Below are 72089 nucleotides of genomic sequence, written 5' to 3'. Positions count from 1 at the left end.
GAAATCGTGTCATGAATATCATGTCCCACGGGTAACCTGAATCAAAGACACGGCTGATCACCCATGCCCCTCCGGTGGTGCTGAGGAACACCTGAAACCAACCAAAGAGTTACAGGGGTGAAGACTGATATAATATGTCTGTTACTGTGAAAACACACACCTGACAAGATAATCTTGGTTCCTCCCATAGTTTGGATTTACAGAGCATTAAAACACCACAGGATGTTCACCAGATTGAGAGATGATAGCAACTTACAGAGAGCTTTAAGTCTCATATGAGAAGGCCACGGACTTTTGGTTGTAATTTTATATACCCACTGGAGGCATTGAGAACAGGGTACAGCAGAAATGGGGAGTTGTCTACAAAGGTGATATCAATATAAGTACTGGCTTGACTGGCAATACAACTCATTAAAGTATTAATTTGGGTATTCCCTCCTTCCCACCGTCCCTCCCTCTCTTCCATCTGTCCTTCTTTCTCAGTCATATTGGCCATTTGACCATTTTCATTTACCTTTTAGCTGATGAGGCTAAGAAAATAGTGTTTTGATATCCACACTGTAAGTAATTTTCTGAATAACTGTTCAGAAAGCAAAACATTTGCCTACCCAATCTGTTGTTTGCTGATCCAAGCAGACTGAACACATTGCTTCTTCTCCTACATAACTGAGGCATGAAGGGTACAGCCAGTGTTGTTACTTTTGTGCAATGTTATTACATCATGGACAGTGGGCACAGCACTGGAAATGTGGTATGAGCCCCAGGCCCATCAGAGGTTCTGATAGGAGCAAGTTGCACTGACTGATGCTGCCCCTTTGTCATGATACAGCATGGTAGACATCACTACTACTTCAAACCAGGGGCACAGACATTTCCTTGTTAATCCAAAAGTGACAAGATAAATGTCAAAGCATGATTTTTTATTACAGGAATTTCCAGATAATTAGGGAAGGAGAAACAATGTTAACACAGGTGGAGACTGTAGTGGACCCAATCCTTCTAAGTTTTGTTTTCACAAGTTTCTTTCTTTTTCTTCAGGACAATGTCACCAAATTGCTAAGTTTCTTCAAATCAATTAACTGATGTTTTAGTGAATGAAGAGTTCCTTTGTCTAAAGTAATGGGAGAATCTCAAAGTTACACACCCTCAATATTTTTCTTCATGCTTTTTTTTCCCCCACTTATTTATCTGGCATCTTTTTCTGCTACAGCTTCGTGCTCCATGAGAGTGGTTCTTGGTTTGTTGGGTAGGGAAAGCTCACTTTGTACCAAATATAAATGTATTTTTTCAGTATAAGAGAGAGATCATGCTGGGCGGTGGTGGTGTATGCCTTTAATTCCAGCACTAGGGAGGCAGGGGCAGGCGGATCTCTGTGAGTTCAAGGCTAGCATGGTCTACAAGAGCAAGTTCTAGATCTTCTCCCAGTCAGTGGGTTGTCTTTTTGTGGATCTCACCAAGGCCAGCTGGCCTAGGTCTGAAAAAGCATGGGATAAATCCGGACTAGCTGAACATAGCGGACAATGAGGAATACTGAGAATTCAAGAACAATTGCAGTGGGTTTTTGATCCTACTGCACGTACTGGCTTTGTGGGAGCCTAGGCAGTTTGAATGCTCACCTTACGAGACCTGGATAGAGGTGGGCAGTCCTTGGGCTTCCCACAGGTCAGGGAACCCTGATTGCTCTTCGAGCAGATGAGGGGGGGGGGACTTGATCGGGGGAGGGGGAGGGAAATGGGAAGCGGTTGTGGGGACAAGGCAGAAATCCTTAATAAATAAATAAATTTTAAAAAAAAAGAAAAACAAACAAACAAAAAAAAAAAAGAGCAAGTTCTAGGACAGTCAGAGCTATTACACAGAGAAACCCTGTCTTGAAACACACACACACACACACACACACACACACACACACACACTCACACAGATCTTTGCTGATGTGGCAAAGAGGAAATAAAGACAAGGAAGTGGAAAGGCCAAAAGCAGTCCTTCGGTAAGAATTGAAATGGAAGATTTGAACCAGATCATGGAGTGCTTTCCATAATTATGACATTTATCACAATGTTTGACATTTATTATGATGTCAAGGGAACCTCAACTGAAGAACTGCCTCAATCAGGTTGGCCTGTGGTAACATCTGTGAGAGACTGTCCTGATTGATGATCAATACAGGAGATCCCAGCCCATTGTGGGCAGCAGCAGCGTCCCTGAACAGGAGGGCCTAGGTTGCGTAAGAAAGCTAGTCGAACATAAGCCAGGGAGTAAGTCAGTAAGCAGTGTCCCTTGGTGGTTTCTGCCTTTACTTCCTTCACTGATAGACTGTGACCTGGGAGTTTCAGCCAAATAACCCTTTTCTCCCCTCGAACTGTTTATGATCATCAGAAAGCAACCAGCACAGTGGCTTTTCAGAGGATTTGTTTGTTGGTGATGTGGAGTCTGCACTGTTTGTTAAGAGTGGGAGAGAGGACTGTGGGTGGGGCTGTCGGGACGAAGGGCAGATTCCTAACTCGTGGACTTTGAGTCCGTGAGGCTTGGGTTTGAGGACTTCCTTGAATACCAGGCAGTGGCATGACTTTATGCTCGTTATGCCTCTCATTCCTGGTTTACTGGTCTGTAATCAGGGGCATGGGCAGTACCTATCTCAGTGGCTTGCTTTGGTGAAGTAATGGATCAGGAGCATCTAGTGCAGTACTTGGCAATGAGTAATCCAGGGAAATATTAACTGTCTCTCCAGTTTGTTAGTAGACAAGGAGGCAGGCTCAGCATGAGGTGGTGGGGACCGGGAGAGCAGCAACTGAAGTAAGAGAAGGGTCAATGAGAGCCGTTAGCAAGAGAGCCTTGCCAGGATTGAGGGACCCATGGGACTGGGTGAAGAAAACATTTCCTGTAGCTCTGTTTGGAGGGTAAGAAAAGTGACAAAATTAAGTGTTACAGAATCAAGGTCTGGAGCAAAGGTGGCAACTGGGACCCACAGTAGAGTATATGATACTCAGCCTAAGCATTGAGCTGGGCATGATGGCGCATGCCTATAATTATGGCACTGAGTGACAAGGGGAATAGGAGTTCAAGGTCATTGTCAGCTAGACAACAAGCTCCGGGCTAGCCTGAACTACGTGAAACCTTGTCTTGAAACAAGCCATAAGTCCTTCAAAAATCTGTTGTTAGCTGGATCTGGTGGCATAAGCCTGTAATTTCAGCACTCTGAAGGCAGAAGCAGGAAGATTATTACAATTTCAAGGTGAACCTGATCTATGTATTGAGTTTTAGGCTAGCAAGGGTGACATAGTAGAAAGACCCTAGTCTCCAAAAAAAAAAAAAAAAAAAATAGTTTTCTGTTGGGCATTTTAGTCTTTTGACGTTTATCATAATGTTTGACATTTATCATAATGTCAAATACTGTTTGACTAAAACATACATGTTAAGATGAAGGTTTCATTAAGTAACATCAAGGGGGGTACCTTTTTTGCTAAATGGCTGGCCTCCACAGCAATATCTGTGCCAGAATTTCCCATTCCGACCACAAGGACTCGCTTGTCCTTAAATATGTCCGGATGTTTATACTGTCGGCTGTGGAAGTACTGTCCTTTAAAGTTTTTCAGACCTATAGAGAAAAGAAGAGCACACAGAGAACTTATAAATTCAGTAAATGAAGCATAAATATTTCCCTCTGGCAACACCTTGAAAGATGATTTAGGCTTCTTTTATTAATACTAGGAATCTCTAGTTTGAGAAAACCTGGAATATTCATATACAAGTTCACATAATGTTATCTGGAAATTATTTACTTAATTGCTTATGTGATTGTGGGGAAAAGGGTTAATTATTTCACTAGACAGAGCTCTCATTGTGCTCACCAAATAATGAAGTGCTAATCTGAAGTACTGAGACACAGAACAGGCTGCACAGACCTGCGAGGCATTGTTATCAGGTCAGGGTAGACAGATGGCAATGGGAGGGGCATGTTCTACTTGGCAGGGGATTTACTTACGTTGTATAGCTTTTCATAAACAGGAGAAAGAGCAGAGAAGTGAATCACTGATTTCATTAATCAAACTTTTGGGGGGCCCTGACTGTGTGCCAGGCATTGTACTAGATAATATGTGGGAATAAGACCTGTGAACTATGGTCCCCACTCACAAAGGTTTTGTTTGGAGATGTTTGCTCACAGTCCACAGTTCAGGCTGAGCTCGCTGAGTCAGAGTTTGCTCTGAGAGAAAAGGTTGGTGTGACATCAGGACCACAGCTCCTGGGCTCAGAGATAGCTCAGGATGTTGGGGCCAAATCCCATTGAGATATCCCAATGCAAACAGAAGGCTTTTGGAAAATCCTCCCAAGGCTGCATTACACAATCTGCTTACCAGAGACCCTGGCTTATCACTGTAGAGGAATGATAAGATGTCTAGGCTCTCAGGATAAACACTGTGACTGCAGGAAGGGGCTGTCTTAAGACTAGGCAGCTCTGTAGTTCACATTGGATCACGCACAGTCTGGCATGAATCCTGGTCAAAACTTAGGCACATTTGAGATCATTTAGTATTTGGTCCAAATTTTTACAAAGTTCAAGAATGAACTCAGTTCAGGAACTCTATATAGTTCAGAGACCTTTCAGGAAAAGATAACTGGAAAAGGGAACGATGGATCATAGAGTTGTCTCTTAATTCGTAGTTACCTTAGAATATCTCTCCTTCAGTTTGTTTGAGATACAAATGAACAGATAAGAAACAAACCACACGAGTCTCCTCTGGATCAATACCTTCCTCTTTTACCTCCCAGGAGGACAGAGTAAGAATTTACAGTAGGTAAATATGTCTGTGTAAACAAATGCCTCAATGTATGTAACTAAAGAAATATAACTAGTTATTTTGGGGAAATGGCACACTAATTCTAATTGTGATACTCATTAGTTTGGAATTGCTTTCAGAACCTGTGATAAATATTTTGGATATCCTCACTTAAATTTTTGTCATGGTTCACAACCACCCCAAAGTAGGGAGGAAATGGCAGAGCTGGGAAGCCTCCATTTAAAGTCAGGGTCAGAGTCTTGGAGCTCAGAGCCTCCCGGAGAGCCGTGGAGCCAGGGATTTCAAATTGGCAGTGTCTCATAAAAATGATATTAAGGGCTGTAGCCTTTATGTAGCCCTCTTCACTTGATTTGTGATACAAGCATTTGGGTAAAATGAGCTGATTTCTTCAAATTTTCAGCAACTCAACACACCTGCAGGCTTAGAAAAGGGATGGAAGAGGCTGAAGACTGTTATCTGGTGAGCCGTGGGGCTTAGTTTGTGCTTTGCAGATAGGCAGCTCATCCAGATCAAACCGAACACAGTGGCTTGCCTGCATTCATAGTCTGCATTATTCCAGTCTGATATAGCTCCCAGGGCAGATTCAGAACATGGCGTCTTTGAGTTTGGACTACTGCTATTGCTCCAGGTCTTATGTGGTTTGTGATTCCTATACCAAACCCTATTTTGTGCCTTTAATACTAGTTACAGGTTGAACTCACTTCTGAGTTATTAACTCTTAGTGTAATATATTGTGAGTACTGAGTACATGGGTTTTTTGGGGGGGGTTTGTTTTTCTATACTATGAAGCTTCCTGGGTTCTTGGGGGGGGGTGATCCTATACGAGGAGCTCTTTCAGAGATATTTGAATGGCTGGCTGGCTTTTCAAGGCTTTGATCTGCAGGCAAGAGTGCCAAGTGTTAACGTTGCCTTGAGGGCTCACGAGAGTCTCTTACTGAATCTATTCAAGTAGAAGCTTAGAGATCTTTGTTTATTTTAATGTGTGTGTGTGTGTGTGTGTGTGTGTGTGTGTGTGTGTGTGTGCCCTTGGCTGACATTACATGTGCCCAGAAAGCACCCTTCCCTACTGAGCCATCTCACTGGCCTAGGCTTGGGTTGCTTAGGGAAGCTTCCTGAATTAAGAAGATGTCTGCCTAGGTTCTTTTTAATTTAGCAATTGTGTCCTAGGGAAGTTTTCAGGGTCTACTTATCCTAATCTGACCTGAGCTGAGTGAGCTCTGGTTGGATCCAGGCCAACTGGAGGTAGTGAGATAGTGTAAGATGGATCTTGGGATCATGTCAGGTCATGTCGAGATGATCTGGAGAAAAATTTCTTTGGCTAACTTTGGAAAACTTCCTGCAGATGAAATAAACTTCTAAGTCATTGGATCTTCTATATCTCTGAGTTGATATAGAGCTGGAATTTGGCACAGAGTAGCATGAATTATGGTTGCAAAAGCTAGGTAAAGGAACTGAGACCTGACAATGTCTTAACTTGTATCCTGAGATTAATTTCCCTTTGGGCTATTGTTCCAGTGCCAGGAAGCTTTTATTTGCCCACTCTGAGGGAGGCAAGCAAGCACAAATCAAGTTTCTCATTCTATTATTCCAAGACTACCTTTTCTGTCCTTTAAACCCAAATTTAGCAGTGAGTAGCAGCTGCTGAGGTGAGCAAGTTGTGTAAGCATCCCAGATTTCAGAAGACTAAGTACTGCCTGTCACTTAGGGAGGAGCATGGAACCTCAGTGAAGCAGAAGCCTTCTTAGCATGTCACCCACGATTCTCGTCTGCATTAGTAATTTGTTTGAAAGCCAAAAAGTGTCTGGTTAAAAAAAGTTCTCCTTGGAAAAAAATGTTACATCACAATTTTAACTATTTAATGAAAGAGCCCTAAGAATTCATCTCAGGACCAACCATGTATCAGGATGGGTGCTTGAAACAATTCAAGGTAATTGGTAGAAAATTCTGTACCTGGAAAGGAATCCAGCGGCAAGTGAGGATTAGTTAGAAAACCAGTGCAGACCATGACAGCATCAAATATAGCTGAGCTTTGCTTCCCTTCATGGAGAGTGACCACTTCCCATTGTCCAGAGGTAGCAAAATCTGGGCATTTTGTTACACTGCATACTTTGGTCTGAAAAGAATCACAGACATGATTAGCAGATGTCAAGTTTGTTTTCAGGGCTGACTGATTCACTAGTGGATTTTTCAAGAGGTCTAGAATAGAAAGCCCAAGCCTACTTAAGGACAAGAACCCTAGAATCCCAGTCAGGCTATCAAACCGAATATGATGTATTAGGTAGAAAGCTTTTAAGTTTGAAAAAGTGAAACCAAAGGCATTGAATGATTCACTCGAATTCTTATTGGCAATGATAGAACCTTGGGCTCAAATAATCTATTTTTTGTTTGTTTTTTATTGAACTCATATATGTAAATGAGTATTAAGGGTTTTTTGTTTGGTTGTTTGGTTTGGTTTGGTTTTGGTTTTCTGGGACAGGGTTTCTCTGTAGCTTTGGAGCCTGTCCTGGAACTACCTCTTGTAGACCAGGCTGGCTTCATACTCACAGAAATCCATCTGCCTCTGCCTCCAGAGTGCTGAGATTAAAGGCATGTGCCACCACTGGCCGGTTATGACTGTCAAGTTTTAATTCATTACTTATGTTCTGCTGCTCAAACCCAGGTTTTCAGATGTGGTGTGCTAGGCAAGCCCTCTATTCCAAGTCCCAACCTTATAATTCATGTTTCTGATGAGGCTTGAAAATTATTCCTCCTGTTATGCAACCTTGTTTATCACAGAGAACTTTCTTTAACAATAGTTTCTTTAACAGAGACAATGATTATATATCATTAAAAATAAAAGTTGATCATAGTTATCTTAGCATAACCATGCTTAGCATAAAGTCTTAGACAAAACACAACCAGACACTGACTGCTAACCTTATGGCCCTAATTATGTAGGAGTATTCCATGGTTTACAGATAACATACTTTTTTGTTTCCATCGAATACACATATGCAAATGAGTATTAAGTTCTGATTTATTGATTGTGTGCTGGGGAGCAAACCCAGGTCTTCAAATGTGGCATGCTACATAAGTAAGTAGTCTACTTCCAATTCCAAGCTGTTTATAAGAAAATTAATACAGGTCAAACTTCAAAGTAAAAATTGCTTACTAACCAAGAGGTTTTGCTATCTTTCTTTTTTAAAACATCAGAAGAAGTTGGGTTTTTTTTTTAAGTCCTTTCGACTGACTTCATTGTTTGCTTTAACATTCAAATGCCTTTGGGCTTCTACATTTGTTTTCTTTTTTTGTAAAAATACTTTATTTTTGTCTTGTATTTGCTTTATATCTCGCTTACAAAGTTATGAAGTTAATAGCTTTTATACCAAAATGTAAGAAAGCTGCTAAGAAATGTCTTATACCTTTGCATTAGCCATTCTGTGTGAGGCAAAGGCCTCATTACTCTTACCAGTTCACTAGCTCATCTACAGAGCTTAGGGCTGTGCTATAGAGAGGGGATAGGAGATAAGTCAAAGGAAACTTCCTACCTTCTAATTGATGCTCACATCTTACCTTGAACTGAATGCATTTCAGAAGGTTGAACCGGCTTGCATATAGCTTGAGATATTCCAGGAACAGAGAATTTGGCACAAAGTTTGGGTAGTCTTCTGGGAATGGAAAATCTGAGTAACAAGACATCTCCTTGCTACTGTTAGAAACCACAGACTTGTAAAGACTGGCTCTGCCTTCTTCAACATGTTCCTGTGTAAACAGAGCACATTCATGAGCATGCACACACACACACACACACACACACACACACACACGCACACACACACACACACACACACACACACAGCCCATGTTACTGTTTTTGAAATCTCGAACATTGGTTGAATTTAAGCTAACCAAGATAACATACATTACCTGTAACTTTTAAAATAGAATTTGCATTAGGGAAATAATGAACATTGGACCCCAGTGTAAACTTATTGACCACAATCATTATTTCAGTCATTACATGGCTCAAATAAATCTGGGAGGATCTCATATTCATGCAACACCACAGCAAAGTGCAGGAGAATATAGAAACATACTGGTAAAAGCCTGGATATGGGCTTGGATCAAGAAGACTTGCTAGTTACTTTAGCTTCATGGATTACTCTTGGAACAATACGAGGGAACAGGATTTGAATTATGAAGGCTTTGCATAAAAAATCTAAAGCTTTTGGATATTTATAGGAAGCTTGTGGCAACATAGAAACAACTCACATTAAACTTCGAAAATATAGTTTTGGTTCTAGGGGTGTGAGAATGACGATGAAGGAATCCAGGGAAGAACTTAAGACACAAATCTTGATTGCTAATGGGGGTCCGAGAAGAGGTAATGGCAGTTGGGACCGAGAGAGTTGGCACTTTTATGACGGCAGTGAGATAAATCACACAGGATTATGAGAGTAATTTGAGTTAGGAAGATAAACGATCAGAGTTTCAAGACTGGACAACCGTGTGCATGGCTATAACCTATTTCCTATCTCAGTTTGAACTCAAGTAATTAGTAGCAGCAACATATCACATAACTCCTGCAAGACTGAGGGATGTGTTTTAGTAATTTTTGACTATATGTAGCCTCTGTCTTGTGAGTGGTATTATGGAGAACTATTGATTTAAAAGAGAAAGTCCTTAGTATTATAGCACACACTCACACAATTTCTTTTTACAGAAAGGTAAGTTATTTTATTTATATGGATAAGTGGACAAATAAACACATTAACATACACCGTTCATATGGATAGGCTCACTCTGTCCCCAGAAAGCATATGAATCTAGGCATGAACAAAACGTAGAGCTATCATAGAGGCTATAATTAAATATGATTAAAAGTTAATGTTATTGGTTTAAATTAGTGGGACTGGTCCATATCAATTTATATGAGTTTATTGCAACCTGATATGTGGTTCCACATCTGGCAGCTTCACTTTAGCTGCCTCAAAAGACCTGAACAATATTACCAATAGATCTGCTAATGCAGAAGGGAGAAATCCCAGGGTGTCCCACTCCAGACAAAGAACTCCAGGCCACTGATGACTTCCGAGAGATCAAGAATTAGCCTTTCCTAGAGATAAGACCCTTAAATCATTATCCAATACAAAGTGGTAAGTCGCTGGAGAGATGGCTCAGTGGTTAAGAGCATTGCCTGCTCTTCCAAAGGTCCTGAGTTCAATTCCCGGCAACCACTTGGTGGCTCACAACCATCTGTAATGAGGTCTGGTGCCCTCTTCTGGCCTGTAGACATACACACAGACAGAATATTGTATGCATAATAAATAAATAAATATTAAAAAAAAGTGGTAAGTCACGTTAAATGGACTCGACGGGTTGTACTGATATACTTAGGTGTTTATATTATATATGTGAAAAAAATAATAAAAGGACTATCAAATTGAGAAGGAGTGAGGGAGGACATAGGAAGGGCTGGAGAGAGAAGAAGGGGAGAGTGGTATAGTTATATTTTTAAATTATAACACCCTTTGCTTCACTTTGGATAGCAGTTTTTAAACAGAATAGTATGAACCGATAAGGCTTTAAAAATTGTCCATTTCAGTCAATATATCTCTGCGACCTTGGTTTCTCTTCTTAAAATGTAACTAAGCAATAATTAGGCATAGTCCTTTATCCTCATGAGAAGGATATTATCATCCATGAAATCCAAATTAGGTATGTTAATAAGCAAGAAGCAAGCTTAACTGTCATAACAAAAACCTTGAATATTGGGTTAGGGTATATCAGTGTGAGAGCATTTGTCTACCATGCTTAAGGCCCTGGATTCCATCCTTAGTACCACAAACAAACAAAACAAAACACCCTTAGACATCAATGCAGCCTCATATAGTCAAAGTGGGCCAGTAGTGGTTGAAGATGAAGAACCGTTATTTCACACAAAATATTTTCTTCAGCTAAAAATTACAAGCATAGTAGTGATACTGCCTATGCGTAAACTTTCAAATAAAAATACATCTTTTTTGGTAATTGTTATGTTTAACAGAATTTACTGAAATTAATTTTATAATTGTTAACTCAATAGAAATGATTATATTTTGCACAATTTTCACTTTCCTTTTCTGAAAAGTTTATTTTTTCATATACTTTAAAAGTCAACAGTCTATAATTAAGTGTAAATTAGGCAAACCCAGTGGTTCTAAGTTCTGGCAACACTGTTCTCTACAGTTACTTTAGAATTAAGGTTGCTATGCGATCTTATTAGCCATCGCCCCTGTTTCTGCACGTCTGGGTGAGCCCGAGAGTCTGAGATTGGACATGAGCACATTCATATGATTTGTTTATGTGCTATGGACCGTGTTTGAGTAGCAAGACTTTACAATAGCACTAACCAACAGGAATGTGACAGAAGCTATGTTTACAACTTCTTTTGAATAGTTATACTTTAAAAGACAAGTGAAGGTTATTAAAAATATACTTTACCTAATTAAATATGTATAAATATTATTTCATCATGTAACCAATCTAAAACTATTAATGAAGTGGTTCGCTTTATTTTTCCATATTAAGCTTTCAAAAATTATCTGTATCATCTATCTATCTATCATTTATCTATATATGTTATATTTTCTTAGTGTTGTCTCTGCCAGTTGCCCCAATACTCTGTGAGATTCTGTGCTTTCTGAGAATTGATGGGACCATTTAGGAGAAAAACTTTATTTTCATGAAGGGGAAAAGAAGAATGAGAGAGGTGAGGGGAAGCTGGGCTATAGAGAAGGGGAAACTGGATCCACACATCTCAGTTCATACAATATGATTAGAAATTTTTCAGAGCTAATTGAGTTTTGAATTGAAAATAGGTGAAATAAAAATTCAGTTCTTTCCTCATTTCAGCTGGAGTGCTTCTTCCTAGCTGTGTGTGGATGGCAGAGTTTAGGAAGATCTTTAAACTGCAGGTGGTCATGGGCACTAAAAATAAAGTTGGTTTGTTTTACTCAAAACAGCAATGAGCTTCCCTCCGAGCTACAGGAATAGGAGCTAAAGTCCTATTAAGATAAAAGTGAGAACAAGCTACACAGAAAAGAAGCTGCACTGTCAGAAGAAAAGAAATGAGTGTAAAAATTTGAGGATCAATTTGTGTAGGGCCCCAAACTCTCAAGTTTCTGGCTTCCAGGAATCTCACAACTATATTATTGCTAGTACAGACAATTTTCAGTAAAGATAAATCACACACACACACACACACACACACACACACACACACACACCCCACAGGCTTGTGCCTGCATAGAGGTGGGGGAGAGGAAGGTGGAGGGAGAGAAGGAAATGCTCTTTAAGAAGGGGAGAGCTACATGCTCCGTGAGGATTTCCATAAAAATAGCCCCCAAAGTTACAGGATTTTAATTACATGTTTCCACTCTGGTGGGGGGAGGGGGTAATGAGGCCCGCCGGAGCTCAAAGCAGCCAAGCTGCTCTGTATTTCATGAGCTCTTGCAGCAAGAGAGAGCAAACAAACAAAAAGGGAGCAGGAGTGGAGAAGTTCTCTGTTTTGTAAAGCTTAGAAAATGCTTACAAAGGCAGAGAGAGAAAGAGAGTGGGGGAGGGAAGAAGGAGGAGGAGGAGGAGGAGGAGGAGGAGAGAGAGAGAGAAAGAGAGTGGGGGAGGGAAGAAGGAGGAGGAGGAGGAGGAGGAGAGAGAGAGAGAGAGAGAGAGAGAAAGAGTGGGGGAGGGAAGAAGGAGGAGGAGGAGGAGGAGGAGGAGGAGGAGGAGGAGGAGAGAGAGAGAGAGAGAGAGAGAGAGAGAGAGCGCTTCCAGGAAACACTGAAGCCTGTTGTGAAATAATGTATCACAGATGTTAGCCTCAGAGAATACGCTCAGTCCTTTGGGTTGAACCCATGGCGAACTCTGCTCCCTTCTCTCTCCTCTCACCAATTGCTCCTCCTGCATAAACACCAGGGCTTGCACGTGTGTAGTGAACATGTCACCAACCAAAGCTATTTGTGGGTGCTGGACCAGTACTTGCCTTAGGGATTCCCCAGTCTGCCCCAGTAATTCCCGAACTCTTTGGAAATGTCTCCAGACAACCCCTCCCTGCCAGCGGCAGACAATCCTAGGTGCTTCTGCTCCTTGCCCTGGCACACAGTGTGGGGAGTATATGTCTGCTGAGAACTGATGGGGGTCATTTAGGGGAACAATTTAGTCAGTCCTCATGAAGTGAAAAAATGTATGAAAGGGATTAAGGGGAGAGGGGCTTTGAAGAAAGGAACAAAATAAGAGGATGAATGGAAGAGTTTTGGGCTTCTGGTCCACTTTGCTTCTGCAGCACAGTGGGATCTGGGTGCTTGGTAGGACCTTGCACAACTCAGGATTCGCCTGACCTTTGAACTGTGAAACACACTAGAACTGCATGGCACGCCTCCCGAGCAAAGGGGCAGACTGCGTAAATCCACATGTGAACTTTTTATTTTTACTGGCTGGTCTTTGGAATTTTCTTACCTTCTCCCAGTCTCAGTTTCCCCACATGTATGGAGGGACAGTGGTATGCACCCCCAGGTCTAAATGGAAACGGTAGTGGCAAGTTCCTGAAACAGCTCTGCTGAGCTTCTCATTAATGTTAACTATTTAAGCCATGATATCTGAGGGACAGCTCAGGAGAGCTGCTGGCAACAGAAGCGCTGTGGGTCAAAGGCCCTTTTCTATCTCATTTTGAGAAAGAAATTGGGTGGGGAGAGTATCTGGAGGGACTTGGGAGAGGGGAAGAATAAGATCAAAATGTGTTTAAATCTAAAAGTTGCTTTGAATAATAAAATACAATAAAAAAGCAAAAAAAAAATGGGGCTTGGAACTAAACTACAGTAGGGATGGCTAGCTTTTAAGACCTTTCAAAAAAGTCATATGAAAACCTACTATAGTTAAACTTCGTAAAATATGTACACATAAACAAATACAAAGAACTATCCTATAATGAGGAGACAATGTCCCTAGACACCATAGGCTTATAAATAAAAAGCCCAGTGTCAGGAGTGGGCTATCTCTTTTGAAGTTGTTTGCCCTTGTGGATGCACAGACCCACGAACATTATAGGCTATTGCCAGTACTCTTGTTTCCCCTCTAGAACTTGGCAGTAAGACCCTGCTGCTGAAGACACTGCATACTTGAGTCACAGAACACGGAGAAATTAAACTGGTATTGGCCTAGATGCTTCATCCATACTGGCTAGCAATCAGAGCTGGAAAGTGCTATGCAGGCTCCTGGAAGAGAAAGGAAATCATCAGTCTTACCCAACTGTGAACCCTGGGAGCTACAGGAATGACTGGAGTCGCAAGACAAGCTCAGTGTCTTGCAATAGTGGCACAAACATCATGGCAGTAACCACCACTTTCTGATTGGGTTTAAGTCCCACTCAATAAGATACAACCCTTATCTTGTACCTTATTGGGCCTAGAGATTGAAGACTGCTTACCCCTCAAGGGTTCATCTATATCACACTCTCTCCTCCCAATTTTCAGGGATCATTGTGGAAGAAAGGGTGGAAATATTGTAAAAGCCAGAGTAGTGTTTTCAAGACACAAAAAGGCGGCAGCATTTGTAAATTCCCAGGTGTTGTGACGACATGTTGAGCATACTCTAGCTCAAGCCAGAAGAGTCCCAGCATGAAAAGGAAAGGTGGGCATGAAGCCCAGTCCCTAGGAGAGGACCTATTGGGAGAGAGAGAGAAAGAGAGAGAGAGAGAGAGAGAGAGAGAGAGAGAGAGAGAGATCAGTTTTCATTAAAGGTATAGCCCTTGGTAGGTTGACCATGGCAAAGCAGAAGGTCACACATTTAGGAGTATATGGGCAGCACAAAGTGGACTTGATTGTTTAAAAAAGAGAACATAAGTGTGGGTAGAACAGGGAAGTAGATCTGGAAAGAGTTGAGGAGTGAATATGATCAGAACGTATTGTATGAAATTCTTAAAGTACAATGAAAATGAGAAAAAAAATCCCTCAATGTATGATGTAAAAAAATAAATTCATTTGTAATGATATTTTTATTAACTCTTTGAGAATTCTATACAATGTTCCTTTATTTTTTATTACCTGCTAAAATTTTACTTAAAATTAAAAAAGAAAAAGATGGTAATAAGATTCCAAACAACTGAGATGTAGCTGTAAAAGTGAGAGAACTCGTCACCATTTCCCACACTTCTTCCTGGTGACAGTCACTCTCTCTGAAGGACAGGGGCAGCTGTGGGGATCTGGAGAAACCTTTGAGAAAATCCGTGTTGTCCAAGAATCTAAGCTTGGCTGGGGGAGAGGTTTGTCTAGCATACTCCAGTATAGATAACAGAAATTTAATAAATGTTATTAAAATACACAAATAAAATGAAACCCACCAAGACTACTGAAGTTTTAGAATTAAGACTTTTAAAGAAAGTTTGAGGGCCAGTGAGGTGGCACCACACAAGCTTGGCGACCTGAGTCTGGTCCCCAGAACCCATGTAAAGGTGGATCCATAAAGGTGTGTTCTGATTCTCAAACACATACATGCACACATGCTAATACATGAAAATGCCTTTTGAAAGGTTGTAGGAATTAAGTTAACCAAGTCTCAGGAAGCAACAGCCAACGAAAAATTCCTCAGCGGAATAGAGGAATGACCTATGTTTATGCTTCACCTTGCCCCCTCCTGAGAACAAAAATGAAGAAGCACATAGCGGGCTATCAATAAAAGCTTGCTGAATAAATGAAAGGATGCATGTGAAGATCCTGATGTACCAACAGGAAGGTGTCATCCTCAGGTTGGTGGTTAAGCCCTGAAATCTGTCTCAGGGCATGTGTCAGCCAGTACTGTTAATCCTCTCTAGGCAATGCTGATGTGGTTTACTCAAACTGCTTCCCAAGTTTCCTTCTACAGTCAAGTTCTACAAAAGCAATACTCACTATTAGCGGCAAGACAAAGCCTCACTTGCTTTTCCTTGAACTACTTTTATTGTTTTGGGAGGCAGGGTGAGAAGTAGCCCGCGTTGGCCCCTTACTACCTAACTGAAGATGATCTTTAACTTCCTTCTGATCTTCCTACCTCTACCCCCGAGTGTTGAAGTCATAGGCATGGACTACTCTGCTGGTTTTTGGGGACTGAACCCAGGGCTTCACGTGTCCTGTCATCTAGCAACCGAGTTCTAACTCCAACTATGATTTTATAACTGAGAGCATCAACCAATAGTGCTCGTGGTGTGAGCCCCTCAGCTGCCAGAGAGGCTCACCGTGACAAAGGTGTTCCACATTCATGTTTTCTGTCCATCTTAGTGGCAGTCAGAATTAGTCTCTAACAACGTGTTGCTTTTTATTTTTTTAATTAGTGATTCCATTGGCTCCTGCTTCAGTCTCTGATGCCCGTACCTTTTCACTGTAACCTTTGTCTGCTGTGGTACCTAGGAGGACCAGAATCACGATCTTGGTAGTGACTAATTAAATGAATTCATGATCTTTATATTTGTGCTCTTTGCCTATTTGGGAATGGAAGCTGTCTGAGTTTTTTGACGTTGAATGGGGTACCTTTCTTTGAATCCCAAGATGTTTTTGGGCTGATCTTTGCTGTTGATGGTGTTAGTTGGTGGTGTGTGTGTTGGGGAAGGAGGGGGAATGAATATCTCAGGGAACTCATAGCACCCTGGAGCTGGAAGACACCTTTGAGGTTGCCTAGTGGAGGGACGTTCATGGTATTGCAGCGGTGCCTACAGGATGCTGTATATAAGGAGAGATGCTAGATGACAGGGAAGGTTATCCCTAATCCCAACCTTTGGAAATTTAGCATTAATCTGTTTTTCAAACTTAGTTTCATTTTATAAATGAAGTCATACAGATGAAATATTTTGTATCTGGTTGCCATTTTAATGCTAGATAATCTGGCTAGTCTTTTTTTTTTTTCTGATGGCTTATCACATTTCCTCTCCCTCTCTCTCTCTCTCTCTCTCTCTCTCTCTCTCTCTCTCTCTCTCTCTGTGTGTGTGTGTGTGTGTGTGTGTGTATGCTATACCTGTGGAGGACATAGCTTGATATCTGGTATATTCCTCTATTACTTTCCTCTTTATTTACTTTTTGAAATGGGGTCTCTCACTGAAAACAGAGCTTACACATTGGCTAGGCTGGCTGACCAGCAAGCCACCAAGGTCCTCCTGCCTTTGCCTGCTAGCCCTAGGATTATAGGCTTGAGCTGCCACACGGGCTTTTTCCATGGCTTCTGGGGATCTAAACTCAGGTTTTCATGGTTGTGCAGCAAGCACTTTACCCACTGAGCTCGCTCCCAGCCCTCTCCCACAAATGACTGTCTTCATTTTCTATTTCTCTGATTCCCTTTACCATCCTACACCCCCCCCCCCCCCAAACTGCTGTATTTTCATTAAGAACGGAGGCCTCTGATATGAGTGCTCCTTTGTCTTCTTACCTCTCTGCTTCAGTGTGACTGCCTGTGCTCCCTCTCCTGTGTGTGCTCCCCCATGCTCCCACTCCCGGTCCTCCAGTCTTTGGGGGAAAGAGTACAACTTATCTCTTGGCCTTGCCTAGACTAGCTCCCTTTCTTGTGCCTGTAATCCCACGCCTTTTTTTTTTCCCTGTCATTGTGGTTTCTCAGCTTGGACTAGAATATTCAAACACTTCCTGTCATTTAGGGACTTTCAGTCTTCAGGTACAATCGTCGTTGAGCCTTCCTGTCATGTGTGTATTCAAATACAACAATAACAGCAGCAGCAGCAGCAGGAGCAGCAGCAGCAAAGAATGTCCTGCATTGCTGTTAAAGTTGCCCAGACGTTCATCCACTCTTTTCCCTTCCATTACTCCTCTTATGTGTACTGCACGCACCAGAAACCACCTTTCTTTTCTGAGCATGCTCTCTGTTGTTTGTTGGACTCCTTTGACACCCGCCACAGGCTGTCCATTCTACATGGCTTTTCCGGTTTCCGAGCAGTGGCTGTGGTTCTGCCCTCATTTCAACTGCTACAGCAGCCCTGCCTGTGACTTGCATGGTCTTTCGCCTTCTTTCTTCTGCCAACGGTTCTCTGGAGCGGGGAATCCTTCTCATTTTTGCATCCCCTACTGTGCTCTTTGAGTAGATGTTTGACCTGTACACATCAGTGGGGCACAACTGGATCGAGACTAATTTCTCTTGATTCTTAGGGAAATGAATTTTAGGGTTAATAGTTACATGACCTCCCTGAAGATTTTTGTCTATCTAGTGTCTCAAAGGACTAAGTACAACTTCTGATCTTTGGACTCACTTTTTGTTTTGACTGAAATTTACCTTAGCTAAGTAACTCTGAATTTAATTGAACAATTTTATTTTTTCAAGCCAGTTCTCAACATTTACTGGTCAGAGGTACTTATCTGGCATCCTGATGGTCATTACAGAAAGGTCAACTGTTTGATTAGTAATGCCTACAATGAATGTGGAAGAGGAGATTTAGCACGGGAGGGTTCGCCCCTCTTTCAGAACATGTGCAATTTAAACCACGGTCATGGGAATGTTTCTTTATCAGACTATACATCAAAGATCATATCTGGTAGCCAGGCTGACGGGGGTTTTTCTGTGAGCCGTGCCTGCACTGGAGGACTCTACCTAAACATGCAGCACTGGCTTCTCTGGAGTTTTGCTCTCTGATTTAGAAAAGAATTACTTTCTTTCAGTTCCAAGTCCCTGTATCCTATAATGGGGAATGTTTCCCAGGGAATCAGAGGCCAGGCTATCTAACACTCATTCCATTTCCCCAGCTCCTGACAGCTTGCCTAAATTTCATGGGAAATGTTTTCACTTTCATCTAGAAGCCGCGGAGCGTTAAAAACAAAACAAAACAAAATGCTTCCCTGGCAGACTGCTGGAACCCAAAGAATACTGCCTTTTTTGGCTTTGGGTTTTCATTGACCCCAAAGCAGGGCAGTTGTGACACCCCTCCTACCCGAGGGCTCCAGGCCAGCCATGGGTGGGCTTTCCAGACCATCGACTCCTTCACACTAACACCGATTAGCTTAGATCCCAGATTCCCATTCTCTACTGTTAGTTCCTGGAGCGGACGACCTTTGGCCAGGCAGCGAGATCTTGGTTACGGAACTCCTGCTTCACTGAACCCTGTGTCACAGATGAAGCAGGATCTGGGAAACTATGCAAGCAGAGGAGGCTCAGTTTCTCTGCAGCCTCTGTTCAGTGCAGACCACCCACCTCAACTCCTCGGACCCCACCACCACCACCCCACACGCTCCCAGTCAGTACTCCTACCGTATGCTTTCTTGGTCAGACTCAGGCATTGCTTTTCCCTCTCCACTTTGTGAGCTTCTTGGCGGGTATTTCTTCCTCCTCACCTTAGACAGTTAGAAGGCGGCTGGCACCCCCGTCTAGACTCTGTAGGGTAGAGCTCTGCCCGTGTTTCTTGTATCTCTATACCATTCACAATTTCAGGGTCCCTCCTGAATGCTCTCCGTTCGCCAGACATTTCCAATCTTTTCAAGCCACCCTCCAATAGACAGATAAAAGCCTGTGAAACCCCTACTTACAGTGAATCTCCAAAGTCCTCCCAGGTCATCGCTCCTCTCGAAGCAGGTGGGCTCCAGTCCCTCCTCCAGGCAGCATTTGATGGAGGCCAGGCCACTGACCCCGGCTCCCACGATGGCAACTCGCTTGGCCATGTTCCTCGGTGGAGGGAAACGAAGGAGAGCGTTTTTATTCACAAAAGCCCCACCCAAGCCTTGGCTACTCAACAAACCAGGAAAAGAATTTGGAAGATTAAGAGATTTTCTCAGTTTGAGTCCTCTGTAGACTATCTGTGCTGTGTGAATGTGAGAAAGAAAATGTACAGGTCATTGGGTTAACCCCTGTGCTGGGTTGTGTCCCCACCCCTTGGCCAGAGCTGGCGCTCAGTCCACTCACTCGTGGTCTTTAATGCAATTGTAGCTTCTGGCAGAGCATCTGAAACCAGACCCTCTGGTGGGCAGAGTCTTGCATTCTGAACTGGCTTGCCTCCATCCTCCGGCTCCAATCCCAGAGCAGGCTGGAGCAGCAGACAGGACAAGGTGGCCTTGTAAAACCCGCTCTTTTTATTATTATTATTATTATTACTTTAACACTGACACACCGATTGGTTTGGGGACATCAGAGAAAACTGCGCAGCAGCTGGTAGGGTGGGGTTGGGACTAGAAACCCAGACATTTGTGGCCATCACAGGTGCCACAGCCCTGCCCCTCTGGGCTCTCTCCTGGCATTCTGCCAAGGCCACAACAGTGCTCCTGGAATAGGATTTACCACTAGTCACCAATGGAAGAGAGGAGGTGGCTGTAGGGAGGATCTGAGTGGAAGGCAGGATGGGGTTCTCTTTTGTGGAGCACACTGCACTGTCAGCATTGGTGCAGGCTTGAGAATTTTGGGCCATGTGTTAGTAGCATGGACTTGTAGGAACGCTGTGAGGCATTATAGCATGCTGGGTAAACAAACAGCTCTGTCGGTTCAAACTGTGTGATCCGAGTCGGTTAGTTCCTCTGGGCATCGCGTAAACAGAAAATCTTGTAGCTCCTTTAAACTGTTTTCTGAGGATCAAATGAGCTGATGTGTTTTATCAAGTGTCTGAGAAACAGGCCCTGGCACATAGTAAATGCTCAATAATGTAATCTATTTCCAAAGTTCTATAATTTCTCTGAATTTCTGACCAAGAGCATACACATTTAGCATACACTAAATCAAATATTAGACATTGTTTCCTAATATGTTTTCTGGGGTAATTTCATCTCAAGTTTATGTATATATATGCATATATATACATACATATTTATGATACATATATTATTTTTTTGAGACAGGGTCTCACAAAACTAGGCCTCAAACTCATTATGTAGTCAAGGCTGACTTTGGACTTCTCATCCTCCTGCCTCCACCTCCCGAGGGCTGGGTTGGCAGGCATGTGCAGCCACTACACCCTGTTTTTGTGGTCCTTGGTTTTGTACATGTTAGGCATTCACTGTTAGCATGCACCGGAACCCTACCCCCAAGCGCAAGGAAATCACCAATCATGAGGTTTCCCTGAACCTTTTCTGTTTTCTTGTTGACCACGCGAACTGTCCACAGAACTGGGTGTGTTGTGCATCGTTTGTGTCGGCAGGACTGGAAACCCAAGAGAAGCAGTTCAGCCATGGAGGCTGAGGCAGGTTTATTTTCTGCTGTGTGCTCTTTCCAGGGAAATACTGAGGATACAGTGGAATGGATACAGAACTATCTCTTGACTCAAAAGCCACGCCCTTCACCTGTCTGTAAAAGTTTTGTAAGACTGGTTACTTTCTATAGTGGGTGGCTATGAACGACCAGGTAAGGCCGGAGGAGTCCTCTCAGAAGAGGCAAGCTTTAGACCACAATGGATACTGCAGAGTGGAGAACTTATGATTTTTCATCTTCCTGGCTGCCAGAGGTGTGCTGTGACCTGACATTTAGAGAGGGAGTTGGAGCTTAGGTCCTACATCAAGATGCATTGGTGTTGGGTCCCTGTTCAATTAGCTTGGTGACATGGGAAAACTGCTCATCTCCTTTGGCTACCAGTTTCTTCCTTGTGACACAAGGCATATTTGTTTTTCTTATGGACTCAATAGTCATCCAGTGAAAATAACTAGTTTTATGAAAAAAAAATGACTCTAGGGAAAAAGGAGGGGATTGCATATAAAAATTGATGTTGAAAGCCATGTGCAGAACTGTACTGGCTGTAGGAAGAGTGTGAGCAGGCCAACTGGAAGCAACACAGGCTGCATTTTACTCTCTGAGGAGGTGAGGAGCCCTTTATAAGAGCTGGCTTAAGAAAGAGGGGAGGTAACTCCCCTATGGCTTCACGGAAACTAGAGTGGAGGTCAGCAGGGGGAGCATGGCAGCAGAAGAAAGAAAAAAGGCTAGTTAGGAGGGCTTGCCCTTCCTCAGTACCCAGAAGAATGTGCACTCAGATGTCAAGACCTGGTCAATATCCTTGCCTAGTGTGCCTTTGTTTCAGGTCTAACATTGCTGACGGAAGGAAATAGGAACAGATTGATCCTATTGTTAGTAGAGGTAAAGGGAGGACGCCAAGGACTGGCTCTGCTTGTGAGCTGATGGAGTCTTCAGACAAGAAATTGAATCAGGTTCACTTTGCAAAAGAGCACGTGCATAGTGACTCTTTCTTGTTTTTGTTCCAGACAGCGTTTCTTTGTGTAGCACTGACTGTTCTGGAACTCTCTTTGTAGACCTTGAACTCATAGAGGCTGGCCTTCAACTCCCAGAGATCTGCCTTCCTCTGCTTTCTGAGTGCTGGGATTAAAGGTGTGCGCCACCACCACCTGGCACATAGTGACTCTTAACTGGAGTGTTTGATACAGCACTGTAAACATTTGCTCTTATCTTGTGGAATAAAGGATTAGAATCATGGTTAGTGATGAAATAGAAACGGTAACTAGTTCAATATACACATTTACCAATAGTTAAGGCTCTGAGATTGGCTTTCCCTAAGTGGAGTCTAGATGACAAAGTTTTGGAGTCAGTCTAAGTAGCAGATGAATAGTTCATGTGGAGGGTGGAATCAGATGCCCTCGAGGATCCTAGACTAGATTCTGGAGTTTATTCTTTAATTAATTCAGGTATCAAACACTCTCTGAGTGACTTCTTTGTTGGTGACACTGATATTTTAGGGTTTTTTTTGAAGCTTTGTCTAGAGCAGTGATTGGTTTAGTGGGAAAGTCAAACTTGAAAAGCAAGAATCTCAAACTGGGCAGTGGTGGTGCATGCCTTTAAGCCCAATACTCAGGCAGAGGCAGAGGCAGAGGCAGAGGCAGAGGCAGAGGCAGAGGCAGAGGCAGAGGCAGAGGCAGAGGCAGAGGCAGGCGGATCTCTTTGAGTTTGAGACCAGCCTTGTCTACAAGAGCAAGTTCTAGGACAGGTTCCAAAGCTACAGAGAAACCCTGTCTCAAACAACCAAAACCAAACCAAACCAAACCAAAACTAAAAAACAAACTCAATATTTTGTAAAGCACCAAGATGCTTTCTCTTTAAGTTGTAGTGCGAGCAGGGAAGAGGAGAGGTTAGGCTGATGTTGCAGTGGCAGGACACTGACAGAGGGGTGCCTATGACCTCAGCAGTCAGAGGATGGAGGCAAAGGCTCCAGAGTCAGGAAGCAGCTCAGGGATGGCAATGGTCCCATGAGGCGTATGTGTCTTTCTGACTACATGGTGAGCTCAACACTCTTGGCCTACATATGTGCCCACAAGGACATATTACATTTATTATTGATTATGTTGATCATGTCTGTGGGTCTTCTTTCTGCACAAGGCTATGCTTCCCCAAAGTAGGGTATTTTCTTTGATTTCTCAGTTCCCAGCATGATGCTTGCACCAAATATTTGGCAATGGGTTGATATTTTTGTAGGGTAGAATTAATGAATTGATCATCTTGTATGCTTTTCAATTAAAACAATTAACAGAGCAAATATTTATTGGAAGTTAATATCCTGAGTCAGAGATTGATGACTTATAACCACCTTTTTTCAATTATGCAATGTGCAGAACCCCTCCGTCCAGCAGTCTGTTACTGTAACCCAGTGTGAACCTGATTTACTCAGCAACCCTGAGCAGTACATTTCCTTGGCGACTCTACCTAGGGGGTTACAAATTGGAGACTAGGATTAGAATTTTAGAGTTGGATAGTTATCAATATAGGGTGATAGTTTAATATTTCTGTGTCTCCATTTTCTCATCTCTAATATGAAGCTAGCTGTCTACCTGGCCTCAGGTACTGTACGAATCCCTCAACCAGTATACAAGCAGCACTTAACTCTTGGGGGTGTAGCAGACCCCAGAAGAAAGTAACTGCTGTCAAACATGTATGTTGCCATATGCCTGTAATTCCAGCACTGGTAAGATCACAGTGAGACATTTTATTAATGGAGATAGCACACTCATGTTACTTACTGTGGTGCTGGTTTACATCTTGACACAAACCTAGCATTTATAGTATTAATACTCTTTAGACTATTCAGTAAATTGAATTATTAGTTGCAGGTTTTAAAAGAAACAATGCCATGAACAGAGCCCTGTCGAGGTTAACTTGGATATGGGAGAAGTAAGTCACACAAATTAAGGGTTCATAGTGAACTTGCTAAGTTGATGTTACTGGGGGAATGGGAATTTAAGAAAAATAACAAAACAATTAAACTGCATCAGATTTTCAAGTGAGTTGGGAAATCACTGTTGGTTGCACAAAGGTTGCTAATGTTTACCAGCAAGGTCCAGCAACCACTGCATTTCCCTATGGATTTTGTCCTGTGTCCTCTACATCAAGGAAGGAAAATACAAATAATTAATTAGATGAGGTTAGGTTGAGTGTTCACCTCCAGTCTGGAGAGAATATTTGAGTGTGGGGTTCTTCTTCCCAAACACAGATGAGCTTGAGTTATTTAAGACTGTCATAGAGAACTCAGCGATACTCAAGTGTTTGAATCTTATCTAAGCTATCTCAGGTGTGGGTGGATTTTTTTTTCTTTTTCTTTTTCTTTAAGACAAGGTTTCCTACTTTAGCTTAGACTTGCCAGGACTCACGATGTAACCCAGGCTGGCCTTGGGCTTCTGCCAGTCTCTAAATCAAGCTCCAGAGTGCTGGAATACTGGCTTGAGCCTGGGTCACGTCACACAGTTTTAACACGAGTCAGGGCTGTGTTCCATTCAGTAATACCTCGTGCAGTTTCGCAAAGCAGCTCGTCAGCAGCTTCTATGGTAAAAGGCGGCAAAATCGAGGTGGAACAACAAATGAGGATGTCATGTCTTCGCTTTGAGATTCTGTGCTTTGAGAATTTACACAGGGAACAGCAGTCCCGTAGCCCCATTACTGATTACAATTAAGAGGACCTTTTTTTTGAATAGAAACAGAGTAGTGGATAGGGGGAGGGGGAGGGGGAGAATGGAATGAGAGGAGGGAGGGGACTATAGTTGGGATATAAAATAAATGAATAAATTTAATTAATAAAAAGGAGTGAAGTAAAAATGTTATTTTCTTCTAATTGCTTTACTATTCGTACAGCCAACTTCAGTGGTTAGAATATATGCACTAAGTCATTTGGGGCTTCACTACTTAATATGAGGGACTTAGGACTGGGGGCGCTGTGCAGGAATTGCTGCTGCACGAACCATACCTTAAATCTAAGACATTTGGGAGCCTCCAGGCAAGGTCTTACCTTTTAAAAGTATGTTTCAAATGGACTTGAAGGCCTTATTGATTGTTTCAGGAAATTATCCTGGAGCTGCTTTCGGCGCTGGATCAGCTGACTAACCAGCGTGACTCTCTTATGTGGTTACTAAGCAGTTATCCTTATTCATGCAGGCAGATACCTGCACATTCCTCTTGAGTGTGTGCAAATTTCTCAGACTAATGACAGGCCCAGGCTGTATGACTTAAAGTGTTATCAGTTGTAGTAGATTCAGATGGATAAGGAGGGGTGGCTCAAGGCACCCATAGACTACATAGAGCAGGCACAGTATTCAGAGGCTAGCAGAGCACATAACTCGGAGCAGATAGAGCAGGCGCAGTATCCAGAGGCTAGCAGAGAGCTTAACACAGAGCAGATAGAGCAGGCGCAGTATCCAGAGGCTAGCAGAGCGCAGTATCCAGAGGCTAGCAGAGCGCATAACTCGGAGCAGATAGAGCAGGCGCAGTATCCAGAGGCTAGCAGAGAGCTTAACACAGAGCAGATAGAGCAGGCGCAGTATCCAGAGGCTAGCAGAGCGCATAATACGGAGCAGAAGCTGCTGAGACCTGGGTTGGAGCAAGAATATGTTCTGGTATCTTTATCGTCTTAACAGTAACCAGTCACTTCCTCAAGCCTAACCCTGACCCACCCACCACACATCACAAATTCTGCCCCTTACAAGGTTTTTGTCAAGTTCCCCAAGAGACCAGAGACTAAGAAAAGAATCAGATATCGAGATTCAGTTTTCCTAACCGTAAGTAAGACCTATGGGATTAAACTGGCTGTGTAGAAGTGATTCTCAAACTCTTGATATTAATACTTGTGGACTTAGGAATAGCAGAAAAGATCTAGAAGTAGTCTAAAAAATCAAGACATTTTAATCCTATGCACGGAATAGAGCAGGAAACTCAGCAAAGCAAACAGATGATGTGCAAACCCTAAGTTAGTCGAATTTCCAGAATGGTTTGCTTTTAGTTTCAGCTGTGCAAAATGCCAATACTTGGCAGATAAACCTTCTAAACCGTTAGTTCACACTGTGTTAGAGGGAAGCACTCAATAATTCATTCAGCAGAGAACTTACCAGTGAACGCCGAAGTTTAGTAATCCGACTATGCTCCCAGGAAAAGGACTCAGCTCTCTTCCTTACTGTGGAGCAAGGGGTGGCAGCCCAGTTCCTCCAGGGTCAGTGGCTGAGGGAGCTGAGCTCTCCTCTGATGGACAATAACAAAACAGGAAGACCTCAGCTCCACCTACTGCATCCAGAGGAGGAACCAGAGATTTTTATCAGGTCACTTACTTTAAGTAGCTGTATTTGCTCTTTCTAATGGCACTGACACAATTAGGATTCCAGAGCTAGTAGAAGATCAAAATAGTCTGTGAGCCAGTGTTTGGGAGTTCCCGGCTGGCAGGACGAGCCTGGTCTAACAGATAAGGGATGTTACAGAAAAAATGGAAACCCAAGGTTAATTGTTGGATGTATTTTAAATTGATTAATTGCAACAGAGGCATGGCTGGTGATATGTACTTAAATCCCATCATTCTGTGGGAAAACTGTAAGTTAAATGGGGCACTTAGAGGGGCATCCTCCACTCCACTCTTTGAGGGGCCAAGGATAAAATTAACAATGGCTGCTATGTCACATTGCATCTCTAAGACTTTTGGCCCATTTCTCATTCAGAGCAAATTATTATTTCTAAAAGCATATATCAATCACATCATTCAATATAATTTCTAAAGCTTGGGAAATACGAGAGAGACCTATGGAAAGAACACAGTCTTTTGTAGGAGGAGAGAGTCGCTTATTGGTTCCCGCTACCCAGAACTGAAATAACCACATAGAAACTATATTATTTAAAACACTGCTTGTCTCATTAGCTCTAGCTTCTTATTGGCTAACTCTTACATATTAATTTAACCCATTTCTGTTAATTTGTGTGTTGCCACATGGCTGTGGTTTACCAACTAATGTTCCAGCATCCGTGTCTGGTGGCTCCATGGCTTCTCTCTGACTCCTCCCTTCTTTCTCCCAGCATTCTGTTTAGTTTCCCCCACCTAGTTCTATTCCCCTATAGCTCTGCTATAGGCCCAAAGCAGTTTCTTTATTAACCAATGATATTCACAGCACACAGAGGGGAATCCCACATCAGTCTTGAACTCTTAAATCCTGGGTTCAGCGTCTTCACCAGCTCTATTATCAAAAATATTTTTTTGAAAAAAAATGTGTTTTTTTTTCTCAGCTCCATCTTCATCTATTTGAAATAGGGATGATAATGCCTGTTTCAAATAGTTATTGTGGAGTTAGGAGTGGCAATCTATGTGAAATGGCCACGGGCATAGAAAACTCCCATGTGTGATGGTCTTGACAGTGTGATGCATTGATGAGTTGCCCATAAGAATTGCTGATTGGTTCCCAGCTGAAGTGAGTTCTTACAGGCACTGAAAGAAAATTCCAAGAGATACTGGGAGACTGAGGCAGTGAACGGCTCTTGGCAGGGCAAATCTTTTCTTTTGGTTTAATACTATTTCAGCATGGCCTCTAACCTCTCTTCTGGAGAACCCTATACATTACTGAATATTCTGCTCATTTATTGGGCTCAGCTCTGGCTTTCATGACTCATTCAGTGTTTGGCAAGGAGTCAGCATTGCTAGCTGTGAGTTGTTAGTTCAGCTATCCTCCTGTAGCTCTGAAGATGATAGTCAGTGAATGATTTAAAACCTAAATTTTCCATAAAGTAGGCCTGCAAGACTATTGTTAGTCTAATAGTCTAATACGTCTTTGAATGTCTGAAAACCTATGACCTTAACTCAGAAGCATCTTGAGAGTTAGGACTACGTTATTGTCCCAAAGTTTATACTCAAACAAATTACTTTGATGTATACATTGAGAGCACTAAAGGAGCCACTAGACCCTGGGTGAGGACACATGGCACACAAGAGACCTTGGGCTGCTGACTGAGCATAGACATGATCATTTTATTATACTCTCTCATTTCTATAGTTGCTAGAGACTTGTGTTAATTATGAATGAATGAGGCATCTGGCCTTCAATGGTAGTTTCCATGTTGGATTCTTGTAGGGATTGATGTTAATTAGCCATAGTTAAGAACAGAGGATGAAAGAAAGCTCTCTAGCCTGTTATTCAAGAGGGTCTGGACCCTTAGAAACCGGATTGGTAGCCAATCATGCTCTTGAAGGAGTAGCATAGACTTGCACCGCATGGCCCCCCAGTAGCTGGTTGAAAACATAATTTTTCTGCCTGAATAGCTAAGAGTCAAAGTTAACATATGTCCTTATGAAAAAACAAACAAATAATCAAAATATGTCCTTCTGCGCTGTGGCACTAAAATCCCACAGCAAGCTCCCATATGACTTCCTTTGTCCTCAGCATGGCAACCACTGATTTTTCAAGAAAGATATTCTTCTGTTTTGGATAACATAGTGATTAAGAAGTTCTGAGACATCGCCAAAAGACCCCCTATGTCTAAGAAAAATTCTGTTTTGTTTCCAAGTATGGAGATTTGGTGATTGCGGCTAACAAATTGTGCCCAGTCACCACTAACCAAAGCATTAGTACGTCGTTGGCTGGATTAATTATTATATCTAGAAACCATTTTAATTTAAAAACTATTTTTATTTTTAATTATGTATGTGAGTATGTGCACAGGTGAGTGCAGGTGCCTACAGGGGCACCCAATCCCCTGGAGCTGGAGTTACAGGAAGTTGTAAGTTATCCTATGTGGGTGTTGGGAACTGGATTCAGGTCCTCTGCAAGATCAGTACTTGATTTTAACTGGTGAGCCATTTCTCCATCCCATTGTCTTAAATCTCCTTTCCATCTCCCACTTTGATTCATTCTTAAAGCTGCATAATTTTAGGACTGGGAAATGGCACAGGGCAGTTTAGACCTACCCAGTATACCGCTTTCCTTTAGGGCCATGCAAAAAGCAATGTTCAAATGTATGCAGCTCTCCATTCCTCAGCCCCTCCACACAAAGTATCTTTCCCGTGTATCCTTAACAGGAGACAGTTCTCTAAGGCTCTTACACATTGAGGTTATTCTATGTTTTTCCCGGGAGAACCTGTCTGCAGAATGGAGGCTAGGTACGTCAATACACTTTTATTCTATGATATCAGACATATTAAAGCCATTCTGAAATTTTTCTTGACAACCTGCCCTCCATTTCCCTCTTTGATGCATAGAGATGAAATAAGATGATTGATATGATATGTTAATTTTGGATTTTAGGCAGTTATTAAAAAATACAAAGATATAATAGCTTTGTTATTCTGTGTACCTTCACATAGTAAAGACTTGAGAGTGGGTGATCCTGGTTGTGAAAGCCAATGAGCCCATGCAGGTCACATGACTTGGGTGAAGGAATTTACTTGGATGGCAGTCTTAAGACAGACTGCTTTAACTAAATATAATTATGTAAAATTGAAGCATTTATCATATACAATGGTTCTGAGTATTTTACCCAGGTCACAAAAGTTGATGAACCTTGAAATGGTTCAGCACCAAGAGAAACTGATGCCTTTAGGCGATCATCTGTCTTATACCTGCCAACGACTTCAAGAATAGAACTACTGCCGGGCGGTGGTGGTGCACGCCTTTAATCCCAGCACTCGGGAGGCAGAGGCAGGCGGATCTCTGTGAGTTCGAGGCCAGCCTGGACTACAAGAGCTAGTTCCAGGACAGGAACCAAAAAAGCTACGGAGAAACCCTGTCTCGAAAAATCAAAAAAAAAAAAAAAAAAAAAGAATAGAACTACTTAGCAACAAAACTCCTCATTGATTGTAAACCGAATCCTGCCCCAGAATTTGTAGTGTTTCCAGTTAAGTATCTAATTAAGTCATATTTGACAACTTCAGAAGTACACTTGTCACCCCACAGTAGGGTGGCCAGTCCCTGTGATGGTTTGTTTGGATTCATAGGGCAGAAATGGTGGCTCTTCTGGACCTTTCGCACAACCTGACAACTCCGTGGCCCGAGGACTCTCCCTTACATTGTAGTCTGCACTGTTGGCCTCTGATCTTTCTTCCTTCTCTCCTTTACAGAGGACGGACCTTGCACTGTGGGCCGATAACTCTTGCAGCCGTCCCAGGCGCTCCTCTTATTTGCTGACACAGATATTTTCCTTAATAAAACCTTGCACGTTTCATCTGGATTGAGAACAGCTTTATCCTAAGAGGCCTTGCATTAGCTGCTTTGATCTATTCCTGGGTCATAGGGCAGGGTGGACAAGTGAGTCTTGCTTGGTGTGAGCACATGTAGCTCCTGGAAGCAAGCCAAAGCGTCTCCAGGTCAGGAACAGCCTCCAGGGTGAAAGGCCGGCTTCAAAGAAAACTATTCCTCTGGGTTAAGCTTTCAAAACCTTCATATTTTGGGATGATTGTTTGAAATGCATTTGTATGTCATGGCCTGGGTAGTTCGCTTGAACGATATCTTTGCTTTTCTGCACAGAACCAATGTGGCACATCTGGTTTTGATGGAGAAAACCAGAGCGCTCTCATGCAGAGGAGGGTTAAAGGAAAGATTAGTAAGGAGAATCCTCTTGGGGAGGGGTTTGGAGGGGAGTGGGAGCCAGCGCACATTTTGTTCAGAAGAACAATTTCTGCAGACTGCAGCAGGAAGCTGCAAACAGGGAGGAGGCATTGGGCTGGAGGAGAGGTCAGGCTGGGGACTCAGCCTGAAAGCAAGATTTTTCTTCCCTCCCCTTCCCTTCCCTTCCCTCCCCTTTCCTTCCCTCCCCTCCCCTCCCTTCCTATCTCCTCTCCTCTTTTCTCCCCCTTTCTTATTTTTCTCCCTATTGTGAGTTAGGGTCTTGATATGTAGACCAGCCTGGCCTCAAACATGTTATCTCCTTGTCCCAGCCTTCTGGGTCTCAGGATTACAGATGTGTGTTACCACACCTGGTTAAAAACAGCCATCCTGCCTCCTCTCCCCTCCCTTCTCTTCCTCCCCACTCTCTCTTTCTGTCTCTGAACACACACACACACACACACACACACACACACACACACGACCCATGTTCCTTCTTTCCACACTCACGGCTCCCAAGTCTAATGTGCACAGGAGATTCTGAAACAGCAGAGATTCTGACTGAGCAGGTTATTGTTATGTTTATGTTATAAAAGCCACAAGGCCTCCATGGCACTGTGAGGGTCTCTAAAGTAGGTGGTCGCTGGACAGTGGTTTGGAGCAGACAGCTTTAGAAAGTTGGTACGAGGTAGCTTTATGTTCAAGATGCACAGAGGCAGAGGGTGATTGGGTGACAACAGGGTGGCTTTTTTCTCTGTAGGGAGCTGCTGCTGAAAATTGATTATAGAAGTTTTGCAAAACGTTTAAGAGATTTGTAAAAATTTCAATGGTGTTAATTTAATAATAATTTTGTCTTAGCGAAACCGATCCTCCGCAGTGACTGAGCACCAGTCTAACAGGTGTTCCTCGTCTCTTTCACCGTAGAAGCAGGGTGGTAGGCAAAGCTGCTTCCGTGGGCGGTGCCCATGACAGAATGAGTAGAGGTGCATGGGACCATCAGAGCGCTGCCCGGCACACGTAGGGCAGGGTGGACGTGCTTTCTGCAAAGGGTCAGACAGGAAGGATCTTAGGGTTTGTGGCCCCCATGCTTGCTCTGTCGTAAATGCTCCATTCTGCCGCTGGAGCACAGAAGAAAGGGCAATAAGTGAGTGGGTTGGTCTGTGTCCTGATAAACCATCATAAAAACTGACGTTTTGCTCCACACACGGTAGCTTGTTGATTTTTGCTCTTCAGGTTGGCAGTTTCACATCATGATTTGAAAAGAATTTTTAAGAGTTGACAAGGTAATCTGCTTTTTTTATTTTCTGCATTTTTAAAATTTATTTATTGTGTGTGGGTGTAGGTATAAGTGCCTGCACAGAGGTTAGAGGGCAACTTGTAAGCATGGGTTCTCTCCTTCCACCACGTGGGTCCTATGACTTGAACTCAGGTCATCAAGCAGGGTGGCAAGTTCCTCTACCTGCTGAGCCATCTTGCCTGACACAAGGAATCTGCTCTTCGTCAAGAAATAAGAATATATATATATTTCATTTGTAATTTTTATTTAAAATTTTTTGCTTTAGAACTTTATATATGCATATGATGAATTTCATTTGTAATTTTTGAAAGAATTTTGCTTATAAGTATAGAAAGAAGTCTTACGAGCAAATTAGTGAAGTGGCATAATTTCAGTGAACTTTTGTATGAGTTTGTATGCCTATAAGTGTTTGTGTGTTTAAGCATGTGCAGTTGCATGTGTGTGTGGAGGGGTGCATGCATGTGTATTTGAACATGTGTATGTTCATGTTCAGAGGTCAGACTCTGGTCTTGTTCCTCAGGCAATTCATTCCTCACTTTTGTTTTTTTTTGAGATAGAGTGTCTCACTGGCCTGGAACTCACCTAAAACAAACTAGGCTGACTGGCAAGGGATCCCCAGGAATCTGTCTTCATTTCCTTCCCAGTGCTGGGATTAGAAGTGTGTGCCACCACCCCTGGCTTTACAATGTGAGTTCTGGAGCTCCTTCTACACTTGCTTACAAGGCAAACACGTTACCAGCTGGGCAGATTCTGCAGCCCAGTTCAGTGGACTTTAAAGAAAGCTCTTTCTACTGGGAGAGACTGCCATTAAACTGGAAAGGAGTGGAGTGGGGGGGGGGAGGGATGAGAACCAGAGCTTGGTTGAGGTTTAAGAATAGTGTTCACAGAGGGTTCGGAGGGACAAAGAACTATTTACCTACGCCTTCAATATCCCAACCTTTGTCCTCTCTTCAGGGACACTGATTTGGTCTCTGGGTGTAGCTCATCTCCCACAGAGCGGCTCATGAAAAGAATTGCTCTCAGGAGAGTCCACAGCTTGGTGTTTGTTATGTTGCTCAATGTTTGTTGGCATCAACTGCTTGTGTCTCCTTTAGTTTTCAGTTCAAAGGAAATGTCCCTCACAACTGACACACCCCCTTTCATCAGGTGGCATAGATAATACATCGCTGAGATTTGCCTTGCTTACCTGTGATGCTAATCCTGAACACAGCCTCAGCCACTCGAACATTTTGTGCCGGCTTGGGAGATATAGTTTAGTTCAATTCTTATTTTCTCAAAATGTGATCATTATTTTAAGTATTACTGCATATATATTTCTCATTTTAGATCTCTTCAATTTCTTTTTCCTTTTGAGACAGGGTATCACTATATAGCCCTGGCTGGCCCAGAATTTGCTATGTAGACCAGTCTGGCCTCAAGCTCACAGAGATCCACCTGGCTCCAGAGTACTGGGATGAAAGGGCTGTACCATTGCATCCAGCTCATGTGTTATTTACGATCTAGCTGAAATAGAGAGCTAATATTGTAAATAAAATTAGTCAGATAAATTTGCAAGCAAAGTTCTACTTTCTACAATGGTTTTAGAAAACTTTAAGCTAATGAATATAATTATGGTCTAATCTTATAATGAATAGAATAAACTATTAGTAAGTACTTTATCAAGAGCAGAGATTTTAATAAATAAGTATATTCCATGGTGAGGTTATGACCTTTAGTTTCAGGGTTCAATGAACTGGGCTCCAACTGAAGCTTCATCTCAAGGCCAGTGGCTAAGGGCATGCTCCATAACCGTCTGTCAACACGGTGTCATTTACAGAATGGATATTTTAGCTCAACCAATCTCATAGTTGCTGTGAGAATTAAATAAAGCAATATATATGATGTATACATAGCACAACATCTAATCTAACTCTATGTTGTAGCTAGGGTATATTATTTTTATGCTTGCATTACTGTTTCTGTCAATATACAGGAACTGAGTCTATTTGCTTAGCTCACAATGTGAATCACTTAAAGTAGTTGCTTTTGTTCTATCGTCTCAGTTTTGTCCACCAGTATTTCTGAGTGATCCCTCATCAAGCCAACAGAGCAGACCATAATACTTGGGAACTGTGACCAGAGTCTGTATAGAAATAGCATGGAGCTCAGTGGGCAGGACATGAAATGTTAGCACAGTTTAAAACTAAATTGTTCAGCAATCTAACCTATGTGACTTTTTTTTGAGATAGGATCTCTCTATGTAGTCCTTGTTGTTCTGGAACTTGCTACATTGATCAGACTGTCTTCAAACTCAAAGAGATTTGCCTGCCTTAGTCTCTCATTTACTTTCTGCCTCTCAAGTGCATGAGCAAACACGCCCAGCTATGACTTGCTTTTTATTCGGCATAATTTGTTTTTTTCCATATAACTTGAAACCTGCTGTGGCTGGAAGCGCTGTCTACCTGTGTTGGTGTTATTCTATAATACTGTTTGGAGACTGATGAGTTTGAGGAAAGAGTAGAATGCAAAAGATATTCCAAAACCTTCATTTCAGTTTTATATCTAGACCTAATTCTTCTACTCTCCCTGCAATTCCTTCTCCCACGTGTTCCCCTGAATTGTAAAAACTCTAATGTAGCTGTCATTTCTTCAGTCGTTTTTGCAAAGAGACACTGATGAATGAGAGGCACTGGCGGACAAAAGCGTCATGCTGACAGATTACAACCACTGAAGTTGGAAAAAGAAGGCCAGGAGAACAGCCAAAAGCCCCAGGATTTTGAGCAGGAAAGCTGTTGGCATGCTGGATGAAGACTCCAGAGTGCGGGTCTTTAAGGGCTTCAGGATCCTCTGCTTCTGGGTGAGGATGGCATTCCTGGCTCCTTCCCACTGGCCAGGTCCAACTAGGCGGTACTGGTAGGAGTTGCAGGGCCCAAAGTAGAGTTTCACAGCCAGTTTAGGGTCTTTGAAGAACAGAGAGACGAAATCTGGCTTCACACCTATCTCCAAGGCGAGTTCATCCAGGTAGTCAATGTAATTGGTCTGCAGCATCTGGCTCTGGCTTTTTCCAAACCTTAATGAAGTAAATAAAAGGGCAGATTCATAAATGTTCTAAGTTATGTCTGAATATGAGGCACTCAGTGGCTGTTTAAAGAACAGCATGGATGCATGAAGGTTTGAACTTTAAATGAATGTCTGGGAGGCTCCATTACGAGGCCCATATCTCAGATTGATGAGTATGCTACAAAGTAAACAGACAAATCCACGGAAATTCTAGAAATGTAACGATGTTGAAATGGTGGTGATTATTTATTACTTATTAAGCTGCTGTATGCCTCCAAGTAAGAATGTATGACTCAGGATTGATACAAATACTCGTGTGGTATCAGAGAGGTAGTGTCTTCCAGAGACCGGATCTACAGTATTCCTTGTTAACTGCTAAAGCACCCTGTAGTCTGGCTGGCATGTGCTGGATACTCAACATATATTAGATGGATTAAAATCTGCGCAGGAGATGACTCCTTATGTCTGTAAGGTCTTGAGTCAGTGGTGCAAGAGTATTGATTACTGTCAAACTCATTTTCATCTCAACAAAACTGACAAACCAGAGGTATTTTCAGAGTGCCTCAGGCTATGGTGACCTCATCCTGTCCCTGAGCCTGGGTGGCCTGAGGGGATATGGAATCCAACATGGGCATCATAGAAAAAAGAAATAAGATTATTAACCCACGGAAAGATACTCTGAATTGATCCTTCCTTCCTTCCTTCCTTCCTTCCTTCCTTCCTCTCTTTTTCTTTGTTTTTTGAGTTATGGGTCATTAAACCAGGATGTCTAAAAATAATATGAAAAACATCAGATTACACACTTTCAGTCTTATCTACAGAACTGATCCATTTGTACCAGGCTGTGATCCAGGGCTGCATTCCAATAGCCAGCTGTCTCTCTTAGGCAGTCAGACCATGGCACTCTGTGACACACTACTCTATATAGACATTTTTCTTTATAAGGAAATTGCTTACAGGTCAACTTTCTTTTCAGTCCTTTCAACAATGTCCACCTTCATAGTTGTCTCTGAGGGCAAGCTACACAAGCCTAGAAAACAAAAATGAAAACAAATTTGCTTTGTATAGTGGGTTTGATTTGATATCATTGATTCGTATAGTAGTTGTTTTCTAAAATTAAGTTTCGGCCGTTTTGTCATGTCATAGAGGCAGGACCTCTGTGCTTCTGAGCTGTAGGGGTGAGAATTCCATAGTGGATCATAGCTACTGGCATCAACTATGAACTGGAAAGGCCAGAGAAAGGGCAGAAGAAGGGAAGCATGCTTGAGAAACGATGCCAGCTGGGGTGGCTTCTATACTGGCACTGATGGGACCCTGGAGAAGACTTTGCTGTGTGAGGCAACAAGATCAGATTTGCCCTTTGGAAAGATCCATCTGGCTCTTTGGTTAAGGAAAGAGCGCTCACGGGAGAGGAACTTACAATTAGGGAGACCAGGTAAAAGACTGTGGAAGGAGATCTGGTGAGGATGAGAGTGGCCCCAACTAACAAGGGCAGTTGGCTTAGACGAAATAGTGCAATGCCCACTGTATGGGGGAGCCTGTCCCCAGTACTCAAGCATCCTGTGAGCTTCAGAGGGGAAATGTGGCAAGTCATCTAGCATCTGGGACTTAAGTCCAAAGCTGAGTTTGCCGTTGAGACCCTCCTATCTCTATTCTCAGGCCCAGCCATCTCTCCAGCCTCCAGTCCTGTAAACCCACCTTGATCCTTCTCCTTCCCTTTGTTGAGCCTTCCAGCACACCCTGGCCCTGCTGGCTTTGTCCCTGACTGTTTCCAACACATATGTCCTCCTTTCCATTTTGTCTCTCAGCTCTGGCCCAGGTTGCATTGTATTTTGGCCCAGGTGAGCGCTGGAGTTTTCTCAGTGACCGTCAAGTCTCCATCCCTGGGTTATAAATCTCTGTTCCAAACAACTGATGGAATTATGTGACGTGAAGTAGACACTTCCTGGTCTTTGAGGATACCTCCTCTCTGGTGCCTCTGGCTTAAGAGCTTTCTGAGATGCAGATCCCAGGTTTGGAGGCCAGACTTAATCAGGATGGCTCCCTACGGGATCAGCTAGAAGGTTCTTAGGAGCACTAGATTTGTGTAGGACTGATTTATATTTGCATTTTCCTACTCTTTCCCCTCCTTCCCTCCCTCCCTCCCTCCCTCCCTCCCTCCCTCCCTCCCTCTCTTCCTCCTGTCCTTCTGAGAAAGTCTGTTTAGAAGCCCTAGCTAGACTGAACTTGCTGCATGGCCCAGGATGTCATTAAACTCTCATCTATCCTCCTGACTCTAGAGTACCGAAATTACAGGTCTGGAAATACTTGAAAGGTAGAAAAAGGAGATCTGGAGTTCAAGGCTAGCCTTGGCTACGTAACAAGTTTGAGGATAGCCTTGATTACATTAAATTCATTCTCGCTCCCCTGTTGGAAAACAAAATCAAAAACAAAAAATAAAAATAAAACACAGAACAAGAAACAAAACAAAACCTCACAGCTGTCTGTACGTTTACATTTTTTTTTTTTTTCGAAACAGGGTTTCTCCGTAGCTTTTGGTTCCTGTCCTGAAACTAGCTCTTGTAGACCAGGCTGGCCTCGAACTCACAGAGATCCGCCTGCCTCTGCCTCCCGAGTGCTGGGATTAAAGGCGTGTGCCACCACCGCCCGGCTGTACGTTTACATTTTATAATCCAGGATCCTTAACAAAATGTACAAAGCTTTTGTGTCCCTCTGTCATTCTTTAAGATTAACCTCCCATCCTGTTCCACCCCACAGATTGGTAATGTGGGTCTCAGTTCTCCACAGGCACCCTGACTCTGTCTTTTTCTCAGGCAAACCCTTCTTTGTACTGATGAAACTCAGACATCAGAAAACTGTCCTGGACCTTGTACCATCACACCAAGTTCCTTTCTGGGCCACAGTACACGTTCTGCCACCAAAGCACTTGTCATGTTACTAAAAACAACTCATTTACATTTCTTTCTGGCTGACCAGATCCCAGCACAGGCTCGGTGGTAAACGAGGCTTTTGTTGAACAGAAATGAACCCGAGAAGCAGGAAAAAAAATAGCCTTTCAAGGAAGGTGACATGCTGCACAAACAACAAGAGACGAACCTTTAAAAAAAAATGTAAAACTTTGTCTCCGTGAGATACGTACGGCTCAGTGGGTAGAGCCATGCTAGTGTGCCGGTCCCACAATCTGAGCTCTATCTCCGGCTCCCACAAGGTGGCAGCAGAGAACCAACTGCCCATAGAGTAGCTGTCTTTTGAGTGCCACCATAGAGCTGTCTCCCTTCCAGTAAAATTAAGGGAAAAAAATGTCAAAACTCCGCTTGGTTGAGCAGCCCACTCACCTTTGAAAACTCTTGTTGCCCAACGTGCCTGCAGCTCCACAGTTGGGAAGATGGAGCCTAGAGGCTGGATGAGCCCCATGCACGCAAGGGTTGGCTTCTCCAGTTGAGGGGGGAACATGTATTTGTACAGCGAGACGCTGCTACCCTCCACTTTCACAAGCGAATCTTCAAGGAATGGGAAAGAGAAAGTATAGCCCGTGGCAAAGACAATGACGTCAATGTCCTCCTCCACCGTGCCGTCCTCAAAAATGGCAGCTGTCTCAGTGAGCTCCTTCACTTTGGTTTTCACCTTGACGAGTCCGTACAGCAGGCGGCTGGGGAGGTCGTCATTCAGAACAGGTTCTTTCAGAAGGTATCTGAGGCACAAGAGGAAAGAACACACTCAGAGCAGTCTTTGAGTAATCTACCAGCTTTAGGGGTGGCTCTGAAAAACACAGGAGTTTCCCAAACATCCATCAAACTCCAACTCCACTGTTTTGTCCACCCCAAACTTTGTCACTGGCCTCAGTCTAACACTGACCATCTCTTCATTTGATAAGCAAATGAAGACAACTGGGTGATAAAAGTAAAAAACAAAATAACAGCAATAACAACAACAAAACCCTGAAGGCAGAAGCACCTCAGGGGGCTCAGAAGTGATGTCAGCACCCATTGTTAATTTTGAGTTTGCTGGCAATTGTTCCCTGTGGTACCTCTATCACTTTTTATGCATCTGTTTTTCATTATTTGGTAGTTTCATTTAATATCTACCCAATCATAAATAAGGGGAAACATACTACATTAGCACCTAGACCCACTGGGCGGTCAGTGTGGGAATCTATGCACACCATGGGAATTGCTGACATATACTGACCCCAATATCCACAGGAACTGTGTCTGTGGTGGCATGGACGGTGGAACTAAGTCTGCTTCTTTCTCTGGAGTTCTAATGTCTGATGTTTGTAAACCGTTTTCTTTGTTTTAAAACATGAGGCAATCTATGACCTATAGCTGGATTCTTAATTCAGCACAATGGAGCATCTCTTTACGAGACTCTAAATATTCCCCTGGGGCCGGGGAGGAAGGCTGTTATCAACTGAAGGAGGGTAAACATCCACACTGTTTACTTGTGCTTACAGTATCCGAGATGTGTGACTTTGATATCAGCAAATATTTGTCTTTTGGCCATGAGAAAAAAAAATATGTTCTCATGGGAACAACCTTCAGTGCATAAGGGCAGCAGAGCTTGAGTTACCAGATGAAGAGCTATCTTTATCCATCACAGTGCTCTGAGAAGATCACAGTCTTCGTGAAGAGCCTTCTCCAAACTGTCAGAGAGTTCTTCCAATCAGCTCTCACCCTGCTTTCCTGCTTTCTGGAGCAGCTTCTACACTCCTACCCATATTCTTAAGGTTTTTTTTTTTCTTTTTTTTTTTTTTTTTTAAAGACACATAGTACAAATTTGGAATCAAGACCCCAGGACCAATACGATCACACAAATCGGATCTTTGCAAAGAGAGGCACCATCAGACAGCCTTGCCTGTAATAAGTACAGCACAAAAAGAAAAATAACGTTACTTGTTTTGAGGCACCAGACCATAATTTTCGTGGTTGAACCATCGATTCATTTGTTGCTCCATCATCCACTTGACGATAGTGCGGGGCAGGACATTTCGGAGCATGGAGCTAAATCTAGTGTGGAACACCATGTCCCAAGGGTAGCCATCTTCAGAGATCCGGCTCATGACCCAGGAACCATGTCTGGTGCTGATAAACACCTGACAAACAGACAGGAGTTGCAGTTGAAGTGATGATTCTGGTCCTTTGGGAGGACTCTCTTGTACAGCTAATAGAAAAGATGTTTGGTGGCACAGTTTGCTGAGTTCTTTTTATTTTATTAATTTGTGTGCAGTGTGTGTGTGTTCATGTATGAAGGTGTGTGTGAGTATGTGTATATGTATGTGTGGGCACGCATGCATGTGTGTATCTGTGTGTATGCATAACGATGCCAGAGGTCAACCCTGAGTATCATCCCTGGTGTTATCCATATTGGTTTTTATTTGAGACAGGGTTTCTCACTGGCCTGGGCTCATCAATTAGAATAGGCTGACTGTCCAGTGCCCAGGAATCTGCCTCTATTTGCCTCTCTAGAACTGGAAGCATGTATCATGAAACCTGATATTTTTACCTACCTACCTGCTTTCCTTTCTTCTATCCGTCCTTCCTCTCTTTCTCCTCCTTCCATCTCTTCCTTTCCTCTTTGTTTGTTTCTTCTCTCTTTTTCACTGTTTAATAGCTTCATACATTTATATAATAATAATTTTTAGTCATTTCCTTTCCTCCATTTCCCCCTCTGGCTCTGGGGTCAAGTCTAGGTCCTCTGCTTGCGAAGAAATCACTTTATCTGCTGAGATGCCATCCCAGCCCTCAGGTTCCATTTTAAGAGTATTTGATGTCAAAGTGAGGTCCTCCTAGCCGTTTCACTTCTCTTTGGCAGCTATTTCCTGACGAGGGCAGTCCAGTAACTTGCCCTGAGAGTGGAGTGCATCAAAGCCCTGATAGTATCCTGGAGATATGAGAAAAGTCTTTGGACTAATTCTCATGGTCAGTTGACCAGCCTCTCTGGTGTTTACAGATGTGCTCTGCTGCTCCCTGAGAAACAGCTACTCTGTCCCTTCACTGTGCCTACCCAAGGAGACCTGGTGAATAATCACAGGCCTTGCAAACGTGTGTCTACTGTGTCATGGCTGCAGGCATGCACGCATGCACGCATGCACGCATGGATCTCAGTATCTCTGGATGGTGAATAGGAAGAGCAATCACCTCTTTCCAGACCTGAAAGAACATTACGTGTTTTAAAAGCTAAAACCTCTGTCTGTGTGCTGTGGCTCCTTTCCTCTTCAGTACACTTCTTTGGGATAATAACTATAACATTTCCTCTTTCCATTCCTCTCTCCAGTTCCTCCCACATACACTCTGATCCCACTTTCTTTCAAACTGAAGGCCTCTTTTTTATTCATTGTTGTTGTTGTATGCATTCTTTGCCTTTTATATTAAAATTTCTGTTTCCAATACATACATTTAAAAATATTGTCAAAGATGTGTTCTTTTTACTGTTGCCTTCCCATGGTCCAAATGCATCATTTCAGCTTCCCAAACTTTTGTCTCATCTTATTAGTTTTGTTAATATCTTCAATCGATAAACAAGACTCATTTTCAAGGCATTCCGTTTTCTCAAGAGGTTTAGGTCATGGATACTGGGTCCAGACTTCCTAGGTTTGAAACTCAGTCCCCCTACCTATGAGCTAAGTAGCCTTGGAGAGTTCTTTGGGTTACTCTCTGCCTTTTCTCTTTCTCTTTTTTAGAGTGGGCAGTATAGCATCTGTCTTGGAACATTACTGTACAGGTTAAAGAAGTTACCGATGTGCTGTGAAGTATAAGCACACACAAACTCTCATTGTTTTGTAGATTGACCTTGGAGGAGGCATTACAGCTTTTTGGGGGAAGGACATCAGTCCTACCTAAGCTTGTGAAGTAGCACATACCCACGCATGGCTGTACACTTGGTCTGTGTGGGGGCCATATGCTTATATCTCAGTTTGCTCCTGTTGCTGCTCTTAGGCAGACTCGAAAATACTTGGAGTGGGTATTGGATATTCCCTTTAAATGCTCCATCACCATCTCTTCCTATTATTTTCTCTCTCTCCTTCGGTAGGATCAACATTAGGTTTTCCATTTTATTTGTTTTCTTTCTGTTATGACCACTTTGTTGCAGAGAAATCAACCTAGATGAAGACTGTGATCCACGTGAGGGTCAAGGCTCAGGCCGCCATCTTTGAGAAGCTAACTTCCAGGTCCAGATGTGAAGATCTGAGAGCTTACTACTCTGTTTTACTTTTAGACTTATGTGATTAATAAATATCGAAGAGAGGCTCTATGCAAAAGAGTAATGACTTATAAGGCACAGGTACAGAGCCAAAGTAGCTGCTTGGTATTAAATTTGGCCAATACTTAGGCTTGTTGACATCATGACCTTATAAAGACATGGCTCATGAAATTCAATATTTGAGTCTCTGGGACATCTGCTCTAAGTCCAAATCATTGAACTGGCACATGCATTGGCCTTGGATGGCTCTTTACTTGGCGGAGAGCGAAGACAACTTAGTTCCTTCCTCCTGTCCTACTGCACTCTTTTCCTCTCAAGTTTTAGAGGTGTTTCCAGCATGGAGGAGCTGGCATCTGGTGGTTCCTGCCTCTTTCTACTGTCTTTCAAATTTTCATTTATTGCCTCTTTACTTGTTCTTTATGGCAAGGGTTGAAAGCTTTGAAAAGTGAAAGGTGACAGTGATCTATCTATCTATCTATCTATCTATCTATCTATCTATCTATCTACCATCTATCTATCTGAGACAAGACATCTTACAGGACTGGAGCTTGCCAATAGATAGGTGCCTGGCTAACAAACCTGTGGTGTCTACCTCTGTCTGTGTCCCCAACCCTGGGATTACAACTGTGTGCTCTCATGCATGGTTTTAAAACAATATGAGTTCTAGGGTTCAAACTCAGGCAAGCATTTTTCTAACTAAGCTATCGCTTGGCCCATGTACTATGTCCCTAAAAGTTGGTTCTTAAAATAGTAAGGCCATGCATGTTGACGCACGCCTGTAATCCCAGCACTTGGGAGGTAGAGGCAGGCAGATCTCTGAGTTTGAAGCCAGCCTGGTCTATAGAGCAAGTTCCAGGACAGTCAGGGCTACACAGAGAAACCCTGTCTCAAACAAATAAACAAACAAACATGAACAGGTCAGTTTCTCATTAGGCACCTTGGATAAAAAGTAGGCTTTCTGTACCAGAAATATCTAATTGAAACATCCCATTAAAAAAAAACAACCCAAGGCACTACAGCTCAGAGAAGCAGAAAGACTGGTTCTACGACACACAGCTAGTTAGCAGCAGAGGTGGGGTTTAGACTCTGGCTTCCTGGCTTCCAGATTTCCTATGCTGTTACAACAGGCAGCCACCTATCAAGCAATGGACCTTTGGTATACAGCTGGGTGCCCCAGTGGCCTCTCCCCACCCCTTCCATACAGCACAAGAGAATCAAAAGCATCGCACCTGTGAGGCCTTCTTACTCAGCTCAGAGGCAATATCAATGGCTGAGTTTCCTATCCCAACCACCAGGATGCGTTTCCCCTCAAAGCCAGCAGGGTGCTTGTATTGGCGGCTATGGAGATACTGGCCTTTGAACTTCTCAATACCTGTGGGAGGAAGAAGAGGGAAACTGTGACCTTCCAAGTAAGAAGTTATGACAAGTTAATTTCAATAAAACTGCAGGTCGGTTTTCCCTTTTTGGATTCTCACCTCCTCCCTTACAGGAGTTACAATAGTCAAATATCAAACTTTAACTAAAATTCCTTATGAAATATGAGGTCCACGTGAGAGACTGGAGTATGTGTGTTCACCAGTGGCAAACAAATGGCTTTGCTGTATAGATCATGACCTGACGCGGGCATCTCACTTGCTGTTCTATTTGGGGCAGTCTAATGACACTCTAGTTTCACATCGTTGATACATTTAAGAACTCTTTGGAAATAGTGTTATTGTAATTGGGCAATAATTAGAAGAGTGCTTATAATTTTGCAAAAGCAAATAACTAAAAGACTAAAATCAGGCCTACAGAAGTTGCTTCATGAGTGACTCAATGACCATTTGATTGTTAACCATTTGTGTTCTTCCAGTGTGCCGCTTCTATACTTCCCAGTAATATCTGGCCTTATTAAAGTGTTCTTTGCTTTTAGTGTGGGCAATTCTCATATGAAGCCTGATTGTGACCCACTGTGTCAGACACTTTCCCAGAGGACTCTGGGAAGGGAATGCTCTTTGTGAGTCCTTGTCAAGGGGACGATCTTGACTAGAAAGTTCTCTCAGAGGGAAGGCTGGGACGACCTGCCAGCTGGCTTCAGGCATCTGCTCCCACATTCCTCCCCTCATCTCTGTCCCACCTCAGTGTGTATTTCCAGGAATTCTCTCTAGCAACCCTTGGCCAGTAGAAAAGGCCCCAGGGATGTAGTAAATTTCCATGGGTTTGGCAGGACAGAACAATTAGGGTAGGCGTTTGGAGGTCCTCTTATAGGGAATGCATGTTTGTGTGAATCCTTTGAATTGCTGGGGAAAATGTAATGATCTGGAGGAAGTTAACTGAGCTATGTGTGAAGACTCAGAGGAAGCAATAGAAGCAGAGATGGTGTCTGCCATGCTTCTGCTCCCCAGCTGTACCTCAAGCTTACTGCCACCCCCATTCACAGCGGCCAATCCCGCCTGTCCATCTGGACTCCATGCGAGATTCCCGGAGGCCTACTCCTCCATGCTGAGAAGCCCACAGCCTCACCTGGAAACGACTTCAGCGGCAGGTGAGGTTGGATATGATGGCCGCTGCAAACCATAACTGCATCAAAGACGGCATGCTGCTCCTTGCCATTGCTCTGAGTATGAACTTCCCACTGCCCAGAAGAGGCAAAATCTGGGCGTCTTTTCACACTAATGACGGTGGTCTTGAACAAACACAGAGAAGGCCTCGTTAATTACTCTGTCAGGGCCCTGGAAGTCAGGATGGGGCGAGGGTAATAGGTAATCCATGTGATTTTCTTGAGTCCACTGCCAGCAAACTCTGTCAAGTGGACCCTTCTTGTTCCTTTGGCAGGCAAGCACTGCGGATATCCTTAGAAGACTGCCACTCATGGGATGGTTCTACCAGAAATTGGAGGGGAAACCACAGGAGATTCTCTAAATGGACATGAAGCTGTTCCTAAAATGGACAAAACAAGTTCCTAAAAGTGGACATTTCAACAGTATTTACAAATACAGATTTCCATGAAGATAAGCTGTTATGTGAATACAACACAAGCCTGGTGCTCACAAAGCCAAAGTTGCTAAGGACATGAAAGGCCTTAAAAATGAGCCCCATTGAGTTGTTTGTTCAGAAAAGCAGTTTCAACTAGACCAGTGCTCCGTGCTTAGTGGTAACATGTTTCCTTGTTGTTCCTCTTTGTAGAGAGTACAGGAAATGGTGATTTCAGGTATAACGCAAGATGATTGGAAGTTTACGTGCAGAAAAGAAATTATGAAAAAGTAGATAGGTGAACCTGAGACAAATGGAAAGTGGACAGTGTGTGTGTGTGTGTTTAACCCATTTCTGTGGAGAACGTAGAAAAAGGACAATTCGGCTCGGATTCATACAGCCTTTCCAGAGGAACGAGGCTTGGAAAGATCAGTGTGGCACTGGCTTAAATGTTATTTTCACATCACTTTTCATCGTCATCTGAACTTTCAGTCTTAATGGGCGGTTTTACCATGCTTTTTCCTTTCCACAAAGCCACCAAAGTGCCATAGTTTATCTTAAGGTCTTTCACCGCCAGAGACACTTTTCCATTTAAGTATGAATGAAGGCAGAGAAATCCATTCCCACCACACACAGTACCTGAAACTGAATGTATTTGAGAAGATCAAACTTCTTGGCAAAAATCCTGAAATATTCCAGGAGTTTAGAATTGTGCAGGAAGTTGGGGAAATCCTCGGGCATTGGGAAGTCGCTGAAGCAGGACATCTCTTTGCTGGTGTTGGTGATGACGGAGTGATAGATGCTTGCTCGACCATCTTCCACGTTCTCCTAAAGGAGCGAGTGAAACGATCAGTGGCAATGATTTTAATGCAAGTCTTACTTGTAGTAAAAGTCTTCTTCTGGCCGGTTGATGGTGGCGCACACCTATAATCCCAGCACTCGGGAGGCAGAGGCAGGTGGAGCTCTGTGAGTTCAAGGCCAGCCCTGGTCTACAGAGTGAACGCCAGGACAGCCAGGGCTGCTATATAGGGAAACTCTGTCTTGATAACACACACACACACACACACACACACACACACACACACACACACACACGTATGTATATGGCATCTGGGGGCAAACAGACAGCACATGTAACCCATCATTCTGTGTGACGAACCTGTTTATTGACAAGTGGCGCTGCTCAGTAGATGTGCTATTGGTCCTCATGGGGTTTGGAGTACAGACAAGTTTGTTTTTTTTTTTTTTGCATATTGCAAAATATTTAACACTCTATCAGCCTACCTATTTAACACCAAACATTGTGAGCCAGTTGTCTTCTTAAATTCCCCTAGGGAAGCTTTATTTACTCTGACTTTGAAGGACTAATAATTCCTGGGACACTGAATATAGAATTTAAAATTAAATGAGTGTGTTTAGAAGCAGGGAGGCTTTATATCTTGATTTGATCCCATAGGTCTTTATTTTGTTCTTAATTCAAATCAGTTGTCCTTAAGTGACAAAGGTTAGTGCTGACACCAAATATCGTAGTTTTGCCAACTTGATGCACACTCAGACACACCTGGAAAGAGAGAATCTCAGCTGAGGGTCTGACCCTTTGGTATATCTGTAGGCCTTTTCTTGCCTGCTGATTGATGTACGGTAGCCATCCCACTGTGGATGGTGTCATATTTGGGCAGGTGGGCCTGAGCTGCAGAACAGAGCAAGCTAAACAAGCCAGTAAACAACACTTCTCTATGGCCTCTGCTTTGATTCCTGGCTCCAGGCTCCTGCCTTGCTTTCCTGCCTGGCTTGCCTTCATGATGGAGACTATAACCTGTAGGCTGAAATGAACCCTTTCCTCCCCCAGTTGGTTCTGGTCAGTGTTTGATCACAGAAATAGGAAGCAAACTGAGACATCAGCCAGACCTCAAACCTGATTTTTAATGTTCACAGTTGTGCCTCGGTAAAAGTCCCATAAAGCACATGCTATGACTTAGTTAATATTTTCTTCTAAGTCATGCTCTACATGATGTCCTTCATGTAAATTCATGTAAATAAATAGCCATGATTGGTGTTCAGAATCTGTGAATAAACCTACGATGAGAGAGGCTTTTATTAGAAAACTTAAATAATGGTGCCTAAGAACCCTTCAGTAGATGTGTCAGTGTGAACACAGACTAGGCTATAATCCAGAGAAACAGTAGTTGCTATTTGACTATGCATTAGAGTGGCTGGAAAGAAGGTAAAGTTTGTAGGAATTCACTAACTGACAGAAATTACTTAGTCTTACTTATATGGCACTGTATTTTCTTCTGTAGAAAAGTTTAAAAAGAAAAATATTCACTTGTAATCCAAACAGCATTTTAAATCAAGTATAAATGTATCTTTCTTGTAATTTTTTTGTTTTGTTTTTTTCTTATTTATTTATTTAGGATTTCTGCCTCCTCCCCGCAACCGCTTCCCATTTCCCTTCCCCTCCCCAGATCAAGTCCCCCTCCCTCATCTGCTCGAAGAGCAATCAGGGTTCCCTGACCAAAAGAAAATTATTCCTTGCCTGCTGCGTTTTTTAGACCCTCAGTTCCTTAGTTTTTGGCACCATTGAAAGTGGTCATCTGAGATGGGCCCGAGCTACACACTGGACAGAAAGCCAGCTGCAGGAAGATAGTAAGACTCAACCCAAAGCCACATCCATAAAGAAATAAAGCAAACAAAAAAATGAAAGAGGTAACCAGGACTAGAAGAAGATGTGCTTATCTTCACAGTTAGATGTGGGTGTCAACACATGTCTTTCTCTTTAAAGAGAAAGGTCTGGACCAATCTGTGCCGTTCATCTGTGAGACAGAGATGTAAGAAGTGCTCCGTAGTACAAGGAATGTCATTAAGAGTTGATGCTTTCACAGCTCACTGTGGCACTGAAGGTCAATCTTGGTATCAGCTACTCTGCCGATATAGAAGAACTGGCATAGTGGCTCACTATTACACATGAATGTTCTGCAACAGGTTGAACTTGGTCTCCATGAGTTAAAAAAGAGAAAGTTTATGTGACTTGCCGTCCATTGTCTAAGTAGAAAGTACTCCACGTGTTTGGCTTCACTGGGTCTTAATATCTGGGATGCCAACACCTTATTACTCTCAGAGCAGACTGGTTAAGAGAAATATTCAGAATTCTTGCCAAATATGGATTTGCTTACAAATATCCTTCTTCCTCACATCCCTTCTTCTTTCTTCTTTTATTAATCCTTCATCATTCATAATCTATTCTCTCATACCTATGATCAGACTTTCCCCATGAGTAGTGTGTATATTTTTCCTGGACTAGAATCTAAACTTGAATAATAATTTTTGTTCCTGTTGCAGGTATCTTGGGCAAAGGCAGTCGGTGGAGAGTATGCAGCTTATTCACTATGCTGGGTCTCTAGACAGAGAGGGCTCATGGTGCTGTTATTGTGAAATATATATATATATATATATAATGGAATATATATAAAATATATATATATATAATGGAATACAAACATGCATTTCAGTAGAATGAAAGGTTTTCTGACTTTCACACAGGAATATGATTACTTGAACATTGGATGAATAAGTAAAAGTGCTCTTATTTTCTAACACTAGCTTCAAATTGTGCAATACTGCAGTCATATTGATATTTAAACATTTTTTTCTATTTTATTTTTGGGGAGCATAATTGAACACAATGTCCTTGACAAAACTGAATACTTGTGTTTCCTATTTTACCAGAGTTTTAAAATAGGAAATATTTCATTAAGAAAAGAAATGAATTTTTCCCTCTCAAGACTACGTGATTTTGAGTAGTGTTGAATAAACAGTGAGGATTCCATAAATATTCTGGTGGGACTGGTCCCTGCTGCCTCTCTTAATGCTTCTGCAAACACGGACAAGTTACACAACTCAGTTTCTTCGTGTTCCTGTGTCAAACGGTGTTTGTGCATAACCCAGACGTTAGACATTTGTTCCAAAGTTTGCAGAGATTAGATAAAGTGCTTAGTACAATGCCTGCCTCCAAATAAGTGATTAACTAGTGTCGGCCTCTCTCACTATCACTACAGACCACCAGGGTGAACCTCACTGAACAGAAAATCATTACGCCCTTCTGAACCAAGACTGTGACACTGTAGACAAAACATTAGGACTTTTTCAAGAGTTAAAGCATTGCCTAGAAGTGTGATTGGACTCTGTCAGGTACATTTTTAAAGGAGGGTTTGAGGATGAGAAGAACTCATTCTAGTTGCTGATTCTTAATACAAATTTTAGGGCCCAACTAAAATCTTCATTGTAAGTTTCACGTTTATAGATCATCACCAAACAGTGACGGTATCATAAGTCTTTTCTTTTCTGAGGAGGAAGAGATCATCTTTATAGTAGATTTGATTGGTAGAAGCAGTTTCTTGTCAAAAGCAATGCCTGGTTGGGGGTAATAGAACACTTATCTAGCATGTTTAAGGCCCTATGATTCTTCCCCCAAATTTGTTTTTTTTCCCTTCAAGACAGTGTTTCTGTGTATCCCTGACTGTCCTGGAACTCATTTTGTAGATCAGGCTGGCCTCGAACTTACAGAGATCTGCTGCATGCCTCTGCTTCCTGAGTACTGGATTAAAGTGCCTGACTGCCAAAATCTTTATAAGAGCTTCTTCATTTAGTTAGTTGGATGAAATAGAAGTCTATGTGTTTAGACAGGTGAAATTGGCATAATTTTCATCGTTGCAATTGGACCATGATTAATGCTAACTTAACAGCGCTTATTTTGGCCTGAATTGTGCTGGGAGTTGGGAACAGGAAGTAAACAATACAAGAACAGTGTCTTTCTTTGGGGGAGCTTATTACTGTATTGAATTAAAATGCAGCTGGGCCTTGGAGTTGTAAAAGTGAAGTTGGAGGGAGAAGAGAGGCTTTTCTTTCTGCTAGACAGAGACAGAGAGTCTTCAAAGTGGTTAATTGTACCCCATGGGTGTGGCTTAAAGTGATATTTATGCAAAAATAAAAACAATCTGATTTCCTTAGCATTTTAGATTTTGCTATGGTTTATGCGCTTAAGATAAACAATTTTTTGTTAAAGGATTTTGCTAGTTTATAATGTTCAGTTTTCTTAAACCATATAGCAGAACCGAGTGAGTTCAGTGAGAACTGGTCTTAGATATACCATCTTTTGATCATGGGTTGGGCTGAAATTTATCTTTGACTCTGGGGAAAATGAAAAGGCAGAAAAATCTAAAGTTCAAAAGGATGATTCTCAAGGTGAAATGTAATTACTCAAGGCGGGGGTGCAGGGGGAGGAGTAAGTGGAAGTTGACATCAGGGATGTGAAGGACAAACACCTGAGGTTAGCCCTTTTCTGGATGCAACATCATATTGGCCTTATCAGTCATACTCAGGAAACAACGAACATGCATGGCCTTGTAAGCATTTTGTCATTCATCCTTTCGCGCCTGTGTGTATCTTCTCCATTACTTGGAATGGATATGCTTAAAACTTTTCACCTCCTTGCATGATTAAACTGTGGTCCTCACATACGAGAGTGGAGCAGCTGCATCAGAAGAATTCAGAGGAAGTTTGAGAACTATAAAGGTCAAGTTGGTATGCTTAGCACTGAGTCATCTGTATAATGCCATTCTATTTTATGCATAAAATATGTTTTTTCTTTTTCTTTGAGAAACTGGGGGTTCAGCTCAGGGGCTTATACGTCTATGTGCATACGTACCCTTAGTCTCTTTTTAAATTTTTTATTTTAAATCAAGCTTAAAATTTGAAACAGGGTCCCACTTAGTGGCCCAGACAGACCTTGGATTTATAACCTTACATAAGTCAGCCTCTGGAGTATTTGAGATTACAGGCTTACATGACCAGACCTGGGCTTAGAACACGTTTTGGATTTCCTTGATCTTATGCTATACGCTTTTTTCAGTGTATGCAGAAAAACATCACTTCTTCAAAACTGTTATGAAGAAGCAAAATAAGTGTATTTCAGACAGTTAATGACTACGCCTACAGGACCACAGTACTACCTGTTTGTCTGCTTGGAGAGGTTCACATAAATTAGGTTAAACTTGGTTCTAGAAGTGTCATTAGGATGCAAATGCCTATTGAGTTATGCTGTGACAACTTTGTCTACGAGAATTTCAAGTTCAACAAGGGTAAGGCTGTTTGTCATCTTCTGAAAAGAACACGAGAGAGCCTGTAGAATGTCATGTCCTACGTGAACGGAATGGCTCTAAAATGGCAGATGTCAACTAAGCAGAAGAAAGGCTGTGATGGACACGAAGAATAAGTGGAGCAAGTACATGTTTGGGTCAGTGTAGAGGTGGACCTCATTTGGGAGATACTTCAGGTGTCCACTTTCTATTTTTTATCTTATTCTGATTAATATTTTGTTTGTTTCTTATGAGACAGGGGATCACTCTAGCCTAGCCTGGCCTCCAACTTGTCATGTAGCCCAGAGTGGCCTTGAACTGGATATCCTTATGCCTTTGCATCCCAAGTGTGGGCCATTACAGTGTGGCTTATCATGCCTGGCCTTGTGATCAATATTTTAACCAATGACTTTGACAGAGACAAATACAGATGATCATATTTGGGTATACCCAATGGAGGGTGGCATAGTAAAGATGACAGATAATTGAAATTTCAAATAAAATTTCCAAGGCCAAGCAAACTTACAAAATGCAAAACAAATAACACGGGAGGTTGTTGTGAGTATAAAGTGAGATCTACATGAAAATAACCATGCAAACATTAGTTCTTGTTCTGTAAATGCTGAAGATGTAGCATTAAATTGTTTTAGTGGAAGTGGTATTGGGGCGAAGTACAATGGAAATCATACTGGCAAGACTCAGGCTACTGATAACAGTTTTGTCGAAGGAACTGATTGTGTCTGGTTCATGCTTAATGCCTACTGCATTGGTCAGCCTCTCTCTGATCTTGAAATAGATAAGTTTTAAAAAATATTATCAATTTGAATTAGATCTCAGGAAAGTCACATGCTAAGAGATGGTAATATTTCAGGCTGATTATAGACATAAGAGACTAAGTTGGAAAGAGATCTGTAGACCATAATATGAAGGTTAAATAAAATACCTGGTTATGTGTTGTTGGAGAGAGGAGCTCTATTTATGAAAATTCCCAAGTCAGAAGACAGTGTATATTAGTAATTTCTCTGTGATGATAGGGTATAGGAGCAGAGTAAGCTAGTGGCTGCAGGAGGATCATGTTTTTTGGTGTCCCCCAACCCCGTCAATTCTTTAGTTTGTGGACTCAGGAATCACAGACCTTCAATTTCGCTCTTTCCTTTCTACTGCCTTCCCTCTGGGCAAACCATTTATCACAAAATTCAGCTTCCCATTCAGTCACTAGTAAGGAAAAAATCCTATAATCTAACCCTAAAGGTATGAAGAAAAGTAATGCATGCCAAGAGCTTCTTCCCTGGAAGAAGTGCTAAAAAATATTGAATTCCTCATCAGCCTGCCTGTATCGCAAAAATGACACCAGGGGGCGCTGGAGAACCTCCTGGAAGAATTCAGTATCACCTAATCCAGGCAAGGCACATAGATTTGAATTTCTTGGTTTTGTTTTTAAGTTGGCATTAGATGTGCCAACTTATCAGAGGATTCTGTGTCAGTGTGGGAAGCAGTAAAAAAGAGATTTGCGCTAGTTTATGATGGCATAATTGTGAGGAGCAGTATTCCTGGGATGGGCATTGATGCCCCCAGAATCCTTTTCCAGAGTCTTCTTATCTCAGAAGCCGAGTACCCAAAATGCCTTGGGCCCCAGTTCCCAAGATGCCATGCCCCCCCAGCAGAAATCTGTAAAATTTTGCTCAGTGTTTCTCTCTGAAGGAAGGAGGTCTCTGAGAGAAGCAAATTATTTATTACTCTCCGTTAGATGTAGTCTTAAGAGAGGCCCGGCCTATGATGTTGTTATAGATGCTTGGAAATTATGTATTTAATGTTATCCAATAAGGATTAATTAATTCACTTTTTAATCTATATTTTTTCACAAAATACATAAGAAACAATCTCCGATTTTAAAATCTAATACACTGGGGCCATGGAAATGCTATAGGAACCACCTTACTGGAATGTATTAAATCCTATTGTTGACAGACCATTCAAAGTAACTTTTACCTCTTCGGCTAACAAATTTGCGACAAACAAGGAACACTTTGTGCTTAGATATTAAGTCTTGCACATTAAATCTGTTACAGGATCACTGAAGGGGCTTATTGGGTCAAACTCTTACTGTGCAAACCTGAAGATATGAATGCAATCCCTGCAACCCATGTAAGGGCGGAGGGAAGAACCAGTTCTACAGATTTGTCCTCTGGTCTTCATGCGCATGCCATGACACTGGAACCCCCAAGCTCACTGCTTTGCTCTCTCTCTCTCTCTCTCTCTCTCTCTCTCTCTCTCTCTCTCTCTCTCACACACACACACACACACACACACACACAGTTAATAAGTATGTTAAATTGGTTACAATTTAAACCTATTCACATACAAAAGAAAACCCTGTGTGCGCCTCCAGTGGAGAAGGAAACAAGCTATCAGTTAAGACAGGAATATATTACATCACTTTCTCAGGAAAAGTTCTAATTCTAGCAGCCGGTGCTTATTAAGATATAAATGTGATTCCTCTCAGTAAAGCCACTCGTCTCACGTGAAGGTCAAGGTCTCCATCATTAACTCTGTGTTTTCATGGTTGCGTGAACACATTTTCACTTGGCAACCTGTCCCACTGTTTGCCAAGCTGTCTCATTATCGTAGGGTTCACGTGAAGCTTGCCTGAATTTCCTCGGGAGATTTTGATTCGGCATGTCCGGTAAGGAGGATATTTTCTGATTGAGACAGAGTTTTGACATGTAGCCCAAGCTGACCTCAAATTTCCAATACCCCTGCTTCACCCTCCCTAGAGGTGGAACCCCAGACAAGTGCCGTACCACTCTCTGGAAGGAATGCAAATAGTTACATTCACAGTCATAAGCCTACATAGTTGTCTATGAATCTGTCAATAAAATTTTGAATGGCAAATAATATTATGAAATTTTAGGTTGAGTAAGAAGAATGACTTTAATTAATAGAAAATATTTGACAAAGAGGTTCACAACAGGTTATACTGGAATATAACCAGAAAAGCGCAGTAAACAAGCATGCTCTATTTTATTTTATTTTTTTGTTTTTTTCAAGATAGGGTTTCTTTGTGTAACAGCCTTAGCTGTCCTGAAACTAGCTCTTATAGACCAGGCTGGCCTCGAACTCACAGAGATCCGCCTACCTCTGCCTCCTGTGTGCTGGGATTAAAGGTATGTGCCACCATCGCCCGGCGCATGGTTTATTTTAAGAGAAAAACAAAGTCAAAAGTAATAAGGGCCCATTCTCTGAAGAAGCACTTGACTCAGTGATTAGAATAGAACTGATGTCTTAAAAATAATTCTAATTACTTCTATTTTATAAAATGCTTTTTAATATTAGTATATTATCTAATTAGTCTATCAGAAAAATGACAAAAACATGGGCTGTTTTGCAATTAGCTGGCTTTTAAAGAGAAGATTCCTTGCATCCCTGAGTTGGTCACGTGGGTTGGCACGATATTGACCTGGGAAAGATGCCAGCCTGAGTTCAGTTCCTGGTTAGCTGCATAGATAAATAAAAATAAAATTGGACCAAAACTGCTTAAGAAATCTTTCAAAGGCTCATCAGTCACCTTAAAATTTCAGCGTGTCGTAGTCTGAGGCATGGAAAGTCTCACTTACTTTGAATCTCCACAGTCCCCCGATATCTTCAGTCCTTTCGAAGCAAGTGGGCTCCAGACCCTCATCCAGGCAGCACTTCAGAGAGATCAGGCCACTGACTCCTGCTCCAATCACAGCCACCTTCTTTGCCATCGTCTCCTGTCAATGAGTCGACCAGTCATTACTGCTTCAGGAGGACAAAGGTAAGAGTATCCGCCAGTGTGGTCAGGTCACATTATTGGTGGTAATTTAATAAGCAGCACTAATTGGATAAAACGCCTCACTAATCAAATCTTCAACCTCTTCCTCCCCTTAAGAGAAACTTGTCTGGTCAGATGACCTTCATTGTAAACTTGCTTACAATGTCTTGGCTTAATATTAAAAAGGAATCTGTTTAAACAAGCCACTCAACAAAACAGTCCTGGGGCTGTGAACCTTCTCCCGAGTTCTGAGCACTTCCTTCTCAGCCTCTCTCCCTAGCTGTCATTCCTACCTTGATTTGGGCTTTTTAGCACAGTCCCTTTGGCAGAAGAGTTTCCTCTGTCGGTGGTGTGCCTAGAGGTGGGAGTTTTTTAAAGAGATGGCCGAGGCTGTGAGAAGTGGGAGGAGCTTTCCTCCTGGAGCCACACTCAGTCAGCTGAGTCTTGAAGGACTTCATTAGTACAGAAATGAAGCAAGAAGTCCTCTTGCTGAGGTGGAGAACACCGAACACACAGCAAACAGACGGTCTAAAGTTTATTTTTCTAGCCAGTGTAGAAAATGTGCATTGACAAATTGAAAAGAGAAAATAAATAAAAAGAAGTTAAAACCATCCCTACTATTACCATCCAGATGTATCTACAACTGCCAGCACCATTTTGGCAAGTTCTTCCACCTATATATTGTATGTGTGTATGTGCCCATGCACAAGCGAATACACAGAGGTGGAGGCCAGCGATTGGCTGTGAAGTTTTCTTCGATTATTTTTCATCTTATTCCTTAAGACAGGGTCCCTCACTAACCCGGAGCTCACCAATTCAGCTAGGCATTCTGGCCAGTGAGCCCCAGGAATCCTCCCATTCCCAATTACCTGGTGCTTGGTTCTAGATGCATGCTACTGAGACTGGATTTTTGTGCAGATGTAGGGGACCTGAAATTGTTTTTTTTTTTGTTGTTGTTGTTGTTGCTGCTGTTATTTTGATTTTTCTTCTCCTCTCTCTCTCTCTCCCTCCCTCCCTCCCTTTCCTTCCTTCCTCCCCCCCCCCCCACCTCTCTCTCCTATCTATTTATTTTTGAAGCAGGGTTTCTCTGTGTAGGTCTGGCTATCTTGTGTAGGCTGGTCTACGACTCAGAGAGCCTTCTGCCTCTGTCTTCTGAGTGCTAGGACTAAAGGTGTATGCACCCCCACCCAGTCGAATTTAGGTTTTAGACTCATGTTACCACTTTTTTTGAGCGAACTGGCTTCTCAGCTCAGCTTTTACTTAGCTGTAGGTAACACACGTAGCAAAGCAAAAACGTGATCACACTCCAAGTGTAATTTCCAATTTAGTTTTTTTTTATTTTACTCTACTAGATTTGTGCAAGAACATTTTTTAAAATTGTTTTTATTGGGCTATATATTTTTCTCCACTCTCCTCCCTTCCTCTTCTCTGCCCCTTTTATGCTCTCCCATGGTCCCCATACTCCCGGTTTATTCAGGAAATCTACAAGAACGTTTTTAATGGTTGTATTTTAATAGATTCCATTTGACCGATGGAGCTAGTCATCAGTCTAATGGTTATTCAGGTTTTTGTGTTTGGTATTATTTGTCATGTAGCACCGTGTCTGGATGAGTAGACTGGTTTTCTGACTTCCCGGATTTTCTTTCTAGTCCTGATCTGGTTCTCTTAGACTCCACGACTTCTGGGTCTTAGCACTCTGTGGTTATCTGTTTCTAACCGAGATCTATTTCTCAGTTGACTTCTCTGCGTGTATGTTTGCTGGCTTGGATGAACCTACCGGGACTACTAAGATCTTCCCAGCCACTACCCTCCTTGACCTTGAACAGGTAGAACAAGATAAACTTTTCTTTAATTCTTAATCTGTTATCAGCATTAACGTTTAATAGAAAGCCAGAAAGCTAAAAGGCTGTGAATCTTGGATGTAGTCAAAACAGCGAGGGTAACTCTGGAAGACCAGCGGTCTGAGGACCCTGCAATGCTTCGCACAAATTGACGTGCTAAGACACTGGAGAGAACAAACAGCAAAGTTACCTGGACTGTCACCCTCAGTTGCAAGAGGAGGACAAGACTGTCAATTAGTAAAATGAAGTAAGCAGTAGATGGGAGGAGAGCTGTGGGGAAAAACTACAGCACAGCGGGAGCTGTGGAAGGCAAAGGGCAGCTTTACAATGTAAAATGAAGGGTCTAGGGCATATTATTTTCTCTGAAATGCTCCAACTTGAATTCAGTCATGATGACAGGCTCCTCTTCAATAAATTGAGTGACTGCAGGACAAGAGAAACAGAGCCACAAAGGGGACGATCGGTGACTAGATACACAGGACCTGGACACATTTCTCAGCTACAAAGAACAGAGCAGTCAGATCGCAGATTTTGCAAATAGCCCACAACTAAAAATGAAGAAGATGGTCTCTCAGTTGAGTCTTCACCATCCTCCTTTAATTGGTTATATCTTAGATAGTTGAACTAATAGTTGCTAATAGTTGTACCTGACCATTATACTTAGGAGAAACACCTAGATATGCTAGCAAAAGTCTAACTGGCTGGAGTCTTGGGATTGGATAGAGGCCGATGATGTGATTCCAACCCAGGCATAACTCATGGTGGGGGACTAAAGCCAGTTTGTACCAAGCTGAATGGATACCTTTATTCACAGCCAAAGCACCGGCATCTTCTTGGCACAGTACCAGCTGCCAGGCTTGCTTTACAGAGGTAGTGCAGGCTGGCAAGTGGCACGAAGGTGTGCCTTGTATCATCAACAAGCTCCCAGGGAGACTGCAGGTATACCCAGGGTGAATCAGTGAGCCCCTGGGCAGTTTTTGACTAGCAGACCTGTAATTGTTTCAGGTTTCTGCTGTTGCAGAAGCACCGGGCACTTTTTATACATCTCTTCCACACTTCACTAATTGTTTTCTCTGAGCAGATACTTGAGGCAGGGATTGCTGAGTGAGAAAGCATTTGAATTTTTGAGGTTGAAGGCATTCCGCCAAGTTTAAGCTGCACAAGAAGCATTTGGGGGTCTTGTTAATAAACAGGGTGAGGGTCAGGATTGTTTCTAACAAGCTTCCTAGTGACCCCCAGAGTGTCCTTTGGAGTTGTAACCACATTTTGAATTGTAACTTTCTAATACCTATATTCAAGCTGCCTCCCAGGAAGCAGATGTATTTTAACAGGTTTTTTTTATAGTTACAAAGTGTTCTGAACTGTAAGACAATACTTTCCCTCTTGTTAATTCCTTTTACTAGCCCAAGTCTATAGGCTTTACCACCCACCTCTTCTTTATAGAAGTGGAAATATACTCCCTATCACTAGGGAGTTTAAAAAGAGCCAGGAGAGCAGTAAGTTCTTAAAAGCATTATCACATTAGAAGTTCCCCGGAAATGTTGTGCTTAGCCAAGATGGTTTATTTGAAATTCCCTAGTCAAGATGGCCGATGAACGGACAAACTCACACAAAGCAGTTTTAGGTAAGGCAAAGTCTTCCCAGGACCCCGAGTATGCATGCTCCAGAAAAACTGAGTTTACTTTGGTCTAAGGAAGAACTCTCTGGTTCACAATACTATATGAGAGGTGTTCTGTAAGGAAAGAATTCCCTATACTGCGCAGACTCACGCAGACCAGCCGATCAGCTCTTCGCAGGTCAGAGGGGACGCAGGCGTGTGAGTGGGAGACGAGTGACGAAGCCTGCGCCTGAGATCAGAAATCTTGCTGTTATCAGTCATTGCTCGAAATGCAAAGACTCTGGGGGAGGCTATTGATTGGAAAGTGCCCTGGATATTGGGGGCTGGAAGGTTCTTTTCACAGATCCCCGTGGTCAGGTGGCCTGGAGTGACCCTTGAAGCGTTTGTGGGAGAGTCCACATCCCCTTCTCTGACAACTGTGAGGAGAATGTACTTATCAGCCATCTTTTCTTTCTCCTTTGTTTTTGACTATCTGTTATTTATTTAACAGAAATATTCGAACCGAGTTCCCCTGGCTGAGAAGCCAAGAACTGGGAGGACAGGTTCTCTCAGTAAATCACGTTAGGACCTTGGATGAACCACAAATCAAACTAGTTTTTCTTAGGAGAGGTGGCGCATCTGTGTTTGCTGCACGATGCTTGTAGACCCACTGCTTCCTGGATGCCCTGTATTATCTGGGGCAGTAGCTGAAAGAAACAATCCCTCTGGAGCTCTGGGATCAAGGGAATGAACTGAGCAAGCTGTTTGCTTGCTTTTGACACTTCAGCAGAGAGATCCTCCCACAGCGCTGGGAAGTAATGCTCTGACATTCCTGAATCAGAGAAGCATTCCCAGCCCAGGTTTAGAAAGCAGATACAATTTAAGATATCATATATTCCTCTAGTTTTAAGTCTAAAACTCAGTGGTTTTGCTAAATTCACAGCTGCGGAATAATCACTAAACCAATTTTAGAACTCTTTCATGCCCCACCCCGCAAAGAACTTCCTTGTCTATTAGCAGTCAGCTCTAATTTCCCACCAACCAGCAGTGAGTTTTCTAATTTCCCACCACCAGCCCTAGGCTTGCTCGCTCTTTCTCTCTCTCTCTCTCTCTCTCTCTCTCTCTCTCTCTCTTTCTCTCTCTCTCTCTCTCTCCCTCCCTCCCTCCCTCCCTTCCGCCCTCCCATCTGTCTTTTTGTTGAGACAAGGTCTCATTCTGTAGCACTGGCTGGAATAGATTTCACTAGAGTAGGTTAGCTTTGAACTCACAGAGATCCATTTGTATCTGACCTGGGATTCAAGGTGTGCACCATTGTACCTGGCTAGATTAGCCTATTTTGAGCCTTCTATAACTGCCTCATAAAATTCTTGCTTTTTGGTGCTTGGCTCTTTTCACTTACAATATTTTTGAGTTTCAGCCATGTTGTAGTATGTATTAAGGCTTCACTGTTATTTTTGAATAGTTTATTATTGTATGGATACTATCTTTTTATTTATTCATTCAATAATTGATAGACTTTGGGGAATTTCTATATCTTGCCTATAATGAACAATGCTGTTATATGTATTTGTGTAAATTTTTTGTGGTTATATATTTTTGTTTTCCTTGGATAATTTTTGTGGTTGTATATTTTTATTTTTCTTGGAGATATATATATATATATATATATATATATATATATATATATATATATGAGCAGAGTCGCCGAATCGTATTGTAACTCTATGGTTGGCATTTAAGAAACTTCCAAGATGTTTCCAGAATGGCTGCATCAGTTCACATCCTTGCCAGTAATGCATGAGGGTTCCAATTCCTCTGTATTTTTCTAACACTTGTATTTATTATGCATGTTTTGGTTATAATCAACCTCGCGGATATGAAGTGAAATCTCTTTGTGGTTTTATTTAGGTTTTCCTTATAGCTAATAATATTGGCAATATTTACATGAACATTATCACTTACATATCTTTTTGGAAGAAATGTCCTCTCTGATGTTTTTCCAGTTAGTCTTAATATTGACTTGTGAGTCTTCTTTTTGTATCCTAGATGAATCCCATAGAAAATGTGTGATACTAACCATCTTCCATTCCAGGGGCTCACCTCTTAACTTCATGGATTTCTTTGGCAAAAGTTTTACTTTTGATAAAGTACAGTTTGTATATTTTCCCCTTTTATTTGGTTTGTGTAGTTGGTATAATACCTAGGAAGACTTTGAGTACCTGCAGATTAGATATTGATGACATTTCTGAATAACAGAATTTTTGTGGGGTTGTATTGACAAACCAGAGTAGAAGCTATGGCCTAGAACAGATGACAGAATCTGGGAGCAAAGAGGGGGAGTAGCTTTACCAGTGGAGGTATATGACATTTGATAAGTCCTATGCTTTATGAAGTATTTCCAGCTCACCAAAGGTTGTCTAAGCTTGGCCTACAGCAGCTTGCTTGGTTGTTCTCACAATCCCATAAAAGGGTAAATCTTGTTGGCTGCAGTGTTTGAGTGATAAATCCCATGTATAGACAAATTAGGGAAACTGTTGAAATTCACACAATAGGGTTCTAAATTCTGGCCACTTAAGGTCTTAGGATATGTTTTTAAACATTCCACCTAGCTCAGAAGTAGCAGGTGTGGTGATAGGTGTGTTCCGTTAGCAGTAAGTCAGATAATTAATTTAATGAGAGTCAGTGGAAGAGTCAGGCTATTTATTTATTTATTTATTTATTATAATACCCAGATCTTCTCAGCAGACACATTGGGAATAGTAGCTTTACCTCTAGAATTATTTATAATTAACAGGAAAAATTCAAAGTCCTCAGAATGATCTACTCATTCTCCTAGGCCATCGTATTCTAACATCAGCCTAGACTCAATTTCCATATAAAACATCAACATTCTCTCCAGATTTATCCGTTTACAATGAGTTCGACAGCTAAGGCTATTTGAAAAATTCAATTTGATATTTTTTCTTTAATTGGAAATTAATATGTTTTCATTTTGCCTGTATTTCTATTTATATTGTATTTGCAGTATATGTTCTCTTTTGTACTTTTATGCCAAATTAGATTAATAAAATTTTTTATTCTTTATTATATAATTGGCTTGTCTCTTGCTACTATTTTAAAAGTGTCCTTAAGGACTAAAATATACATCCTTTCCCCTTTGAAGTATAAGATATGCTTCTTTTCTTTTCTTTTTTTTTAAAAAGACAACAAAGGAGTTTCAAACATTCTCAATTTACTTGTTACCCCTACAGCATATTTAGTTTTATTATTATATGTTTAATTATTCCTGTGTTTAACTCTGTGCAAGACTTTTTAGTCTCATACCATCAATGTTCATGTGAAGTGATACAAATATTTTCCTACCCAACCCATAATATTTCATGTTCCCTCCAGGATCAGTTTCATTTGTGTGGGTCTTTTAGGCACTGCTTTTAGTTTTTATTTTTAAATACGAATTGTTTTACCTTTTTGAAGGCATTTAAAAATGTATAGCACTCTAGATTGGCAGCACTTTTAAAAGCTAGTACTTAGAAAGTGTTTTTTTATTTATTTTGCGTTTTTAGATTTTTTTTATTGAGCTCTACATTTTTCTCTGCTCCCCTCCCTGTCTCTCCCCTCCCCATCAACCTTCTCCCAAGGTCCCCATGCTCCCAATTTACTCAGCAGATCTTGTCTTTTTCTAGTACCCATGTAGATTAGGTCTATGTATGTCTCTCTTAGTGTCCTCATTGTTGTCTAGGTTCTCTGGGATTGTGATTTGTGGGCTTGCTTTATGTTTAAAAACTACTTATGAGTGATTACATGTGATAATTGTATTTCTAGGTCTGGGTGACCTCACTCAAAATGATGTTTTCTAGCTCCATCCATTTTCTTGCAAAATTCAAGATGTTATTTTTTTCTGCTGTGTAGTACTCCATTGTGTAAATGTACTACATTTTCTTTATCCAGTCTTCCGTCAAAGGGCATTTAGGTTGTTTCCAGGTTCTGGTTATGACAAACAATGCTGCTATGAACATAGTTGAGCACATGTCTTTGTGGTAAGATTAAGCATCCTTTGGATATATACTCAAAAGTGGTATTACCGGGTCTTGAGGAAGGTTGTTTCCTAATTTTCTGAGAATTCGCCACACTGACATCCAAAGAGGCTGTGCCAGCTTACATTCCCATCAGCAATGCAGAAGTGTTCCCTTTACCCCACATCTTCTCCAGCATAAGTTGTCATCAATGTTTTTGATCTTGGCCATTCTTACAGGTGTAAGATGGAATCTGAGAGTTATTTCGATTTGAATTTCTCTGATGACTAGGATGTTGAACATTTCCTTAAGTGTCTTTCAGCCATTTTAGATTCCTCTGTTGAGATTTCTTTGTTTAGGTCTGTACTCCATTTTTTAAATTGGATTATTTGTTCTTTTGATGACCAATTTCTTGAGTTCTTTGTACATGTTTTAGCTCAGACCTGTCTGATGTGGAGTTAGTGAAGATCTTTTCCCATTCTGTAGGCTGTTGTTTTGTCTCGTTGACCATGTCTTTTGCTTTACAGAAGGAAGCTTTTCAGTTTCAGGAGGTCCCATTTATTAATTGTTTTTCTCAGTGTCTGTGCTACTGGGGTTATATTTAGGAAGTGGTATCCTGTGCCAATGTGTTCAAGTGTACTTCCCACTTTCTCTTCTTTAAGGTTAAGTGTGGCTGGCTTTATGTTGAGGTCTTTGATCCATTTGGATTTGAGTTTTGTGAATGGTGATAGATATGGGTCTATTTTTATTCTTCTACATGTTGATATCCAGTTATGCCAGCACCATTTGTTAAATATGCTTTCTTTTTTCCATTATATATATTTTGCTTCTTTGCCAAAAAGCAGGTGTTCTAAGGTGTGTGGATTAATATCTGGATCATCGATTCAATTCCATTGGTCCTCCTGTCTGTTTTTATGCCAATACCAGGCTGTTTTCAGTACTATATCTCGGTAGTAGAGTTTGAAGTCAGGAATTGTGATGCCTCCAGAAGTTCCTTTATTGTTGTTTTGGCTATCCTGTTTTTTTTTTTTTTTGCTTTGAGTACCATTCTTTTGAGGTCTGTGAAGAATTTTGCTGGGATTTGAAACTGTAGATTGCTTTTGGTAATATTACCATTTTTACTATATTAATTCTACCTACCCAAGAGCATGGCATATCTTTCCACTTTATTGTGTCTTCAAATTCTTTCTTCAAAGTTTTAAAGTTCTTGTCATACAAGTCTTCCATTTGTTTGGTTAGAGTTACTCCAAGATATTTTATGCTATTTGTAGCTATTGTGAAGTGTGTTTTTTCTCTGATTTCTTTCTCAGCCTTTTTATCATCTGTGTACAGGAGGGCTACTGAGTTTTTTAAGTTAATCTTGTATCCTGCTACATTGCTGAAAGTGTTTATGAGTTGTAGAAGTTCCTTGGTAAAATTTTTGGGGTCGCTTATGTAAACTATCATATCATCAGCAAATAGTGAGAATTTGACTTCTTTTCCAATGTGTATCTCATTAATCTCCTTTTGTTGTCTTATTGCTCTAGCTAGGACCTCAAGAACTATATTGAATAGATATGGAGAGAGTGGACAACCTTGTCTTGTTCCTGATTTCAGTGGGATCGCTGGAAGTTTCTCTCCATTTAGTTTGACGTTGTCTGTTGGCTTGCTGTATATTGCCTTTACTATGTTTAGGTATGTTCCTTGTATCTCTGCTTTCTCCAAGACCTTTATCATGAAGTGATGTTGCATTTTGTCGAAGCTTTTTCGGCATCTGATGAGATGATCATTTGGTTTTTATTTTTCAGTTTGTTTATATGGTGGATTATGTTGAAAGATTTCATATGTTGAACCATCCCTGCATCTCTGGGATGAAGCTGACTTGATCATGGTGGATTATGGTTCTGATGTGTGCTTGGATTAGATTTGCCAGTATTTTATTTAGTATTTTTGCATCAATGTTCATGAGAGAGATTGGTCTGTAAATATCTTTCTTAGTAATGTCTTTCTGTGGCTTGGGTATCAGGGTAATTGTAGCCTCATAAAAAGAGTTTGGCAATGTTTAGAAGATATTATTTAATTGCTTTCTAGATTCTATAATTTCAGTTGCAAAATCATCTGTTAATCCTTGTTTCCTTTTGAAGGTAATAAGTACTTTTCCTGACCCATGGCTCATGCAATCTTCTTATTCTATTTTTACCACAAAGGACTTAAATTATCTTTATTGGAGGGTGGCTGGAGCTCATCTTGAATCACAATCAAAGATCTAATGCCTGACTCAATTATGCCCTTTTGTCAACTACATATTTTTTTCTTCATGGCCTCGTAGATTTTCCAGAAGTCCAGCCTCTCCCTGGTTACTTCTCTCTGACTGACACATGTCTCAAACAGAAAGTGAAACAATACCTGGCCCATCCTTAGGAAACTTTTTTTTCCCCTCAGAATTTTGTACTGAATGTCATTGTTGTTCTCTAATACTTATAGCAAATATTTACTTAAAATATTATATGCAGTATTAGAGTTGCTATCAGTGGAGATGCTGGTCCAATATATGCTAGCCAGTCATAGCTAGAAGACTTCAATGATTTTCAGTCACTTTAAGAAACTTTGGAGTTTTCTATTTCTATACTTATGGGAAAGAATGACTTTCTTCTTGATTTTGCCTTTTACTAGAAAACATTTTATTGTTGATGTTCTTTGTAAGAACATGACTTTGATGCCAAACTATGCTTCTTACCACTTTGAGACAGTTTTATACACGATGCAAAGGTAGAGATTTCACTTTATTTTCAACGTTTATAAATAGACTACATAATAGTTATGATATTCAAAATGCTATAAAATTATTCACATTCGTGTACTTCCTACCCAACTGAAGCCTTCTTTGTTCCACTCTGTGGTTATATTCTTTTTATTGTTGGCTGAAAATACCAGTCTGCTTCATATTTCTTTATATTTTTGCTACATATGTACAAATCAACATGTAATAATATAAAGATATGTCACAACAAGTATATTTTTGTTCAAATTGATTTTTCCTCAATGCTCTCTGTAAGCTCCGTTTTCCCCTCTTTAACCCTTCCTTTCTTATTTTTTTCTTTCCTCTTCCCTTTCAGTTTCTTGAGATAGCCTCACAATGCATTTCAGGCTATCCTCAAACTTACTGTGTAGACCAGGTTGGTCTTGAGTTCTGTATCTTTCTTCTTTGGCATCCTTACAGCACCACTACACCTAGCTCCATGCTTCTGAATTCTGTGAATTATTTAATTTATTTTCAATTTGAAACTTTTTGTATAGACATATTACAATTTATTTAACTATTATTCATTGAATACTTAGATTATTTCATTTTTCTAATACGAATGCTGTCATAAACATTCTTGATCTTATTTATTATGTACCTGTTCAAAGTTTTCTGGTAATACATGACTAGCTGTGAAATGCAAAGTTTTGAGTTACGCATATTTCCAATTTTGAGATATGTTCATATTTCTGATAGTGACAATATTCTTCAGAATATTTATATGCATAATCTGCCTCTAACCATTAAGAATTCTACATGCCTCTAGTTCTACCCAATTGTCTCAGACTTTTTATATAATGAAATTGTGAAATGATATTTTATTGTTGTTTGGAGTTTTGTTTCCTAGATTACCAGTCAGTGACATGAATTAACAAAAGCTTAGAGTAACACCTCAACACAGACAGTAACTTATGGTTATCACTAGAATACGCTTCTCTTATAGCTAACATTTCTAGATAACCAACTTCTTGCTTAGTTTTGTCAAGGGGAAAATTAAAAAGAAGTAGCATTGACTTAGACCACTTAAGGCTGAGTCCGGAGGCAGTTGTTAACCAGATTTCAGTTTCTTCTCTATCCAAACTTCAGGCTGGGTTGGAGGCTTCCCCTCATTATACAAGCTTACCTTTGAAATATTGTTACCTTCTACTGCCAAGAAGCCTTTACCTCTAAATTGCTCAGAGCCTGAGGCTGCACCCAATTCCTTTCTCACAAGACAGCATAACTTCTGCCAGCAGCAATCATGATTCCTAATTAGTGACGTGATGTATGGTTTCCCTGAGGTTGCAGCTGTGCATGCTACTGCTGTTTTCTAGAACTCCAGGACACATCCTGGGACTACCCCAGTCTGGGTGCTTCCAGCATTCAGTTCTGATTGCATCCCAATATATGCAATTTTCTCTGTTAGACAAACTCACCAGGGTGTGAGTTTCTCGCAGGTGCTAACATTTACTCACGTGCTACCTGCTAATGAATTCACCGGGTTTGTGATGCAAAACCAGCTAAGACTTCATAGGTTCTCTTCAGGAAATAGTTGAGATTTCCCAGAGGACAAACAAGGTTTCCCAACAAATAACAAACAACAAAAATCCCCCCAAGAACAACAACCAAAACAAAAATCCTGGTACAGATTGAAGACAGAGAATGCCAAAACTGTAAAAAAAAAAAAAAAAGTGAGTAAAATAACAAACCATTAAATCACATTTTGCGGTTTCACCTGCTATCTCTCCCCAGTGCCAGATGCAATGCCGTAGAGATAAAGGATGAAAAATGCATGAAAGAAGAAGACGGAGGCAAAGGAGCTACTAGGGGTTACTCTAGCTTAATTAGATTGACCATATATCATGAAATTGCAGAAGTATCAAGTCAGATTAGAGAACAAACCTCTGCAAAGGAATTTCAATAGTTTTTAGACACTTGGGAAGAATTGTTGTGATATAAAAGAGAAAGTGATTTGAAAGGACAAGTGATGTTTAAAGAGACTCTTTGCCGTGTATAACTCTAGGGGAGGAACGGAAAACAGAGAAGCAGAGCAAATCAAAAGCAAGGGGGAAAAGAAAGAAAGAAAAAACTAGAACTATAAAAGTGGAAGGCTGACAAGCTCCCCTATCCTTAACCCCGATTTAAATGCTTGAACTCTCCTAGTCTCTCAGAAGGGTGCACCACTAGATGAGGAAGCCAGTAAAACACCCTACTATCAAAAGACAAAGAAGATGAAGTTGAGAGTTAAAGTCCAGATAGATAATGAAAGGTAGAGAGAGGGGGCGGGCGGAAGAGGAAACCTTGCATGTGCTTTGGGAATTCTTGAGCACAAGTGAAGAACATCGGCAAACGTGAAGCAGTTTATAGCAAATACTAGCAATATTAGAAAAAAAACCCAAAATAATCTAAACGTTCACCAATGAGGAACCATTAAGTGTCTTGCAACGTATTTCTATCAAGAAAACTTTCACATAATGACAAAAAATGAAATGAAATTTTATGCAATAAAAAGCATGCGTATGACAATAATAACACTGCAGGAAAAGCAAGCCGTGTACGGAAATGACGCTCGTGGTTCTTCCAGTGTTAAACAACAGGGTAAATTAGTGAAAAATTTGAAAAAGCATTTCTCTTAAAACAAATGCAGTGTGATCGCTTGTTAATGTGGCAATGATCTTGAATATGTTCCTAGCAAAGAGATATTAATTTAACTGCAATTCTTTTGTAGATAGGTTTTGTGTTGCCATAGCAACTGATTGCAGTTTGTTTTTTTGAAGTATGTTAAATGCTCATTGTCTTCGTTGGTTTTTCAAATTTGAAAATAGCAGTCATAATAATGTAGGATCAGAAGAAAAAGCATTTATTTCTTGTCTTATCCAAGGGATCCTGGCTAATATTCCCACAACAAGGGGCAATTGGAAGACAGGGCATATAAATGTGTATGATTACAGTTTTGTATGCCTTGATTGTTCTGAGATCAGTGACCTAAGAAATGAACGTAACATCTCCATTTTCATAGCTTTGATGAAGACTGGACAGTCCTATGGAGCTATGAGCAGACAAAAAGTAGGTTCTAAGAATAATAGACCAAAGAGGGAGAACTTAGCAACACCTATCTGTTTAGATTCCTTTTGTTGTCTCTGTACTATTCCCTCCCTCTCAACCTTGGGTTGGACCCTTTCTGAGATGGGGTCTTCTGACCTTCTCTCAGACAAGATAAGGTCAGACGTTTCCTTATGATCACATCCTGGGCAAGTGGCATAAAGTAATATTTTTAAGTTTTATGGCTGATTTTATGGAGAGTTTGGCTTTCATGACTTACCTTGGAAAGAGGAGTTGTGTTTTCTACGGCTTGCCTGGGGAGGCTGAAGGGTGAGGAAAAGGAGCACAGAAGGTGTCAGAGCGAACATTTCTCTGAGGTTTTCACTTTTGGCTACCTCTAAGTTGGCCCTAAACTCTAGTTCACTATCTCCATGGTGCCTTGGCTTCCCCATTGACATTTAATGAGATCTAAGAGGTGCTGTGGGAACTCTTGTTGTTGATTATAATAAAATAGTCCCACAAAGAAGAGTTAATATTTGTGCAAAGCTGGCTAGAAATTCATGCAAGTTTCTCCTTAGCTCTATCTTTCTTTAGCAGTCCTTCTATAAAAAAGTAGTTAGAAGGCTTTTAATGGTTTCGAAGAGGTGTAAGCTGTGCTCATACCTGTGGCAGTGTATAATATATAATTGTTATGTAATTATATTGTTATATAATTATAAAAATGTATGCATATGTGTTTTGTACATATATTGTACTTATTCATACATATGTATATTTGTACATGTATGTGTATAATCACACAAGTGAGAAAAATGTGCAGCTATTTTGTTGCTCCTCTCTTTTACTGAAAATATGCTTTGGAGTACTCCATGCACATGTGCAGACTGATCTCAGATATTTTGCTTTGCACTGTTTCACATCATGATGTGTATCTGGGGCATTTTATGTCTTTTAAATAAGAAGGGTGATGTCAGTTGCTCCCCCATTTTATGCATTTTAATACTTAATTAGGCCTCTAGCTTAGAATCAATTAGATACCCTACTTCTAGTCACTGAGCAGCTAGCTATGGCTCCTGAATTCAAACTAGGCTCTTTCTGTGGCTCAGGATTGGTTTCTGTCTCTGTGAGTGAGGGATCACCACACTGAGAAAATGCAAGAGATCATCAGTTACCTAAAGGGTCCTTGGGAGGGGATGAATGCCTGGTCTGTCCACAGAGTGATCAAACAGGAGACAAGATAACACAGGGAAGATGTGTCAACTACAGGTTGAATCAGGAGATATTTTAACTACATCTTTAGTCCAAGACATAGATTTTTAATGTGCTTGGCCTTTGAGTGTTGCTGGAGTTAGAATACTGACTCCCTTTACACTTTTTTATTTTTATTGTTTACTATATATAGATACACATACTCATGTTGTATATATTATGTGTGCATAAATACACATGTAATACTCTTTATATGTGAAGTAGGAAGCACTTCTCATGGATAAGACTCGACCTATTTTATTTGTATTAATAATGCATGTATAATGTATATACACATGCACATGTATACTATATGTGTTATATATGTGTGTATGCATATATAAGTATTATATGTACATTTATCAATAAAATATAAATTTAATCATATTTATGAACAGTGCTACCCATTTCATACATGAAGGCTAGTTTTTAGCAAGTTACACAAGTGTTCTTTTGGTTCTCAGTGTCAGAATGAGATGCTTGGAGGAAGTGGTAGTCGAATTCCTTTTGGAAAGAACACCAGATCAAGGTATAAGAAAATTAGCTTCACCTTTAATCCTTGGTCTGCCTGGAAGCTTTGGTTTCCTCATGTGAAGTAGGTCAGGATCATGATGATAGTTAGAAACATGCCTGAGAGATTAATGAAGAAATGTTTGCAAATGATTCAGTCATGTCAGTAAAAAAAAAAAATAACAAAGGGAAGAGAATGAAAATTGAACTTCTGTGATTGTAAATTATATATATATGCATATGTATATATATATGTAATTTTTATTTAATATTTGTTACTGTATGCTAGTTTGCAGTCAAGTGTGACAGTAAAATTGTGGTTACTTTTGTGTCAGCAGATACAGAGCAGAACATTTTACCTGCTAGACTGAGGTTGATAATAGACTGGTAAGGTTTTTTTTCTTTCTTTCTTTTTTTAACTGTTAGAGACTTTGTTTGGTATGTGGAATTTCCTCTGTATGCTGTGATTACCATTAACGAATAAAGATACTGCTTTGGACCTATAGCAGGGCAGAACTTAGCTAAGTGGGGGGGGGGGGAACTAAACTGAATGCTGGGAGAAAAAAGAGCAGAGTCAGAGGGATGCCATGTAGCCCCACTGGAGACAGATGCCAGAACTTTAGCCAGTAAGCCATAGCCATGTGGTGATACATAGATTAGTAGAAATGGGTTAAATTAATATATAAGAGTTAGCCAGTAGAACATCCCCATTGTCTCAGTGTGTGGGTGCACCCCTTTCGGTCCTGAGTTCCTTGCTCATGCTCTCTCTCCTTCTGCTCCTGATTTGGACCTTGAGGTTTATGTCCAGTGCTCCAATGTGGGTCTCTGTCTCTGCCTCCTGGCCTGGGTCTGGAAAAGCCTGGGATAAAACCGGACTCTCTGAACATAGCAGACAATGAGGACTACTGAGAACTCAAGAACAATGGCAATGGGTTTCTGATCCTACTGCATGCACTGGCTTTGTGGGAGCCTAGGCAGTTTGGATGCTCAACTTACTAGACCTGGATAGAGGTGGGGGTTCCTTGGACTTCCCACAGGACAGAGAACCCTGATTGCTTTTCGGTCTGGGGGGAGGGGACTTAATTAGGGGAGGGGGAGGGAAATGGGAGGCGGTGGCGGGGAAGAGACAGAAATCTTTAATAAATAGATAAATTAAAAAAAAAGAGTTAGCCAATAATAAGCTAGAGCTAATGGGCCAAGCAGTGATTTAATTAATACAGTTTCTGTGTGATTATTTTGGGGCTAAGCAGCTGGGACCTAGCAAGTGGCCTCCTCCTACAAATTGGCATGCCAACATGGTAGACTAAATCCACAGAAAACCTGAGAGGGCTTGGAAAGGAATCCTAGACACCAAAGATCAAAGTTAAGAATGGTTTGGTAGTGGCATTTTCTTGGCTGGGCTGTTTGCTAGAAGCAAGCAGAGGCATGGCTCCTTTAAGAGAAGTTTTCCTGATTCAGCAGTAGCAGGAAAAAAGCAGCTGTTTTGAAATGCTGGCTTTCTGGGCTGTGCTGCTAGCATGAGCTCTGACTCTTTCTGGAGATACAGCTATGAAGCACTTAAATGGTGTTTGTGGGCCTGGGTACTTGTATGCTTGCTGAGACCATGTCCACAGCTCAGTGCCCCCTGCCTGAGCAGGTAGCAGGATCAGGATGGCTCGGAGTACACAGGCAGGAGAACATGGTAGATTCCTGCTGCCATACACAGAGACATTTCCAGGCTGTGCAAAGCTCTGTATTGTATATTTAGCTATTACTCAGAAAAAAAGGGGTTTATGTGCTGCATGCTCCTTCTCGAGTTAAAGTGCTGAGTGAGGCTTCTACTGGCGGTCCCAGAGCTGGCGGTAATGGTAATTCTGCCATTTTGAAAAACAGAGGGAGGCAGAGCCAGCATCCAGAACTGCTGTGACCAAGCTGCTTACCATTTTAAAAGCTCTCTAGGACAGAAAAGGATTTCAGATACACAATAGGGCAGATTCAGACATAAAAGATCTATAAATGTGTCACAGTGCTGGATAAATGTACGTAGGCTTGGGAGAGAGAAGAAAAAGAATACAGAGAGTTATAAAAAGAAGTAAATGGTTTTTTAAAAAATAAAACAAAGTCTATGAAGAGATAGACTATAGGCAGATTAAAGGAGTAAAG

The 72089-nt window shown here is 41.5% G+C and overlaps 2 protein-coding genes across 2 annotated transcripts in view; both read right to left on the bottom strand.

The window, feature by feature from the left end:
• Window positions 1–26165, bottom strand: part of Fmo1 (flavin containing dimethylaniline monoxygenase 1) — a 31927-nt gene extending 5762 nt beyond the window's left edge. Inside the window, exons 1-6 of the mRNA XM_041662729.1 lie at window positions 26060–26165; window positions 19298–19433; window positions 8349–8537; window positions 6747–6909; window positions 3453–3595; window positions 1–91 (exon numbers count right to left, since the gene is read on the bottom strand). The exon at window positions 1–91 is cut by the window's left edge and continues 109 nt beyond it. Coding sequence (XP_041518663.1) covers window positions 1–91; window positions 3453–3595; window positions 6747–6909; window positions 8349–8537; window positions 19298–19429 — 718 coding nt within the window. The 5' untranslated portion in view covers window positions 19430–19433; window positions 26060–26165. The remainder of the gene's footprint in view (window positions 92–3452; window positions 3596–6746; window positions 6910–8348; window positions 8538–19297; window positions 19434–26059) is intronic.
• Window positions 26166–31838: 5673 nt separating this feature from the next.
• Window positions 31839–55291, bottom strand: Fmo2 (flavin containing dimethylaniline monoxygenase 2). Its single transcript, XM_041662789.1, has 9 exons — window positions 55229–55291; window positions 54757–54894; window positions 45648–45836; window positions 44559–44721; window positions 43286–43428; window positions 39749–39948; window positions 38192–38547; window positions 35814–35886; window positions 31839–34866 (listed from the first exon to the last, which is right to left on the bottom strand). Exons 2-9 carry the CDS (start codon window positions 54886–54888, stop codon window positions 34515–34517), a joined length of 1608 nt encoding a protein of 535 aa, XP_041518723.1. The 5' UTR covers window positions 54889–54894; window positions 55229–55291; the 3' UTR covers window positions 31839–34514.
• Between the last annotated feature and the right edge of the window lie 16798 nt (window positions 55292–72089).

This window comes from Microtus oregoni, unplaced genomic scaffold (assembly GCF_018167655.1).
Source record: "Microtus oregoni isolate MIOR12 unplaced genomic scaffold, Mior012 000013F_ref0000133, whole genome shotgun sequence".
Taxonomy (NCBI): Eukaryota; Metazoa; Chordata; class Mammalia; order Rodentia; family Cricetidae; genus Microtus; species Microtus oregoni.
Note: the sequence above shows the minus strand (reverse complement) of the source record. Positions and strands in the feature narration are given on the sequence as shown.

Bases quoted from the DNA above. Each gene is read 5' to 3' on its own strand.
- Fmo2 (XM_041662789.1), bottom strand. From the start codon at position 54,888: ATGGCAAAGAAGGTGGCTGTGATTGGAGCAGGAGTCAGTGGCCTGATC. The intron at 45,837-54,756 runs GTAAGTGAGACT...TCGCTCCTTTAG, and splicing joins GGGGACTGTGGAGATTCAAA to GAGAACGTGGAAGATGGTCG. The intron at 43,429-44,558 runs GTGAGGCTGTGG...TTCCTCCCACAG, and splicing joins GCCGCTGAAGTCGTTTCCAG to GTATTGAGAAGTTCAAAGGC.